Raw genomic sequence first — 72,089 nt, 5'->3', positions numbered from 1 at the left:
ACATGAAACTGTTCTTTTAATTCTTTCAAATAAATCATATCAAATCAAATCAATTATTCATGAACTGGCCAGAGAATTTAAAGGGGCGGCGTTAAATTAGAAAACATATATTTTAACATTAGATGTTACATTTTGATTTTAAATTCGCTATTGTTTAATATAGGATTGTTCTATAGTCTATACAGTGTTTAACACAATTACATCAGAAGTAACTGTAATTAAATTACTAAAAATTAAGAGTAATCCCTTACTTTACTTTTTTCAATGAAAAAGTAATTTAATTACAGTAATTAATTACTTAGTAATGCATTACACCCAACACTGAACGTTTTAGTGTGATAATGTAACATCGATTTTTACTTTTTTTAAAGAAAAGGTGGGGAGTCGAAATTAATTTTTGTGGTAATCAACATTACGGCACAAATGGTGTCGACTGAGTTTAACTTGTATTGAACCCGGAATATTGCTTTAATTTTGCAATACATCAATGGTGACGCTGATGTCATGCAGTTTATTTAGACTTTATGTTTCTGCAAATGTTTAATGTCACTACCTAAAACAGAGTGGGTCTACAAATGAGAGAAAATGCACACTTCGGATTCTCAAATCTAAGTTTGTCGTATGAAGTTTTTGCACGGGACTGTCTTTATCACGGAGATCTGGCAACCCCGGACGCTGAGCAGTGTGTCCCAGGAAGCCGACACGACATGTTGTTTTGATGAAATAATGCACACTAATTTACACGATTCCTCTTCTGCTTTTTTCCTAAAACATGAACAGGATCCAACTGAAACGATCCAGAATATTAAGAATGGCCTTCACAGACTCCCTGCACCCGGAGGACAAAGACGAGTCATTCGCTCTGAAAGCGCTGAAAATCGCGTCCGTCGTCGCTCTCTACTGGTTTATTTCCATCACTATGGTATTCCTGAATAACTATCTATTAGACAGCAAGGACCTGGATGCACCAGTCTTCATCACATTCTTCCAGTGTGTCGTCACTGTTGGACTGTGTTTGCTCATGAACGTTTTCTCAATCCTTTGTCCGGGATACGTGGATTTCCCGTCTTTGAAACTGGATCTGAGAGTGTCCAGGGAGTTGTTGCCATTGTCGGTGGTCTTCATAGGCATGATCACATTTAACAACCTGTGTCTCAAACACGTGGGAGTCGCATTCTACACTGTCGGCCGCTCGCTCACCACCGTATTTAACGTCATTCTGTCGTACGCTGTTTTAAAGCAAACGACGTCCTTTTACGCGCTGCTGTGTTGTGGAGTCATTCTGGGTGAGTGTCATCCGCATCAAACCTCTCTCTCTCTCTCTCTCTATCTCTACCAATCTCTCTCTCTCTCTCTCTATCTCTACCAATCTCTCTCTCTCTCTCTATCTCTACCAATCTCTCTCTCTCTCTCTATCTCTACCAATCTCTCTCTCTATCTATCAATCTCTCTCTCTCTCTCTCTCTCTCTCTCTCTATCTATCAATCTCTCTCTCTATCTATCAATCTCTCTCTCTATCTCTACCAATCTCTCTCTCTCTCTCGCTCTCTCTCTCTCTATCTATATATCAATCTCTCTCTATCTCTATCTTTATCTCTCACTCTATCTTTATCTCTCTATCTTTATCTCTCACTCTCTCTCTCTCTCTCTCGCTCTCTTTCTATTTATCAATTTCTCTCTATCTCTCACTCCATCATCTTTCTCTCTCTCTCGCTCTCTATCTATCTATCTATCTATCTATCTATCTATCAATCTCTCTCTCTCTCTCTCTATCTTTATCTCTCACTCTCTCTCTCTCTCTATCTCTCTACCAATCTCTCTATCTTTATCTCTCACTCTCTATCTATTTATCAGTCTCTCTCTATCTCTATCTCTCACTCCATCATCTTTCTCTCTCGCTCTCTATCTATCTATCTATCTATCTATCTATCTATCTATCAATCTCTCTCTCTCTTTATCTCTCTCTCTCTCTCTCTATCTCTCTACCAATCTCTCTCTCTCTATCTTTATCTCTCTCACTCTCTCTCTCTCTCTCTCTCTCTCTCTCTCTCTCTATCTATTTATCAGTCTATCTCTATCTCTCACTCCATCATCTTTCTCTCTCGCTCTCTCTCTATCTATCAGTCTATCTCTCTCTTTATCTCTCTCTGTCTCCATCCATCTATCTATCTATCTGTCTATCTATCCATCCACCCATCCATCCATCTGTCTGTCTGTCTGTCTGTATCTTTATCTCTCTCTCTATCTATCTATCAATCTCTATCTCTCTCTCTCTATCTATCAATCTCTCTCTCTCTCTACCAATCTCTCTCTCTCTCTCTCTATCTTTATCTCTCACTCACTCTCTCTCTATCTATCTATCAATCTATCTCTATCTCTCTCTCTATCTTTATCTCTCACTCTCTATCTCTCTCTCTATCTTTATCTCTCACTCTCTCTCTACCAATCTCTCTCTCTCTCTCTCTCTCATCTTTATCTCTCTCTCTATCCATCCATCCATCTATCTATCTATCTATCTATCTATCTATCTATCTATCTATCTATCTGTCTGTCTGTCTGTCTGTCTGTATCTTTATCTCTCTCTCTATCTATCAATCTCTCTCTATCTTTATCTCTCACTCTCTCTCTCTCTCTACCAATCTCTCTCTCTCTCTCTCTCTCTCTATCTTTATCTCTCACTCACTCTCTCTCTATCTATCTATCAGTCTCTCTCTCTATCTGTCTATCAGTCTCTCTCTCTCTCTCTCTCTCTCTCTATCTATCTATCAGTCTCTCTCTCTCTCTCTCTCTCTCTCTCTCTCTCTTTCTTGAATAACAAATGTTGTTAATGTCCAGAAAGGCTGAGACCACTGGTCTATGCTTACTTCACATGTCTCATTTAATTTTTATGTATGCATTTATGTTTTTATATGTTTACAATTTTCAAAATCCCCAAATCTTGTTTATTTATATATATATATATATATATATAAAAACATTAATAATTTAAAATAAATTAAAGTTTAGAAACCAGTGATTGGATAAAATGGGGCTAAAGCCCCCCTTAAAGGGACAGTTCACCCCAAAATGTAAATTATCTCATTTACTCACCCTCATGCCATCCCAGATGTGTATGACTTTCTTTCTTCTGCTGAACATTATCTGTGAAGAATATTTCAGCTCTGTTGGTCCTCACAATGCAAGTGTATGGTGGCCAGAACTTTGAAGCTCAAAAAAGCATATAAATGCAGAATAAAAGTAATCCATACGACTCAAGTGGTTTAATCCATGTCTTCAGAAGTGATATGATAGTTGTGAGTGAGAAACAGATCAATATTTAAGTAATTTTTTACTATCAATCTCCACTTTCCCTATAACATTCGTCTTCTTTTAGCAATTCATATTCTTTGTGCATTTTGACACCTACTAGTCAGGGAGGAGAATTTATAGATAAAAATAAGCCTTAAACATTGATGTTTATTAAACATTGATTAAACCACTGGAGTCGTATGGATTACTTTTATGCTGCTTTTATGTGCTTTTTGTAGCTTCAAAATTTTGCAGAAAAAAGAAAGTTATACGCATCTGTGATGGCATGAAGGTGAGTAAATGATGAAAGAATAAATTTTTTTGGAGATTAACATTATTTTTTAAGAAGAAAATAGCTTTTTCCTGGTAACAACTTGTATCAACATAAAAATTCAGAATATTTCTGAATATTGATGGAGCAACATAGTTTGTGTCAGAATAAATAGTAACGGAAGGTTTTTGATTTAAAGTATTTATTTGTTTTAGGTTTTGGGCTAAAAAGCCCCCAGGGGGGTTATAGAGATATAGTGATACAGTTGTGCTCAAAAGTTTGCATACCCTGGCAGAAATTGTGAAATTTTGGCATTGATTTTGAAAATATGACTGATCATGCAAAAAAAAAAAAAAAAAAACCCTGTCTTTTATTTAAGGATAGTGATCATATGAAGCCATTTATTATCACATAATTGTTTGGCTCCTTTTTAAATCATAATGATAACAGAAATCACCCAAATGGCCCTGATCAAAAGTTTACATACCCTTGAATGTTTGGCCTTGTTACAGACACACAAGGTGACACACACAGGTTTAAATGGCAATTAAAGGTTAATTTCCCACACCGGTGGCTTTTTAAATTGCAATTAGTGTCTGTGTATAAATAGTCAATGAGTTTGTTAGCTCTCACGTGGATGCACTGAGCAGGCTAGATACTGAGCCATGGGGAGCAGAAAAGAACTGTCAAAAGACCTGCGTAACAAGGTAATGGAACTTTATAAAGATGGAAAAGGATATAAAAAGATATCCAAAGCCTTGAAAATGCCAGACAGTACTGTTCAATCACTTATTAAGAAGTGGAAAATTCGGGCATCTCTTGATACCAAGCCAAGGTCAGGTAGACCAAGAAATATTTCAGCCACAACTGCCAGAAGAATTGTACAGGATACAAAGAAAATCCCACAGGTAACCTCAGGAGAAATACAGGCTGCTCTGGAAAAAGACGGTGTGATTGTTTCAAGGAGCACAATACTTGTTGACCACTCTCTATACATAGCGCTTATGGTTGTGACCATAAAGCTCTATTTTGGTCTCATCTCTACAAATTACAGTGTGCCAGAAGCTGTGAGGCGTGTCAAGGTGTTGTTGGGCATATTGTAACTGGGCTTTTTTGTGGCATTGGTGCAGTAAAGGCTTCTTTCTGGCAACTCGACCATGCAGCTCATTTTTGTTCAAGTATCGTCGTTTTGTGCTTTCCTGTTAGTTTCAAACGCATTTGGCATTTTAGAACATCTCAAGTATTTTTTAGAAACAATTATATCTCCATTGTGATTGGATTAGTCAGTGTGAGCCCACTTTGAATATTTATTTTTTATTTTTTTATAACAAGTCTATTCACCCCACTTAAGAAAAACAATGTGTTTTATGGGGGTTTTAACTCCTGGAACAAGAGTGCTTTTTACCCCAAATCACTTCGCATATAAGGCAGTTATTGGAAAACGTTTGATTAGGTAACCTTGAACAAATCTTAAAATGACATAAGTATTTTGCCTCAAATAAATGTGATAATTTCAGGGATTTTCATTAGCTACATAAATGTGCAACATTTAGAAAGATATTAAATATTAGATAAAATAGCCTCAGAATCAAACTTTAGGTATTGCACGTGATGATCTCAAGAAAATGTTGCAGTGTATGGTATCAAACAGGTGTTCAGGAAAGTGTTGTAGTTTTTGTTGCTGAAACAAAAATCAAAAGTGCCTTTTATACTCTCGTTATGTTGGCTTGAGAAAGCCAACATACTGAAATCCTATTTAATTAAACGTATTATTATTAGTGGTGCTTTTTGCGAAGCAAAGCATCACTAATGTAATCTCACATATTATTATTATTCTTATTCCGTACAAACTTCGGCACCTAACTCGTCCCACACCATTTGTAGTAGACCCATGAATTAGGTATCAAATCCACTGGCCTATTGACGACACCTGTGCAATGACTTTTCTAAGGGATTGGGGGTACGGTGCATCCCTGGGGGGCAAAAAACGTCCCAAAAATTTCCCATAGGCATACTGTGGCAAGGGTCTCACCCATGAAACTTTTTTTAGCAAGCCATGTTTGAACATACCCTGTGTTTGTGGGTAAAATGTACCTCAGGGGGTAAAAAGGGGGGCAAAAAACCATACCAAAGAGTCCCATAGGGTACTATGGGAAGAGAATTTTGTTCCTACTATGGCAGTCAATGCAAGAAAGTTGCCAGATCATATCTCCCAATCAGAATGACATAGATACATGGGGGCAGGCTCATTTCAATCGGGATACCTATCACTCTTTAAGTATCACCTTGGAAATGGCATAGCCGTGCCCTAACAAACATTTATGGGACCCTAGCAACCACCCCCCATTAACTTCCATTCAAAATGTCTCAGAAGGATATCTTCAGAACAGAATGTCGTAAACACTTGTGGATTGGCTCTTATGAGTCAGGTTAGTAAGCAGCCAATAAGAATCTCTCTGTTCACTGGCTAGTCACGCCCTTGCAACCATTTAGAGCACCCTAGCAACCAACACTATTTCTTTCACTTAGAGTCTGATATCTTCGGATCAGAATGTCCTAGAGACATGACAGTTGGCTAGTTTTAATTGGGTGAGCAATCAGTCTACAACTATCATCATGGGAACTACTTAGCCATGCCCTAGCAACCATTTAGAGCACCCTAGCATCCCAAACACCATTGACTTCCATTCAAAATCACTAAGATGGGTATCTAAGGATCAGAATGCCATAGAGACTTCTGGGTTATTTCACTCAGAATTGCAAGATGTCATGTTAAGTATCACCTTGGTAACTGCCTAGCAACCACATTGGCTTACCCTAGCAGCCAAGTAACAAAACACATATCTCTGCACCAGAAAATCGTAGAGACTTCCAGGTTGACTTATTTCACTCAGGATGGCAAGTAGCCTTGATAAGTATCACCCTGGTTACTGCATAGCAACCAGATGGGGTTACCCTAGCAACCAACAAGTCAACTTGTTTGTTTTCCTGTATTATTATTATGGTTTCTTTATTAATATCATGGTACAGTATGGACATTTTGTTGTTATGTTTGTACTACAATTACCATAGTTGAACTATATTAAAACCATGGTACGTTTGTAGTTACTATAGTTTTATTACAAATCCCTTAGTTCAAGTTTACTGTGGTAACACCGTAGTCCATAGCTAATGTGATTGTAATAAAATCATACCGACCTCATGATGGTAATGCTGACTTGTTGAGCTTTGTTTCTTTCCTACAGGTGGATTCTGGCTCGGTGTGGATCAAGAAGGTGTGGCGGGTTCCCTTTCTTGGACAGGCGTAATTTTCGGAGTCCTTGCCAGTCTTTTTGTCTCTCTCAATGCCATCTACACCAAGAAAGTGATGCCAGCGGTGGATGGAAATATCTGGAAGCTTTCCTACTACAACAACCTCAATGCCAGCGTGCTTTTTATACCCCTTATTGTCATATCAGGGGAACTGGGAAACTTGTTTAATTTTAGCAGACTGACAGATTTAAATTTTTGGGGCATGATGACTCTTGGTGGAGTGTTCGGCTTTGCCATCGGTTATGTCACGGGACTTCAGATAAAGTTCACCAGTCCATTGACGCACAATGTGTCCGGCACAGCCAAATCCTGCGCGCAGACTGTGTTGGCAGTAATGTACTCTGGTTCCAGTAAGAGTGTGCTGTGGTGGACGAGCAATATGATGGTGCTGGGTGGCTCATCTGCCTACACCTGGGTCAAAGGGCTTGAGATGAAGAAAGTTCAGGTGCCTCTGGAAACACAAAGCACAGCCACTCAGAAAAGTAAAGACGTCTCGGGGGTGTAGAACATTTCTTAAGGGTTTAAAAATACCTGAGAGATACTGTACCTTTGTTAAAGTAACTCTTTGTTTAGCACATCTACTGTATATTTTATGGCCGTTTGATCATTTGATGTATATAAATGATTTTGCAGTGTAAATGGATATTATTCAAAGGATTAAATCAACCTGTTTAACAAACCTGACATAACTTCTTTAACAACATATTACAGCAAAGATTTGGTTGCTTTACCTGACACAGTAGAGGGGTCATTTTATAACGTTTACACTTATAATGTTAGTTAAAAAAATAATAATAATAATTCCACCCTCTCTCTGACCCTTAAAATGTCTTCAAGACTTGTATGTAAACTGCATCTTTGTATGTAAAATGAGATCAAGTGCTTTGCTAAACAATTATATGGTATGTACTGCATACCTACACTGTAAAAGATTATTTGGCCTTTTAGTTACCATAACTTCAAATGTAGAGTTAGAATAACTGCCCTGGATTGATCTTGTTGATGTAACTCAGTTATCCAAGTTTCTGTTGGCTGAGCTTAAGTCATTGAACTTAGAAAATCTATTCAGCTGATATGAAAAATATAAGTCAAGAGAAGTACACTTTTATTTATGCAGCTGGTTGTTGTCACTTTCAGATAGTTATGTAGCAATAATTCAAAGCTCATCTTTGTGAATTGTGTGTAAAGTGTTGAGCATCATACGTGTCTCCTTGACAAGCTTAAGTCTGAATATGGTAGAGCGATCAGACGTTGGTCTATCATCATCAACTGGCCGTTTACCATCAAATGGCAGTACATCTGGCAATGGGGAAGCTCTGACTGCTGCTATGGTTATCAATAGTATTAAATGGTAATTGAACTTCTCACTATGAATTGATTGAAGTTGACAGAACTAAGAAAGTTTCTTTAAAAGACATTTAGCTCAAGTTATATCTAGTTAAGTCAACTGTATGTTCTATTTAAACAACTTTACCTCTAAGTTAAGTAGACACAAGATTTAAAAAATTTGAAATGAAAATTAATAAAAAAAACACACACATTTTATATATATATATATATATATATATATAACTCAGCAAAAAAAAAAAAACTTCCTCTCACTTTCAACTGCTTTTATTTTCAGCAAACTTATGTGTAAATATTTGTATAAACATAAAAAGATTCAACAACTAAGACATAAACTGAACAAGTTTCACAGACATGTGACTAACAGAAATGGAATAATGTGTCCCTGAACAAATCTGGTGTGACCACCAGCTGCATTAAGTACTGCAGTGCAACTCCTCCTCATGGACTGCACCAGATTTGCCAGTTCTTGCTGTGAGATGTTACCCCACTCTTCCACCAAGGCACTTGCAAGTTCCCGGACATTTTTGGGTGGAATGGCCCTAGCCCTCACCCTCCGATCCAACAGGTCCCAGACGTGCTCAATGGGATTGAGATCTGGGCTCTTCGCTGGCCATGGCAGAACACTGACAATCCTGTCTTGTAGGAAATCACGCACAGAACGAGCAGTATGGCTGGTGGCATTGTCATGCTGGAGGGTTATATCAGGATGAGCCTGCAGGAAGGGTAACACATGAGGGAGGAGGATGTCTTCCCTGTAACGCATAGCATTGAGATTACCTGCAATGACAACAAGCACAGTCCGATGATGCTGTGACACACCGCCCCAGACCATGACGGACCCTCCACCTCCAAATCGATCCTGCTCCAGAGTACAGGCCTCGGTGTAATGCTCATTCCTTCGACGATAAACGTGAGTCCGACCATCACCCCTGGTGAGACAAAACCACGATTCGTCAGTGAAGAGCACTTTTTGCCATTCCTGTCTGGTCCAGCGAAGGTGGGTTTGTTCCCATAGGCAATGTTGTTGCCGGTGATGTCTGGTAAGGACCTGCCTTACAACAGGCCTACAAGCCCTCAGTCCAGCCTCTCTCAGCCTATTGCAGACAGTCTGAGCACTGATGGAGGGACTGTGCGTTCCTGGTGTAACTCGGGCAGTTGTTGTTGCCATCCTGTACCTGTCCCGCAGGTGTGATATTCAGATGTACCGATCCTGTGCAGGTGTTGTTACACGTGGTCTGCCACTGTGAGGACGATTAGCTGTCCTTCCTGTCTCCCTGTAGCGCTGTCTTAGGCGTCTCACAGTACAGACATTGCAATTTATTGCCCTGGCCACATCTGCAGTCCTCACGCCTCCATGCAGCATGCCTAAGGCACGTTCACGCAGATGAGCAGGGACCCTGGGCATCTTTCTTTTAGTGTTTTCAGAGTCAGTAGAAAGGTCTCTTTGGTGTCCTAAGTTTTTATAACTGTGACCTTAATTGCCTACCATCTGTAAGCTGTTAGTGTCTTAATGACCGTTCCACAGGTGCATGTTCATTAACTGTTTATGGTTCATTGAACAAGCATGGAAAACATTGTTTAAACCCTTTACAATAAAGATCTGTAAAGTTATTTGGATTTTTACAAAATTATCTTTAAAATACAGTGTCCTGAAAAAGGGAAGTTTCTTTTTTTGCTGAGTTACTAGAATAACTAGGTGTGTCCAAACCTTTGGCTGGTTGTAAATCTAAAAATTGTTAACTCATTACAACAATGATTACAGGAACGAACTCTTTAATATAATTTATGCTGGAAAGTTCTGCTTTAGTCAAAAAGACTATATTGCCAATGCCTAGCTTTCATCAACTCAAGAACGACGATTTGTAATGTTAATTTAACCAAAATGTTTTGCAAATAACTATTTGCAGTAAAGCAAGTATCTTCACAAACACATTCTCAACTGATTTGCATCAGTGTTTTTCTTTCTTTTCTTTTTTTTTTACAGTAATACAAGTGAGCTGCATGAGTTTCTCAAAGAGGACAAACCTTCTGTCAATGCAGAACTTCTGACTCAGAATGAATTGCTTAATTTGCATGTGTGTTCAACTTGTTGAACAGACTTAACTTGTCCATGTGAGGAGGATACACTTCTATTCTGGAGATGGGTGAAAAGATCAGAGGTTTCAGGCTGAAAAATAAAGCAACAGAACAGGTTTACTGACATGCTGTTTCTGATATTCTGTTTATTCCATATTGTCTTTGGAACCAAGTTAAGGCTGCCCCTGAAGTTGTTATGCTAGGTTTATAAAATAAGGGCACCAACCTTTGGATGAGATGTTAAACCAACTCTGAATATTGATGGTCATACTCTCTGTGGTCATATCTGAAATTTGGATGGATAATATTGAATACTGACATACTTTATTAAATGCTTATTCTAACCAAATTATTACAAATGTCAAGAATGTTTATTAGGACATTATTAAAATGCTTAATAGGAGCAATTCAAGTTTGCTTGTGTTTACATATCCTGAGTTTTTGAGTGTTTGTGTGAAAGATTGGTGCTGTTATGTTGGATCTAGGTTGAAATGTTACTTTAGTAAAATGAGGAAAAAATAATACAGACTGACACAAGTAGACAAACAAAATGTGTAAATTTGAGGTGATAGTAATAGTGAAATCAGACACTGATGTTGGGTGATGGGGCCTGGCTTGCTGTCGGTGTTAAAATTCATTCTAAAGGTCTATTTAGGGGTTATATTTACAGTATCCTTCGACTAAACTCCATGTAAGCACTCAACACAATGAATAATAACACTCTCACAGTTCACTTCATTGTATGGAAAAAAAAAGAAAAAAAAAACGATGCATTGAAAGTGAATGGTGACAGACTGTCAGTTCCAAACATTCTGCCAAACATCTCTTTTTGTTTGTTTGGCCAACTCTCCCTTTAAAACGGTTTTGAAAACGGCTTCATAATGGTTTGAAAAAGGCTCATTCCAACTAAACTAAAAGCTCTTTATTGAGCTTTGTGGAAATGAGTCGCACCAAACATTTCTATTTTACATGGTGGTCCATCTTGCGTCCAAGTGCTGTTGTGCTTCATTGAACTCAAAAGTAGGATAAAAGAGTTACTTACCATCGCAAATCGAAGTTTATTGGGGGTGAACAACAAATGTTTTAACATGGAGCACATTGAAAATTAAAATCTACCTGCTGTCAACTGATTCCATTTTGGTTGAATAGCAGTAAGAAAGCCAAATCTGGGAACAGCCAAGATTAAGTCATGCTTGGAGCTTGCTAGCTTGCCAAGTGGCAAAAACTGAAACTTTTTGGAAAAAGTCTGACAAAAATAATTGTAAAGTTTTTGGTCAGCAAAGAACAATGTTTGGTGCAAACCAAGTACCCAAACACCAACTTCACTGTTTCTTCTCTGAGTGCACAGTTTGTGATGTCTTTTGTTCCACTAGTAACGTCACAACAAATCGAGTAATTTTCTTAGAATACTTTTTAAATCCTGCTTTACAAGCAGTAGATAAGGCCAACAATATTTACATATGTAAGCAAATGAATTTTAGTTACTTGTATGCCTATTCAAATGATTTGCAAGGCCAAGTGCTTAAGGAACAATAAGAATACTTTATAATCAGACGTTATTTGAAATTATGAAGTTTTTGGTGGTAAATATGCTCTTGCTGGAGCTAGAAAATTTTGCTTGAAACTCACAGCGTATACAATGATGTGGTTGGCCATTTAATTTAATAATTAATTTATAATTGTATTTATTTATCACACATTATACATTTGCACATATACAGTGAAATTCTTTTTTTCACATATCCAAGCTAAGCTGGGGTCAGAGTGCAGGGTCAGCCATGATACGGCGCCCCTGGAGCAGATAGGGTCAAGGGCCTTGCTCAAGGGCCCAACAGTGGCATCTTGGCAGTACTGGGGGTTGAACCCCCAACATTCTAAGCAGTAACCCAGAGCCTTAACCGCTGAGCCACCACTGCCCTTGGCCACCACTGCCATTGCCCCCATTTACCCATTCTCTTTGTAAAACACCAACCAGCATTGGTATTGGAGTACCAGACACAGTCAAATACAGTCCACTTCCTGATACACTCTGAATGAGTAATTCGTATAATCCGAAATGTTCACACACATTTACATTTTTTAAAGATGCATTCTTAGAAAATTACTTCAATAAGTTACTGTTTTGTCCAAACTTGTTTCAAACACAAAAAGAGAATACTTGATGGCCCTGCATTTGAGTAACCATGTCCTCGTGTAAAACAACACAATTCAACTGATTTGAGTGTATTATTAAAATCAGTAGAATATGTAAATGTCCAACTGGAATTTCTGAATCACACATTTGAAGTGATCTAGAGTGGAGCCAGAAAAGATCATTATTCACACAAATAACTTTGTAAAATTCGAAAGGGATAATAAGTTCTTGTACATGTACAAACACCTACACTTGAAATCTGAAATACATCAGCCACAACATTAAAACCACCTGCCTACTATCATGTAGGTCCCCCTTGTGCCGCCAAAACAGCTCTGATCCATTGAGGCATGGACTCCACAAGATCTCACAAGAGAATCAAGCGACCTACACTGGAAAAACAAGCTCTAAATAAAGGGACTTGCCTCACCCATGGAGTTATTATATATAGTCTTCATCAGGTCACAGAAAGCTATCCACAATGTGCACATGAGAAATGTGTGATGCAGCAGTTTCCTTCAGAATCAAAGCACATGCTTATTGTGTTCTACTAAAATGAGTGAAGTCTAATTTTTTGGGCAACATGAAGTCTGAGCAACCGAACATTTGCTGTAATAAAGCCTTTGGTATTTTGTTTCTTGAAAAAAATTATCAGAACATAATTAACCTGTTATTAACCGGTTACCACTGATCTTAAGGCTACAACACTGTGTTAAAATGCAATTATAACAGTATAATAAAACTACATTTGTCTAGAAAACATGACAAAGAAAAAAGAGGGTCTCACAAAAGCTGAAAGGAATCGTTTCATTACACCAAAAAGACAATGTCTTTAATAAGACTTAACGTTCCAAGAGACACATTTGTCAGCCTTCCTCATAGGTTTATGTGGTACGGTACAGCAGCAAGAGAGAAAGAGACAAATGTGTGAATAGAATAGAAGAGGAGGAGAAATAAGATCATGTGACATCCTCCTTAAAACTAACTGAACTAACCTGACATTACATCTGTTTCCCAGTAACAACTTTCTTTTCATCAGCAGTATAATCCAGCAAGTATCAAGAACTGGTTGTAATAGAAAATGACAGGATTCTACAGGTACATGTTACTTTTACTGGGTAAGTAAAACTTACAAACATCTTTAATATGCTGATTTTTGCTTTATTCATATATCTGGAGGCCAATCTTTAATTGTTAATAATAATTTAACACAAGGGAATTTATTGTGTTTATAATGTCTTTCAGATCTTTTGCACTGTTTCATAACACATTTTAGATTTACAACATTTCGTCAATTCAGACTTCTCTTCCTAGTTTGCCATTTTTATTATTTATTTCACTAAACAAATCAAGATGCAAGATGAGCTCAATCTTTTCCTTTCACTGAGTCTGTCTTTCCATCTAATTACCAAATTAACCTCGTCCTGTATTTATTATTTCTTCACAAAGGGTTTTTCTCAATGACAAAGAAATCTGATGGAGTGGAGGGTAAGATTTCACAAGCTTGCAAACATCATAGCACATAGTTTAAGGTATAGTTTACCCCAAAATTATAATGCTGTCATCATTTACTCACCCTCATGTTGTTGCAGACAGACAGAATGACTGACTTACTGCTGTGGAACACAAAAAGAGTTTATTTGATTATTTGGGTGCACCAGTGCGAGTGACATCTGACAAAAGGTCAAAACTCAGGATATTAGCTACGTATAATACCACAAAAATGAAAGCCCATGACCTAGGGCTAAACAATTTTGAAAAAAAAAAAATAATAATCCAATTGCAATTATTTTGAAATAATATTGCGATTGTCACTTGAACTGCAATACGATAAACACATTTCTTTGTACCAAAATTAAATCATGTTTCGCCCATGCTGTCCTGCCAATGGAAACATTGTTCTAGTGAAATGCAAAGGAAAAAACATCTTTGCATACCCATCGCACCTGTCCACTGTGCACCTTTGTTTGTTCACTTTGTGAAAGGGTTTCAGCAAACGTCATTATTATTTTTTGGAACCCAGTCAACTATGGTTATTGTAATATACTATTGAATAATAATAATAATGCTATTAAGTTAAGAAATTGTTACATAAATATATTTTTATTAGTATAACAACAACAACAATAATAATAATATTAATAAAATGCAGTCTGGTCAAACCCTCAAGCCTTTATCATTGACAACAGACATAATTGCAAACACAAGATATTTTCAAAAGTTATTTTACTGTTAATTCTGTCTTCAAAAAAAAAAACAACAACAACAACAAAAAAAAAAGTTTAACATGTTCAAATGAGATATAATAAACACCTGTTTGAAAATTTTTGAATAAATGCCTATTAAAGTTATTCGTTATTATTTATTTTGTTCAAATAATCATCAAAAGAATTTCAAAGTGAAATTATTATTTTTTAATTTTTTAAGAAAAGTCCCATGTCTTCTCCGCTCATGGCTTGTGTAAGCCCCAAGTAGCCACAAACTTTATATCAGCTCTTACCTTAGCCCCCTGCTTTTCAGAGTTGTACAATGTGATAGAGAGAAAAAAAAAAAAAAAAAAAAAAATCTAGTGTTTGCTGCCATCTAGTGGAATGATCTAAGACTAAAAGTAGAGAGATTGAGCAAACAGAGCCTTTATTACAAGCTTTTGAAATTAAAGATTAAATGGGTCAATTTTATCCAACAGGTTAGGGACTTGATCGTTAAGACCATCCATGGGTTAAAGAATAGTTCATCCAAAAATGAAAATTCTCTCATCATTTACTCACCCTCATGCCATACCATTACTTTCTTTCTTCTGCTGAACACAAACAAAGATTTTTAGCAGAATATCTCAGCTCTGTATGTCCATACAAGTAAACAGGGTCCAAAGCTTTGAAGCTCAAAAGGCAGCATAAAAGTCCATCCATACAACTCCAGTGATTAAATCCATGGCTTTGTTCGAAATCATTCACTTGTTCACTTGTTCACTCATTCACTCATTCACTATTTCCTATAGAGTGAATGGCAGTAAGTGCTCTATGTCAGCAAGGAGTGCATGAAATGAGTGAGTGAATTCGGATGCTGACATATGCACAAAGTGTCGTAGAGAGTGATGGAGCTGTCGTACAAACGACTTCATCACATATGTAATTTTATATTACATGTATATTACTTTGCATAATAATAATACTTATTCTTAAATAAGATGGGTTTATTACTATAATAAATCATCATTCTGTTGGTAATTTTTTTTATACTGTATGTTCATGATTTATTTAAAACTACATATGTTTAATAAAAAACCTAGTGCATATTATTGTATTTATTTATTATGTTTTAGTATCTTTAAACTCCGGTCCAACCTGGGTAGCATTTCTGGGTGCAGAGATGAGAAAACTATGGGAACATAGCGCCCACATGCGACCATAAAAGAGCACTGAAGTTATCATAACCTACGTGTGAAAACCAAATATTTGAATAATAAACTAAATTATCATTTCCACAATGTGTAGTCTTCTGAGTTACAATAATTTCACCTTAGTTAATTATTTAGTGAAGGAAGAAATTTTTAGCTTAATGGGAAAATGAAACTCCTCATCATAACATCATCTACATAAATAAATCTGTATGATTTGGGCTCACTATAGTATTTTAATATGTTATTTTAATCAAGTAATATTATTTCAAAAAGTAAACCAATACAGTCATCATGAAATAAAGCATTGCAGGAATGAAGGAAGCTGTAAACTGGCATCTCTAGTTCACTCGCGCTCTCTCTCCCGGCTCGTCAGTCCTCCCCGTGGTGGATTATGGGCAATAAACCATCAGCGAGTGTACATCCGATGTACGCTCAAAATCAGAGTGCATTGTGGGTAAGAATTAGTGAATTAATCTAAGGAGAGATAAGTTCACTCAGAATTCAGACTACTACAAAATGGCCATCACCCGAAATAGTGTGTTATATAGTGGATAGGGGGCGATTTCGGACACAGCACGTCTTTAGATGTGTTCACGAGAGTTCTTCTTCTTTTGTTTTTTGCCGATTCCCATTCTTCGTACATATCACCACCTACTGGGATTTTGTGCAAAATGTATTTATTCTTTTCCATTACTTTATCCCTCCCTTTTTTCTTTCTTCTCTCTGCCCAGAAGGCAGAAGAATGTGAAGAAAAACAACTTGGTCCTCTCGTGAACGCACAGGAGGACTGTTTGATAGTGCTAGTCGGAGGCAGGGAGTATTAAGGGAGGGAGCAAATATTTTTAAACTTTCCACTTTTGAGAGTACACTAGCATATACATGGCCTCAAAGCTAAAACAAACCTAAAAACCACAAAAAAAGCATATGGAGCCATATTTTTTTGTACATCTACATGGCCTCCTTTTACTAAAAGCTCTTTTTCAACAAAACATATTTTGCCAGAAATGCAGGAAATGACAGAATAGTCTATAAAAAACAATATTTTACTTAAAACAGGCTGGCGATTACCAAATTAACTGACCAATAGTGTTTAAAATCAATATACAGTGATAAGCCAAAACATTATGACTACCTTCCTAATATGCTGTTGGTCCTCTGTGTGCCGCCAAAACAGCGCTGACAGCATGGACTCTACAAGACCCCTGAAGGTGTCCTGGGGTATCTGGCACCAAGACATTAGCAGCAGATCCTTCAAGTCTTGTAAGTTGCGAGGTGGAGCCGCTGTGGATCGGACTTTATGGTCCAGCACATCCCACAGATGCTCAATTGGATTGAGATCTGGGGAATTTGGTGGCCAGGGCAACACCTTGAACTCTTTAACATGTTCCTCAAATCATTCCCGAACAATGTGTGCAGTGTGGCAGGGCACATTTCCCTGCTGAAAGAGGCCACTGCTGTGAGGGAATACCATAACCATGAAGGGGTGTACCTGGTCTGCAACAATGTTTAGGCAGATGGCACGTGTCAAACTGACGTCCACATGAATGGCTGAACACAGAGTTTCCCAGCAGAACATTGCCCAGAGCATCACACTGCCTCCACCAGCTTGTTGTCTTCCCACAGTTTATCCTGGCGCCATCACTTCCCCAGGTAAACGGCACACATGTACACGGCTGTCCAAGTGATGTAAAAGAAAACTGGACTCATCGGACCAGGCGACCTTCTTCCACTGCTTCACCTCACGTGCCCATTGTATGTGCTTTCGATGGTGGACAGGGGTCATCATGGGATCTTTGACAGGTCTGTGGCCAAGCAGTCCTATACGCAGCAGAGTGTGATGCACTGTGTGTTCTGACACCTTTCTATCATGGCCAGCATTAAGTTTTTTCAGCAATTTGTGCTACAGTAGCTCTTCTGTGGGATCGGACCAGATGGGCTAGTCTTCACACCCCATGCGCATCAATGAGCCTTGGGTGCCCATGACCCTGTTGCCGGTTCACTGGCTGTCCTTCCTTGGACCATTTTTGGTAGGTACTAACCACTGCATACCAGGAACCCCCCACAAGACCTGCCATTTTGGAGATGCACTGACCCAGTCATATAGCCATCTCAATTTGGCCCTTGTCAAAGTCGCTCAGATCCTTACGCTTACCCATTTTTCCTGCTTCCAACACATGAAATTCAAGAACTGACTGTTCACTTGCTGCCTAATATATCCCACCCCTTGGCAGGTGTCATTGTAACGATATAATCAATATTATTCACTTCACCTGTGGTTTTAATGTTGTGGCTGATCAGTGTAAGTTTTCAGTAGATCTTCTGTTGGTTTGGACCAGTCGGGATAGCCTTTGTTGCGCATCGATGATGCATCATTAAAAAGAACTGACTCAAAAGAATGATCACAAATCAGACTTCACTATGGCTTGTTTTACTCTATGCAAGCTCTACACAAAAGCAAAACATCTGATTAAATGTTTTTAGAGCAGTGTATAACAAGAAAAAATATATACGTAATATAGAAATTTCCAGGCCTTAATAAACACATTTCTAAATTTCCCTGATAATTCCAGGTTTTCCATGACTGTGAGAACCCTGATATGCAAACCACCTACCCCAGCAAAATTCAGAAGTTTGTTTAAAATACCTGTAGGAATAAAAGAAAAGTAAATCTGTCAGTGAGCTGTGCTAACTTTTTTCTGGCCTTCTATTCCAGTGAATGCAGCACGTTCAGGCACAACCAGCCAGTCGTCGACAGATTTCAACTGGTATTCCCAGTATGCTACTGATGGTGTAAGCACAAGCTGTACCCATACACTTATACAGGCCAACCCATGGTGGAGAGTGGATCTGCTGAAGACGCTCAGTGTAGACAGATTGGTCGTCACTAACAGACCAGACTGCTGTGCAGAGAGGATAAATGGGGCAGAGATTCGAGTTGGACACATTGCTGACATTTACAGCAACCCCGTGTGAGTCTCTCTGATATGTTTTGTCAGATTTTTTTTTTAATCAGGGCCATACTACAACACCAGTTAACATGTTTAGTAAAATTAACTTTAATTCTGAAATCTTAAACCACACACTCTTTATCCAAAACCCAAAGACATTTCATTAAACCCAAGGTAAGCAAACTGGAACACACGACGATGTTCACACAGGCAGAAAAAAATACCCGCCTTTCCGACACAAATCCATTTAGGTTTTTGTAGTCTGAACAGGACACAGTTTTCACAAGTCCAATCTAAACCACATTTGTAGGTGGTTTGAAATCTGATTCACAAGTTCACTGGTACATTTAGTCTTGGCACATAGTAATGTAAATATGCCTACCACCAAATAATTAAATAAATGAAAAATAAATTAATTAATAAATTACTACCATAACTAAGAATGTAATCACGTGCAGTGTCATGGGGAACCAAATGTCAAAGTCAAGAATCAGTCCTTGAAAACACATCAATAATTTTCTCTTCGTAAAATGTGTATAGAATTGGTTTATTCAGAAAGCATCTGAATTTCATTATGAGTTGATCATTCTCTCTGTGTCTATAGATGTTGTGTAATTCCCAGTATTCCCGCTGGCGCATCATACACCTGCTCATGTAATGGGAGGGAGGGACGTTATGTGTATGTGGTTCTTCCTTCAGCTTCAGGGGTATTAACTGTCTGTGAGGTGGAAGTCTATGGGGTTTTGCCAGGTAACACTGCAATTCAGGACAATGTTTAATACTACAAAAGAGCTCACTTAATCATTACTTTGATCTACAATAATGCACTGTTCATTGCAAATATTAAGCGAAAGAAGTCTAGTCCTTATTTTAACTCTTATTTAACATTGTATGTTTAAAGAAATAATACAAAATAGAGTTTTGAGGCAGGTAAGAAATAGTTATGGGCATTAAATTTCCACAATTCATTTGACTTTGGCAAATGCAGCTCACATATTTTCCTCTGGAAATTCACTTGTATTGTTTAACTATTGTCATTCATTAATTAATATTTTTAATACATTAATCAATACAATAATCTATAATGTCTGTACTAGGCTAATGATGAACATTAGCCGAAATTAACGGCTATGTTAAACCTGCGTGAAGTTGGCCCAACGCAAAACGTCGGCAAAATAGTCTCAATCGTTTGTTCTCCGTTTGTGCTGGTTTGTACTGTAAAAATGTTCATTTGTGCTGCTTCAGTTTTTTTAGATATTAGACACTGAATTACAGGCAAATTATAAATGCTGATATTTATTTAATACAATACTGACAGAATAAAATAGATCACTTAATGGTCACAAAAATCAAAAAAAGTCTCGGTCATTCCCTGGTACCACCTACCTCTGACTCTATTATATATTTCTAAAATAGGTCTATCTTGTTTTGTGTGTAGTCAGTACGATTTATGAGCAGTGAGCAATTTATTTCGGGTTTGTCATTTCAATCTCTTACCAAAATGTTGGATGAAGATGTTTTAATACAACAACAACTCCTTATCAATGTTTTTGTAGTCGCTATGGTGTTTATTAAAAATGTATTGGTGTTCAGACAGCAGCAGCTCAATATTCATCTGGTGTCTGTCGGACTCTTTTTCGGTCACTCACTTTCGCTCAGCTCTGGGCACGAGAACAAAAGCGCAAATCTCCTCGATGTGAACAAACTTTCGAATTGCCGAAGACTTTCGGTCAAGACTAATCATCACATCATTTGTTCAATAAACAATTATCTTTACTTCATTCACTGGTCTTTCCTGATTTAACTTTTTATTTATACACATGGAGTATCATCTGCTACACTTCACTGCCATCACTAGGAGCAAGTGACACTTCTGTTCAAGATGCTCTTGTGGAAATTAGTGTGGAGTTAGTAGAGAAAAAGTCGATATAAATCAAACTACAAAAGTCGTTACTAAATCAAATTTCTGGCCAATGTAAGTACAATGTTTTAACACTGTCAGTTACAATATTATTTGTTAACTTCAAGAATAATGGTACAACATTCAAGAGAGCTAAGATTGTCAATGTTTATTGAACAGAAAACTCATTGCTAATACTAATATATGCTAATTACAGTTGCACATGTGACCCATGTTAGTTTTTTGAATACATTGTGCATCTAGGGGTCAACATTACCATATTGGTCTTAATATAAGATATATTATCCTTATATATTATTACTATTTTAAATTATCCTTATATTCGGACCAATACAGTAATACATGAAAACAAATTTATACTGAACATGACATTTTTTGAGTCAGGATTATTTAAGTGGGTAATTATGTTTTGCTTATGCCAGATGCCCAAGAAACCAGCAGTCGACAGATTCCATTTTCACTGTCCTGTGTTCATCTAAAAAGGCCATAGTCCAAAATGGCAACATAGCGACTCCTAATCAGGGCATCTGGACAGAGCTTAGTAAGCAGCAAGAAAACAAGATCACTGCAAAGGCTCTATACACTTTTGTTAAATTAAATAGACACAACATCTGGACTGCTTTAGGGTTTACTCATGAATGTTATCATGAAACAAATGGCAGTAGTGATGACACTGATTTTGAGCCAGGGTCCCTTTCACCCAGACCAAAAGATTGCTGGAATTTTGATCTTGAAGTTCCATTTCAGAAATGGATTGAATTCATGCATGAAATGGTTAAATACAACAACAAGTTCTCTAAAACACAAAAAGGGAATACACAATTTTGAAGCCTGGCATCTGGACACATGTGATAAATCATCACATTTGGCAAGAAGTGAAATGCCCTGCACATTTGCCTTTAAAAGAGCCAAGGTCTATCCATCAGCCACAGAGAAATACATAGAAATCAGAGGCAACTGTAAGGAGTGTCATGGCCACATTCACATAAAATGTGATAGAGAGCCTGAAATGAACAGCCCAATGGTGCTCAAGTGTTAATTAAAAACACTGATGACTCCCTGGCTGTTCCAAGCGTGCGATGTCTGGTAACTTGCGTGTGCAGATAGCCAAAGAACTGTGTGAGGGTAGAATGGAACCCCATGTATGGAGGGCATCAGAGGCAACAAAGCTGATGGATTTTGGAGATCCTGAGCCAAGTCATCTGCCTAATTTGGCCACCCTGTGCAAAGCAAAGCAAGAGAGAAATGATTTAGAATTAGGCGACAAGGATCCCATTGTGTCACTGCAGATGTTAAAATACAGTGCACCTCACAGTGGTAGCATTAAAGACATTGGACTGGACAAGTTTTTCTGTCACTATTGGAGTCAAACACAAATGTATATGTACAAGTCATTATCAAAGACATCTACTAACCCCACTGTGAGTTTTGATGCAACTGGCTCAGTAGTGAGGAAACTACAGAGACCAAATGGCAAGTCTGGCCATATATTCTTATATCAGGGCGTTCTGGCAGGGGAAGAGAACTCAAGTGTCCCAGTGGTGCAAATGCTGTCAGAGAGACATGATGTTAATGTAATAACACATTGGCTGACAGAATGGATAAGTGCAGGTGCACCAACTCCAAAAGAGGTTGTGATTGACTTTTCTCTGGCTTTGCTCGGAGCTCTGGTCAAGGCTTTTACTCCTCATCCTGATCTAAAGACCTACATCAATGAGTGTTGTGGTGTCTTACTCAGTAAACAGTCAGCAAAAGTGCCACCTTGTTTTGTTCGGATTGATGTTGCACACTGCATCAAGATGATCAGCCAGTGGGACTGCTTGAAGAAAAAAACACATCGCATTAAAGATTTATTTGTGAGGTCAATGGCACAGCTTCTCATGTCACAATCCAAAATAGCTACTACGCAGTATTACTGTTGTGGCTCTCAGCGAAGCAGAGGGCAATGACAGCTCTGGAGCCCCCCTCACATCAGAAAGGTGCAAGAAATACCTGAAAGCCCGAATTGCAGAAGAGCGTGTCATCATTCCAGATGTTGAGGGTGAGAACCTGGAAGTGATTCATGTGACCAAACACAGACAGACCTACGACAGTGGGTAACAGACATATGTGAGGAGAGCAGGTCACTTGCCATAGCTAACAGGGATCGTGATAATATGCACTTCCTCACTGAGATTATTCCCAATATAATCTGGCTTGCAAGTTACATACCACTCTGGACAGGGGTAATGATCCCTCACTTTCGAAGCACCAACATCACTGCAAGTCCAGCCAATGTTGAAGCAGAGTTCAAAAACATCAAACGTGGCCTTTTCAAGCTTGAAAACTTGCCTATTCGGGTGGAAGCATTGCTCGACATCTGTCCTTCATTGAAGGCACCATGCAAATTTGTTCTGCAAAACAAAAAGGTGAGGAAAAAGGTGAAGAGGATGCAGCTGTTGCAACAGTGATCATCACAAGAGCCAATCCACTACCCACCACAACTTGAAGTGTTGATGGAAAACCAGAAATGGATGCTTTCTGTTCTGGGAAATCTGACAATGTCACAAACATCTTTCAAACAGATTAAGACGCTGTTGAAAACTGGAGAGGCCTAGCGGTTCCACCCAAAAAGAGGAAAAGGAATTCATACCTCTCTCCTTGTCCTGAATGGCTCCATGCAGGTCCATCTGTGAGGGGGAAAAGACTGAAAGTGGACTTGTTGAAAAAAGGAAATAATCAACAGCCTGTTAAACTCAGGAAATCAAGAATCTCTGTGCTGAACACACGTGCATTTGATGCTTTTTGTCAATGCTAATGTTGTGCTTTCTGCGATAGTGTCACTTTTGAAAATTTTGTTTGCGGTGAGGATTCCAACAACCTCCTCCAGCTAGTGAAATCCATCACCACAAAGGGTCTGAATGCACAGGCCTACACACAGAGGGCAGAGCTGCTGAGTGAAATACTCAAAGCTGTCCGATTGAAGTCTGGTGCTCTCCAAATCAGTGCACAGTGCCACATCTCCACAATCATTGAAAAGTCAATGACAAAACGTGCATGTGTTTCCTTCACAAAGCAGTGCTCCTCACAGTATTGTGGTCTCACCACACAAGTCACCAGGGAAATTCCATTTGTTTGTACTTCTGTTGCTGTACTGAAGGCTTCTGTCATGGCTCATCTTCAGACCGCAGTGGAAGAAGGCCTTACACTTCTGGAGTCCCCCTGCCTCAGGCCAATACAAAGTCCGTCACAGTGTTCCTCTGCATTCAAGACAGATACCTCAGGAAAAGTGCTCTGTGCAGGGAAAGTTTCTCACAGTTACAATCTGGGAGAACTTCTGTGGATTGACACTGACCTGGGAAGCAACTCCACAGAATTTCCTTTGTGTGAATTTCCCTCCAATCTGATGCTCCAAGGAGAGAGATTTACTTTAAGGGCAATCATTGCTTTCAAAGGAGGCTTAACCCAGGATGCTCTTTGACATTATGTGGCCTACTGCAGGAGGTCTCCATGTGTCTGGGAGATGTATGACGACCTGAGAAGTGGAGTGACAGGAGCGTCAGAAAAAAACAAAATATGCCCACATGCTGTATTATACACAAAAGACTGATTGCATTGTTTAAATTTTATTTCATTATATATATGTCACTATACCCTTGTTTTCCTACTCCTGTTTGGAGAAGTAGTATCTGCTTTTCTGGAAGTCGGGCCTGATGTTGTTTGCACTCAAGTCTATTATTCTGTGTGGTATTTTTGGTTTGAAGACAGATAGTGGCTTGTCAGTATTGTGTTTTTAAGTTTAAGTTTTTAAAGGTCCATTATTTGTGTTAATGGTTGTTCGATAGTACACAGTAATTACATTTCAAAAGTAAAATCATTTTGGCTTAATTCTTAATTCATTGAGTCACGAGTTTCCATATATATATATATATATATATATATATATATATATAGTACAAGTCAAAAGTTTGAAAACATTAAGATTTTTTATTGTTTCTGAAAGAAGTCTTTTCTGCTCACCAAGGCTGCATTTATTTGATCAAAAATACAGTAAAACAGTAATATTTTACCTTTCTATTCATCAAAGAATCCACACAAAAATGTATCATGGTTTCCACAAAAATATTAAGCATGCAAAAATGGTTTTCAACATTGATAAAAAATAAGAACCATTCTTAATAATTGAACACCAATGATAATTGATAATAGTTGAGCACAAAATCAACATTTTACTATGATTTCTGAAGGATCATGTGACACTGAAGATTGGAGTTTTTTTTTATTTATTTTTATTATTATTATTATGCCAGTCAAATTACAAACAATGAACATGACAATAGTCATTCCAACACATAGTATAAAATATAGAGCATATATAGACTACAAATAGAAAAAAGAATATACAGTATAATCTATAAAATAAGCTATACAAGTAAAATAAAGACAAACGAAATTAAAAACAAACAAACAAACCATTGAAGACTGGAGTAATGATGCTGAAAATTCAGCTTTGACATCACAGAAATAAAATTACATTTTAAATTATATTAAAACAGAAAACAGCTATTTTAAAGTGTATTGTTTCACAATATTACTGTTTTTACTGAATATTTTTTATCAAACAAAGCCTTGGTGAGATTAAGAGACTTCTTTCAAAAACATTTAAAAATCTTAATGTTTCCAAACTTTTGACCTGTACTGTATAGGCCCACACACACACACACACACACACACACACACACACAGACACACACACACACACACACACACACACACACACACACAGACACACACACACACACACACACACACACACACACACACAGCCTATGTATGTATAAACACAGAGCTACAGCAAACAGATTATGGTGTCTGTATTTATGACAATGTTAATATTAATACTGTTATTCACATAACTACATACAGCAACAAGTAAAAACACTTACCTTGGGGTTTGCATTACATTCCACACATCCTGTGATCCGCTGTGTCCGTTAAAAGATGAAAATGCACAGTGGATACTGAAGTGAATGCGACTATTTATGTGATTTGGTTTGCCATTTGGATCTTACGTTGTTACTTCAACTGTATTGTAAAAAAAAAAAGACAGTTGCAAAAACGAATATTTTTACAGCACAAACCAGCACAAACGATTGAGACTATTTTGCCGACGTTTTGCGTTGGGTGGGGTGGGGGGGGCAACTTCACGCAGGTCTATGTTAATTATCTTGATGATCTATGAGAAATCATCTTAAACAACCTACCTATCAGTCCACCATCTTTTACACATATATTTGAAGAAATCCATTTGTTATTCTTTATATGTTGATCTGTGAATTTTATTTATCTGTTCACAGAGTAGGTGTGAAGGTTTTTATTTTCTGAAATTGTATCTTACCTATTAACCAATTGCACAACTGTTTTTCTGTCTATGATGACGGTCCTTGTATTTAAAGTGGTGCTTAATGAAGCTCAAATGTAGTTCAGGTCAGGCCTAGTAGAAACACATTTCTTCATGAATAAAAACTTTTTAAAACCATGGTTTCCATAATCATGGAAAACCTGGAAATATCAGGGAATTTTAAAATGGTGATTTCCAGGCCTGGAAAACTGTGGAAAATCTTAAATGTCATAGACATTTCCATGTAGTTAAGTCATATGTTTGTAGTTATACTCTGCTCTAAAATTTTCATCAGTTAGATATTGCTCCGTGTGACTGCTTCTAGTACAACTTTGTTGTTGCCATATTTTTAAATGATTAATTTTCAAATTCTATATGCAGTAATCACAAACGACTGTAATAGTCATGGAAATTTATTGGTAAACAGGTGTGGGAACCTGTCAAACACAATCACAGATTATAAAAAGAGTTGACTGAAAGCATTTTTGACACACTTTGAAGGTTTCTCAAACCTTTTTCTCGACACACTTTTCAGAAAATTTGGCACTGGGAAAGAATGCAACACAGTCATCAACATGGTACACCTGGTATGCTGGACATGCCATTGATGGTAATCGAGGTCTCTCGCAGCCATCGACATGGTGCTCCTCTACCCATTATCAGAATAACCCATGGTGGAGGGTGGATCTGCATAATGTGTACAAAGTAAGCAGAGTGGTCGTCACTAACAGAGCAGACTGCTGTCTGGATCAAGTAAATGGAGTTAAAATTCTCATCGGAAACTCTTTGGAGGACAACGGCAACAACAACTCCATGTAAGAATGTCTTTCAATTCTATTGGTGGCTTATCCGTAACAAAATCCTGATTCCTCAAGCATGAGACCACATATCTGTAATAAAGCAGTTCTCAACTGGTGGGTCAAGACTACGACCCAAAAAAGGGTCGCAGGTCTGTTCTGACAGTGTCATGGACAGCAGGGAAAAAAACAACATCGCTAAGTGGAAATAATAAAATGCAACTACCATATAATCATACATACATAGACTTTTCAACTTTTAAAAAGGAGGGGTAAACGCTTGTAATATGTTTCATTGTTGATGTCAAAGGCCGCGTGTCGAAACAAACAAACAAAGTATTTTCATGCAAAATCAGTGTAAATACTTGATAGAAGATAGCCAAAGTGACATTACCTCCTTCTTAAAAATCATTACCATCCAACTAATTTGCACTTAAGAAACCTGAATGGAAACGCTTGATATGCACATAAACTTGCAAAATTAGCTTAAAAGGTTATGCGCTAGGCAGAGATGGATTTTCTAGAGTCAAAATGTGCTTTAAGTTGTTGGAAACAGTTAATTCAAAAAACGACAGAGGTGGGTAGTAACACGCTACATTTACTCTGTTACATTTACTTGAGTACATTTTTGGAGAAAATGTACTTTTAAGAGTAGGTTTAATAGTGGGTACTTTTTACTCGTACTCAATAAAATTTTTACTTTTACTTTGTTACAATGGGCAACGTTCCTTTCGTTACATTACTGATTTTAATTTAAAAAGTGTTAATAAATGTGTAATTTATTGAGATATTTTTGAATGGGACTTTTACGACAGTGGAACCTTACAGTTGCGCTCTGTCACTCGAGTCCACCCCTGCAGTCAGCCGGCACACCTCTTAAGGCCAGGGGAGTGAGGTTTACAAATACCGCACAGCTATTACATACCAGCTGGCTCCCATAACACTTGCGTTAGTCAAATTGTCCAGGGGGGATCTCAGAGCTCAAGCCCAGTCCCGGACTTGAGCCCCTCCATTATGAAAAGCACACAAAATCCATTTACCATAATGCATTGCAGGACTACATGAACCAGTGAACTTATGAAGCAATTTTGGGACTGTCCCAGGCCACCACTTGATGTCCAATGGGAAATCTGTGTCCTGAAGCAAAACCAGTTGAGAATCACTGTGAAGTACAGAAAATGGAAGAACATATACAGTATAAGTAAGATATTTTTTTTCCTGATTTTCTTTAGGTGTGCTGTGATTCCTAGTATTGCAGCTGGTGGGTCCGCCACCTTTGTTTGTAACTATATGGAGGGTCGTTATGTGAATCTGATCAGTCCTAGAAATTCAACGGCTCTACCTCTGTGCGAGGTGGAAGTCTACGGAATAGGTAATTCTGTGTTATGTTTGTTGAGCAGGATTGTGTATTCTTTAAGGAATAGTTCACCCTAAAACTAACATTCTGTCATTATTTATATCACCCTAATATCACTCCAAACCCGTATGACTTTTTTTCTTCTGTGGAACCCAAAAGGAGATAATAGGCAGAATGTTAGCCTCAGTCACCATTTACTTTTATTATATAGAAACAAGGTGCAATAAAGGTGAATGGCGACTGAGGCTAACATTCTGTCATACATTTCTCATCTGACTCTCCACACATTACAGGGAAAAGAATCAGATGAATGGGTATTTTGGCACAGAGATAAAACAGGCCACACAGCATGCCTCATCAAACTCTGCTGTCTTTAATGAACTCAACAACTTTAAGTCCTGCCCTTGTGATCACATAGTGAAATAATTGTATAAAGGGATAGTTCAACCCAAAATGATCATCATATACTCACCCTTATGCCATCACAGATGTGTATGACTTTCTTTCTTCTGCGGAACGCAAACAAAGATTTTTAGAAGAATATCTCAGCTTTGAAGGTCCATACAATGCAAGTCAACAGGGTCCAAAACTTTGAAGCTCAAAAAGTGCACAAAGGCAGCATAAATGTAATCTGTGTTATGCAGTGTTGGGCAAGCTACCTCAAAAAATGAAACAGTAAAATGAGTTAAGCTAAGATGAAAGAGAAAGTAGCAAGTTACACTACAAGCTACACGCTAAAAGTTGGCATTGATAAATACAGTATAGTATAGTGCAATACAGTATGCAAGTATACAGTATGGTGCAATATAAAATGTACAATATGTACATGTAAAAAACAACAACATGTACATTCATATTTATACATATTTATACATGCTACCTATACAAAACCATGTTGAAATATGCAAAATTACTATTTTTACATTTTATTTCTCATATTTATACTACTATCTGTAAAAACCCATTCCTGTATAAGAAAGCTAGCTACAATATACTATTCATCATATCCTGTAATTCTGTGTTTAGCTGTTGTATTTCTGTAAGTACTGGAAGCTTCTGTTCAGAGGCCAAATTCCTTGTACAGGTTTTGCTATACTTGTGAGGACCAAGTATTGTGAATCAGCCTGTTCTGTGAGGACATTTCTGGTTGTGAGGACCTTTTGGGTGATCCTCACAAGGGAAATGGCATATTAAATGATGTTTTTTTGAAAATGTAAAAATGCAAAAAGGTTTCTGTGAGGGTTAGGTTTAGGGATAGGGGTAGGGTTAGGGGATAGAATCTATAGTTTGTACAGTATAAAAATCATTATGTCTATGGAGGGTCCTCACAAGTATAGCAAAACTAACATGTGTGTGTGTGTGTGTGTGTGTGTGTGTGTGTGTGTGCGTGAGTGTGAGAGCACATCTGGTCAAGAACACTCCAAAATCTGATGATATATGATGGTAATACCATGGTACTTTGATAATCAGTACAACTACCATATTTATGTACCCTTCTGTATTTACATGGTGCTTCAAAGAACACCATGGTACTACCATTGTACTTTGATATATAATTACCATTTTTCTACACCATTGTATTTACATGGTGCTCCCAAGTAATGTTACATGTGCAAAAAATATGGTAATGCCATTGTACTTTTTGATGTGTTTTCATGTAGGCTACTAAGCATTTTAATACTTTTTTGGATGGAAAATGTCTTTACCTGCTGTAGTCATTTACAAGCTGCACACGTGTTGAAATTAATAAAAACCTTCTTCATCACTGGCAAATGATAGGACACATTTGCAAGTTTGGTTTGCATTGATTCTAGATAAATATCCACTGCAATCAGTGTTATCGTTGTTTTACGCATTATATTTTGTTAGTGTGTTGGTGAGTGAGTAACCGCTCCAAATGATTCAGCAGCACGAGTGAGCTTTCTGAGTCATTTACAATGAATGGCGAACCAATTCAGACTGCTTTGCTATCACGTGTGACCAATTCATTGCAAAGAACTGACTCAAATGAGTGCTTCATTTGTGAATCGGACATCTTTTGTTCTGATTCAAAACTGGCAACACAGTAAATATGGGTACATGACATGATGTAGCGGTGTAGCTTTTGTCAATGCTACGCCGCTACCTAATCAAAAATATAGCTATGCTACTGAAAAGCTACTTGACTTGTAGTTAAGCTAATAGCTTCGCTTTTTGTAACGATGCTACTGTCCATCACTAGCGATATGAAAGGGGTGGGTGAGAAACACCAATTTTTAAGTCCCTTTTTTCACTAAAACTTAAATATTGATCTGTCCACCATTCACTTGCATTGTATTGATCTACAGAGCTGAAATATTCTTCTAAAAATCTTTGTTTGTGTTCTGCAGCAGAAAGAAAATCATACTCATGAGAGTAAGTAAATGATGAGAGAATCTTCATTTTTGGTTGAATTAGTGTATTTCTTTAACAGAATATTGTGTTACAATATTACATATACCATATTATTGCAATTCTAATGTACTGTATTACAACTTCTCTGGCATGTATGGTATAATATTTCATCATTGTTAATAAGACGACATACATTTTTATTTAACAAACATTGACAGACTTTCCCCAATAAGCCAAGTAGGTATAGCTACAGGCTCCAAAAGGGGGGCGTGGTTACTCAAAAAGGGGTTGCGGCAACTACAAATGGGGGCGTCACTTCCACACTCAGTTAAGTTTAGGGAAAGGGTTCGGTAAGGGGCTCTCTATATCTTAGCTGGCAGTTTGGAGCTCCTCCTTTTTGGAGCTCTGCAGCTACATGACTAAATATTGCTATTTCGTGATGATATTGATATTAGCTTATCTTTATAGAGCTATTATAACATGAACAATGGTTCACAATTAAGAATAATAATTAAAAAAAAAAAGACTTTAAAAACACTATCTTAAAACTTTAGCTGCATAATGCCGAAAGAAATGACAAAAACTGGTATTTTCGAAACAGTCCTACACAAAACAGCGCAAGGACATCACAAAAGAATAGAACTCATATACTCATATCATTTGAAATAATACATTAAATATATAGCTGACAGAAAAATCAGGCTTCATATAGTACTGTCCCCATTTATGTAGTAATTGAACAAATTCAAATAGTTACACAAACATTATATCTTTTTTTTTTTATGTGTTTGTGCATTTACATGTGTGTTTGTCAGGCCCCTGGTTAAAGTATTCATTTATGAGGATAGAATTTAAATCCAGTGCAAGTCTGACTGACTCTACATTGAGAGTCGACCTCCTTACACAGGTGAGAGATAACAGCAATCTGAATGCACAATTATTATATCCAGTTGTAGTCGCAGTATTAAGAGAGATGCTCATTTCAGCTGCAATCCGCTCTGGCTACAAGAGGCATATCTGAAGTGATGTTGCGTTGGTCTCAGATGCCCAAACAGGACAAGAAACAGAAACAAGATGTAAAACGTGAGTTTATTCATACAAGCAGGGCCAAAAATTTAAAATAACATCAATTTAACATACATTTTTTTTTTTTTTTTGATTTTTTTTTATATGTTTGTAAATTAAATGGAAAAGCGATATATTTTTGTAACAGTCTATGTTTTATTTGCAGGTAAATGTTCTTAAAGAAACTGACCGGAAAACCAAAAATACACTTTGGGACAGCTTCAGTGTTGACTTTTATTTACATTGCTTGAACATTCTCCATTCCTAAATATTGATTACAATGCAGGGAACTCTTTACTTTAATCCATTAGTTAATTTAGCTCTGTTGCTTTCATTAGGTTCTCCTTTTTCAGCCATTTGCTTCTGTCAATGTGACAGGGTGACATTGTTAATCAGAATTTTTTTATATTAAAAATGTAAATGTTATTTTAGCATTACTTGTCGCAAAGCTTAATTTTTTTTTATATCTTACTAAATACAAAGGTCAACTTCAGGTTATTTATTTATTTATTTTTGTTTATTTAATATCACATGGCCATTGAGAATCATGTCACTACATGGCCTGTGAGATGATTAGAGGAAAAGATTAAAAGATTTAAAATGAAAAGAAAAATGCTACAAGACCTTTGAAACAGTTTAATGTGTTAGTATGATACCAGAGTTCCCGTGGGTCCTTAAAAAGTCTTAAAATGTCTTAAATTCAGTTTTCTAAATATCTTAAATGGTATAACAAAAGTCTTATTTATCATTTAAAAAGGTCTTAAATTTGGGGATGGAAAGACAGGAATCATGATCTGGCATAATGCGATTATTATTAAACTTCAAAACTCTACGATTTAATGAAATAAATGTGTGTGCTACATGCTTCAAAGTTTAGACACTATTGCACATTCTTCAAGCACAGGAAGAGCTCATGATGCTGTGGCCCTATCCCAATACTCCCACTTGTGGTTTTGGACTTGCCTACTTACCCACTTGTCTTACATATTTCCGGTGTTTGGCCACAGTGTGCAAGTAGACGTGAAGACTGCGAGTGTGTGTATGAGTTTTGATTGCACATTGGGGCACTCTTAGACTTAAGGACGTTGGTCCCTGTTGCGAAAGCTCTTTTTGTAGTTGCACTCAGAAAACTGATTGTTGCTGGCAGTGGTGAATGTTATAGCCTATTTAAAATAATAATTAACTGAATAGTTTTCCCATCCTTTTATTTTTCATTACAATACTGGTTGTTGGAAGTGCTATGTTGTTAAAAATATTTTTTTATTGTACAATTAATTGTAAAAGTAAATTATTTTTTAAATATGTTTAACTGTAAGATTTTTCGCCCATAATTGCTGTAAAATATTAAAGCCATTTCTTTCTGCTTTCTTAATATAATGCATAAAACTATATAAAACTTTATTCTATAACCCTGTGTGATCCATTAAAGGAATAGTTCACCCAAAAATGAAAATTTGCTGATAATTTACTCACCCTCAAGCCATCCATGAGTTTCTTTCTTCATCAAAACAGAATTTAAGATTTTTAGGATTTCATTTCAGACCTCCTCCTTTAAACAATGCAATGAATGTACTTTATTTTTTTGACGGTCCAAAATGCATATTTAGGGTGCATTAAAATAATCCACGTGAATAAAATTCTTCTGAACCCAAACGATTGATTATTTTTTAGAAACAAAACAATACTTATATAATTTTTAACTACAAATATTCACTTCTGTACATCTCTGTGACACGTGCTCATGAGAGGGATGACGTAAGCTCGTTGGTAGGGTCACGCGTGGAGGAGGCAGGAAGCGCGTCATTGTTTACAAGAGAAGGAGCGCTGTACAAAAGTTTCATTGTCTTTGCTGTAGATTTGTATTTGTATAAGTGTATTTGTAATGGGGCTGATTTGTGTGGATGTTGTGTATTATTTGCTGTGTTTCACTTGTGTGGTCACGGGTTATTTTGTACTCATTATGTTTGCTGTGCTGTGATTGGTGTGATGTGATTTCGGCATTTTCTTATGTTGAGACTGGCTTTGTGTTTTCTTCTCATCACGATTGGAGCATGTGAACACTAAATGATTCTCAAGCGTGATGGTCCAGTGGTGGAGCGGGGTGGAAGTCTACCCCTTTAAGAATGCACGCTGTGTCACAGATGAAGAAGTTTTTTTGGGAGGAGCTGCATTGTGCATGCGTCGGCGTCTCTAAAAACGTGAGTAAGCTGTGTGAAAGGCCAGCCCGAGGAGACACCACGACGAGGATAGTGGGCGCGTATTTGGCTATGGCTTACGAGACGATCTGACTGTTGATGTCTGAGAGGGTGGATAGGGTGGATCGTTATAACAGCGTGACGGAGACCGACAGCTTTTTCCTATCAACGCTGGATATCACATAGAATGGATGGCAAGGGACGCTACCCGGTCATCCTGTGAGTATGCTAAATTAATCAGCGCTGGAAACCATTTGTTCACACACTAGTTTGTGTGTTTGATGAGCAACGTGAGCTCGGATTATATGTCCATTTTAGAACAATTTGAACAATCCATACCATCTGTGTAGTGATAAAAATTGGGATGATTATTAACTATTAATGATTATTATTAACTAGTGTGTACTATGAATGTGGAGAGGAAAGAGGAACGAGGGAATTGAATATTAGTATGTACTGGACTTGAGATACTGGCAGTTTTTCTTCTTTTTTTTAGTATGAGCTGCCAGTTCCTTTCTGGACTCTATGGACTCGGAGTGAAAGTTGCCAGGGGACTAAAGACTCGGATTGAACCAGATTTATTTAATGATTTTTGTCTGTTTTTAATTTAATGCTTTTTAAATTTTTGTTAATAAATTGTGTATGTTTTTGTACCATTTGAGTGATTGACGATTCCTTCCCCAACAAACAAACCAAAAGAAAGATAAGAAAAGAAAAAAGGGAATTATTGTGGATTAGAGTTTTCCTGGGGTTTCTCACTTGCACAAAAAAATCCAGGTGGCGTAGTTGGCTTCTTGATATTAAACTCTAATTGTGGTGGGCCATATAACATATTGTTCAAAATGGTTGTTTGGCGTGTGTATCCTGGATGCTTCAACCTTCAGAAACCCCAAAGAAAATGCACACCGGGAAAAATATAAACTTTTCATTGATTGCATATATATGATCATGAGTGATTGAAGCTCTGGCTTATCGTGCTGAACCTGGATATCAGTACACCCAGTGCTTAATCTGTAAATTGCGAGGTCCCGAAACATAACGGGGTGACCAATCTGGCAAGTGATTAGGGGAGGGAGAAGAAACGGAACATTTGACCAATCACATTAGTGGACCAACTCAAGTGATTAACAGCTTGCATCAGTTGCTTTTATTACAGCATGCACATGACAAACAAATCAAAAACAGAATAAACAATGTAATCAACTCAAGCAATGCCACAGTAAATTAAGATAATGCGGCTCTTACCTTTCCTTTTAGTTGTTTAAAATAGACCATAAACAGACATTGCTTTCCCCTCTGTCTCTCTATTTCGTGCTTTCCTTCTGGTGTCGTTTGCAGTCCTGTGTCCTTTTGAAATCCAAGACCTCACATATGGAATGGGGTTAAACTGAGATAGTGGGGGTCCAACAAGACTGAGAAATAGAAGCGATTAAATTGTGGAGGTGTGGAGAGATGCTTGTTTGGCATTGCAAAACGCTGTGCTCTCCACAGAATGTTGTTTGACCATGCCCCCATCTCCACAACAACATTTACTAAATCGTATACTGTATGCCACACTGGCTGAAAATTACCAAAATAACCAGCAGTATTAGGTGAGAACAAACAAAATAAAGTTATTATTAGGCAATAAAGATAACAAAGAGGTATATAAATATACACATAAATATGTAGTAATTTTGATGCTGCTATTAAGTTATCCCAACCAATTGTATTTACCTATACAACAATAACATATGCTTCACTTACATTTTACTATCCGATTATAATAAATAACTTGTATTGAAAAGCTTTCCTTAACGTCATCATGGTGAAAATATGGCGATCGCTCGGGTAGGCAGGGTGTGGTCTCCTGAATGTGATGAACTATGTGGATTTAGTGTGGGTTAAGTGCACTGAGCTTTAGCAACTTTCAGACATGGGACAGTCTTGAACACTTACTTGGTGCCGTGTGCCATTCACTCAAAAATTCCTTCATTATTAACTTACCCTGATGCCATCCCAGATGTGTATGACTGTCTTTATTCAGCAGAACACAAATTAAGATTTTTAGAAGAAGATAGAGCTCTGTCAGGTCCTTATAATTCAATTAAATGGGTGCCAGCACTTTGACAGTCCAAAAGTCACATTTAGACAGCATAAAAGTAATCCATGCGACTCCAGTTTATCAATGAATGTCTTCTGAAGTGAATCGATAGGTTTATGTAAGAACCAAGTTTTTAACTTTAACCCTCTGGGGTCTGAGGGTGTTTTGGGCCCTGGAGAAGTTTTGACATGCCTTGACATTTGTGCTTTTTTCAGTTGCTTAAAAACATATTAATGACTAAAATGAGCAACATGTATGTACATGTTTGTATTTTGAGAAAATAACATTTATGCATGGTTTTTGAAAAAAACTAAAATTTTAAGTCACTGAAATAAGGCCATATAACACATACTAAACATTTGTTCACAAGACTTTTGAGAACTGGAGCTTGCAGCCTAGAGTTTTTGCTACAAAATGATGTGAAAACCATCCAAATCACTCATTCATACAAACAATATAGTCATTTAAGTTTTGTAAGACACTTTTAGTGTTAGAAAGGCCATATGCGAGCAGGTGTGGATGATCATGAATATTGATGTGATTCACACCTGAGGAGACAAAGACCCCTCCCCTGAGAGAGAATGAATGTGAAGAGACTTAATGATTGAATGTATTGTTTGTAGCTTATTCACAAAATCAAGTTTAAGTTAAAAAAGTAATCTGACTATACATTTTCTTTACATAAAGACTTTACTTAAAAACTTTAGACCTACACTACCTTTTAAAAGTTTATAGATCTGTAAGATTTTTTAATGTTTTTAAAAGAAGTTTCTTCTGCTCACCAAGGCTGCGTTTATTTGATCCAAAATACAGCAAAAACAGTGATATTGTGAAATATTATTACAATTTAAAATAACTTTTTTCTATTTGAATATATTGTAAAATGCAATTTATTCCTGTGATCAAAGCTGAATTTTCAGCATCATTACTGCAATCTTCAGTGTCACATGATCCTTTAGAAATCATACTAATATGCTGGTTTTCTAATATGCTGATTTGCACATTTTACACATTTACACCCGAACAGATATTTGCAAGCACAAGCTTCGTTGATGATAATGAGGCAGCATAAACACTAGTTAAAATATAATCGAAACAATCATATTATTTTTATATCATATTATATATCATATTTATATCATACAGCATACAATTTAAATACCTGCTTTGGCCGAAACAACATTTAAATGTAACTTAATCTTGCCTATTAGGACATATTTCAAATTTCAATACTTTGAATCCTGGCTGGCAAGTCTGGAAATAGTCCAACTAGTAAAATATGTACATGTTTATATAAAATAGCATGTCAACTAATGTAAGTAAAGACTTGCTTATCCGAAATTGTTTCCTCGGCTGGATCAAGTCACTCTTCAAAATACAAATATTCATCGTTGGAGTCCCGCTCTTCTTCTGAGGAAAATGTGAACTCTTCGTCACTATCCAGGACCATCTGTAGAGCTTCCTTACCTGTGTAGCATGCCATCTTCCAAACGCGCAGGAAAGTGAATGAATCTGATGATGAACTTGATGCTTTTTAAGGCATTGTTGGGGGGGGGGTTACCATTTGCATAGATCGCCTCAGCACATTACCGTATGAATAGCGCACTCTGCTGGTGGATGTGATCACATTAGCGATAATTAGCTGAGCCAGGAGAAACTGTACATCACTTAGTTTCATACAGATTACATTGCAGGAGAATATTTGTTTTAAATTTGAATTATTTTATTTAAAAGTAGACATTTTGAGCTTTCTTTAGACATATGTTTCATGTTTGTCTGATAAGTATTCACAGAGTTTCAGTTCATTTTTGTGACGTGTTCAGAAAGATGCTCGCGGAGACAGAGACTGTTTATTTTCTTTATTTTACAAAAGCACAAGGTTTTGTTGTTATTGTGAGTGTACACAAATAAAGTAGACCCTTTATAGTCTCTAATGATGTCTTACACTTATCTGTATGCCCAAAAATGATGGAGTATTTTAAGTTGTTTCTGCTGTTATGAGGAAAAAATACAGCAGGACGCGCCAGTGCGTCCGTCGACCCCTGAGGGTTAAATCGGAGCTTCCATCCAGTTTGAAATGGCTGAACTCTCATGTGACGTTTGTTCTTCTGTTGTAAATAAGCGCTGCTTCTGAATTCTCACGTGAACTCGCCGACACACATCACGCGACAGCTACCTGATGCGTCAGCTGCTGGCAGGAAGTGCTTTTTAAAAGTAAATAACGTTTTAATTATTGATTTATTTTTTATACAAACATATCGATTTGCTTCAGAAGACATTCATTGATCGACTGGAGTCGTGTCGATTACTTTAATGTTGCCTAAATATTACTTTTGGACCATCAAAGTGCTGGCACCCATGTACTTGCATAATAAGGACCTGACAGAGCTCTATCTTCTAAAAATCTTCATTTGTGTTCTGCTGAAGAAAGACAGTCATGCACATCAGAGACGGCATCAGGGTAAGTGAATGAGAGAATTTTTATTTTTGGTTGAATAATTCCTTTAAGGATCAAGACAGCAAGTGTGGGTATTGGGACAGGGCCTGTGTTTCCAGCAGTTTCGAAGTGGTTCATAATTTGTACTGCACATTTATCACAAGCGATCGCTATTGATCTACTGTTGACAAATGTTTGCTTTAAGGTGTTTATGTTGTAATACATTGTTGATGATTGTAAGAGTGCATATTTTATTTCCCTCATCTGGCTTGTTTATAGATCAAAGTCACACTGCATCTGGGATTTGATTTAATTTTTGCCACTCTCTGGCCCATCCTGTCACTGGAAAGAAAGACCAAGAACATTTTTTTTTTTCATTCAATATAGGCTATCAGTTTTTAAAACTATCGGCATATAAAAACTGCATTGCCTTTCTTTCAAACCATTATAATCGTATCCGCACAATCCAATATTGGTCAACCACTAGTTAACCTGTAATTCCTGTTATGCTGATAAACAGCGTTAAGGCTGTTTTGAATGTGTGTCACAGCCTGTTTAAGTAAAATAATCTGTGATACATTATTTATTTTGTGTTAGTGTGAGTTTGTTGTGGTATGGACATGCAATTTTAATGTATTTGTTCAGGTCTGTAAAACAGGTCTTAAAAAGTCTTAAATTTGACTATAAAAACTCTGCAGCAACCCTGTATACTGTATTCAAAAGGCTTTTGTTATTTTATTAATATTTCCTAATTACCAATTTTTTAGGTATGTGCAGAGGCCTCTGGTCTGTTGTCTGTTAAATAATAAGGATGTAGTTCTATGTGAATAGCGTGACTGCAACACTTGTTGGAAAGTCCTTTTCTTTAAATCCTTCTGTGCTTTTTCCACTTGTAATGCTTGTGGAGATGAGATGTGAGAGACAATGGATATAATTGCAGCTCTTTAATGAAAACACATATAAAACATGAGAAACACTGGAACCACTAGAAACAAACCATTAAAGTCATAAATGAACAAGAACAAACAAAGACAAAGAATGTGAGGTTGGGAATGTGTTAACAAGACACAGCTGGAAACAATCAGGAAGGGATGATGAATCAAGTCACAGTAAGGACAGAGAAAACATATTCAAAATAAAATTCCATAATAAATACTACCAATAATACTGTTAAAATAAAAGTAAATACAAAGACACCATAGCATTACATAGCCCCCCATTTAATGAGTGGCTCCTGAAGCCCAAAAGCAACAACAAAAATGAGCAAGCTAGTGTAGGGCAAAACTGGTGGGTGATGAAAGGGGTGCCAACGGGTGAGATGAAGAACACAGGGATCAGGAGAGGCTGCTGCAGACCACCATGGATCCCGTGGACAAACAGGAGACCAATACAGACCAGGTGAGGCAAGAGGATACCACCATGGGTCCAGTGGATGGCCAGGAGACCATGATGAACTAGGTGAAGCAGCAGGAGACCACCGTGGATCCACTGGATGACCAGGAGACCATGGTGGACCAGGAGAGGCAGCAGAAGACCAGAGCGGGCCAGGCAAAGCAACAGAAGACAACCGGGGACACAGCGGATGGCCGGGAGATGCTGGCAGTTTTCAGGCAACAGGGTACCCAGAGGTCAGGGCAGCCAGGGACCTGGAGTTCAGGGCAGCCAGAGACCCAGAAAGCAAGGCACAGTGGAACTCAGAGAACAAGGTACTTGGGTACTCAGAGGGCAAGGCACTACAGAGTTAGGTACTAAGGGACTCAGAGGGCAGGAAGCTGCAGGAGGTGGAGGCTCATAGGGCTTAGTGGGTCGGGGAACCGGGGAAACTGAAGGCTTGGAGATCAAGGCAGCTGGGGATGCAGAGGGATCTGAGGTCAAGGCAGGTGGGGACACAGAGGTCAAGGCAGCCAAAGAAGCAAAGGGCTCAGTGGTCAAAGCAGCCAGGGATGCAATGTTTAGTACAGTGAATAATGTAATAAACATGTAGAGACACACAAACACTAAACACCATCAGGGTAACATACGTGAAATTAAAATATTGGAATAAACATGTAGAGACACACAAACACTAAACACCATCAGGGTAACACATGTGAAATTAAAATAATGTAATAAACATGTAGAGACACACAAACACTAAACACCATCAGGGTAACACACGTGAAATTAAAATAATGTAATAAACATGTAGAGACACACAAACACTAAACACCATCAGGGTAACACATGTGAAATTAAAATAATGTAATAAACAAGTAGAGACACACAAACACTAAACACCATCAGAGTAACACATGTGAAATTAAAATAATGTAATAAACATGTAGAGACACACAAACACTAAACACCATCAGGGTAACACACATGAAATTAAAATAATGTAATAAACAAGTAGAGACACACAAACACTAAACACCATCAGAGTAACACATGTGAAATTAAAATAATGTAATAAACATGTAGAGACACACAAACACTAAACACCATCAGGGTAACACATGTGAAATTAAAATAATGTAATAAACAAGTAGAGACACACAAACACTAAACACCATCAGAGTAACACATGTGAAATTAAAATAATGTAATAAACATGTAGAGACACACAAACACTAAACACCATCAGGGTAACACATGTGAAATTAAAATAATGTAATAAACAAGTAGAGACACACAAACACTAAACACCATCAGAGTAACACATGTGAAATTAAAATAATGTAATAAACATGTAGAGACACACAAACACTAAACACCATCAGGGTAACACATGTGAAATTAAAATAATGTAATAAACATGTAGAGACACACAAACACTAAACACCATCAGGGTAACACACATGAAATTAAAATAATGTAATAAACAAGTAGAGACACACAAACACTAAACACCATCAGAGTAACACATGTGAAATTAAAATAATGTAATAAACATGTAGAGACACACAAACACTAAACACCATCAGGGTAACACATGTGAAATTAAAATAATGTAATAAACAAGTAGAGACACACAAACACTAAACACCATCAGAGTAACACATGTGAAATTAAAATAATGTAATAAACATGTAGAGACACACAAACACTAAACACCATCAGAGTAACACATGTGAAATTAAAATAATGTAATAAACATGTAGAGACACACAAACACTAAACACCATCAGGGTAACACATGTGAAATTAAAATAATGTAATAAACAAGTAGAGACACACAAACACTAAACACCATCAGAGTAACACATGTGAAATTAAAATAATGTAATAAACATGTAGAGACACACAAACACTAAACACCATCAGGGTAACACATGTGAAATTAAAATAATGTAATAAACAAGTAGAGACACACAAACACTAAACACCATCAGAGTAACACATGTGAAATTAAAATAATGTAATAAACATGTAGAGACACACAAACACTAAACACCATCAGGGTAACACATGTGAAATTAAAATAATGTAATAAACATGTAGAGACACACAAACACTAAACACCATCAGGGTAACACATGTGAAATTAAAATAATGTAATAAACATGTCGAGACACACAAACACTAAACACCATCAGGGTAACACACGTGAAATTAAAATAATGTAATAAACATGTAGAGACACAAACACTAAACACCATCAGGGTAACACAAGTGAAATTAAAATAATGTAATAAACATGTAGAGACACACAAACACTAAACACCATCAGAGTAACACATGTGAAATTAAAATAATGTAATAAACATGTAGAGACACACAAACACTAAACACCATCAGGGTAACACATGTGAAATTAAAATAATGTAATAAACATGTAGAGACGGTGCTCGGTGTCACTCACACAAACACTAAACACTTACAGTATGAGTGGTCCGTGGCTCACAAGCGTTTTTTCATGCTTTATCAAATGTTTATCAAGATAATAATGCTTTTAGGAAACACACTGTGGAGATAAGTAGTTGCTTATGTGTGACCAGCGTTCTAATAAGTACTTGGGGAACTCAGGTATGGTTTATTTAAGTTTTTATGTTTTGTATTTATTTTCCTGATAATCATATAGAGGTATGCCATTCCTTTTATGTAGCCTATGTATATTTAATATTATACAACAGTTAGTTCTGGTTCTTGAATCTGATTGGACGAGAGGTGTTCCAAGAGGGTTGACAGGTCACACTGTCACTCCGCTTGTGTTTGTGGCATTCCAAACGAACGTGTCATAAAGTTTGCTTAAACTTCAGAGAAGAAAAACAAACACTGAAGGTAAAAAAGGCAAGGCAGAAGTCAAATGTATAATAAAAATATCAAACCCATTTTATATTAAGTGTCTTTAACTACTATGTACATCAGTGTTTGATACAATTTACTTATGTAAATATGTGTTGTTGCATTGTACTTACATTTAAAGTACCTGCGTATAATTTCATCTTCAGTTATACTTTTAACCATACACCTAACCCTAAACTTAAACCTACCCTAACCCGAATCTAAACCCTACCCCCCTACTTTAAAACCTACATGTACCTCAACATCAGTAGCAGCAAATGTGCATCTTGTGATCATTTTGCAGAACAACATTTAGTTACGCAATAAGTACATTGCATGTATTTTAATGTTAATAGTAGTTAAAGACACCGAATATAAAGTCAGACCAAAATGTCTAATAGTTTCATCACAAGAATTTTTTTTAACTCTTGTCATGAGACTTTTTTCTTGTAGAATCATGTCTATGATCAAGCAGATATCGTGTTACTCTATTTTGTAAAGTCTTTTTCATTAATTTTACTGGGAATTATTTTTATTTTTTTTGGGAAAATATGTATGTAAAAGCAGAATTTTACACAATTTTTAATGGTATCAGATTTGTGTGTAGCTTTTATAGGGTGCTTCAAATTTAACATGGTCCGGCTGTTTTTTTTTTTTTTATTGAAAACTGAAAGTATATAGTGCACACATGCAGTAACGTGTAGCAATCCTAGGTTTTGCAGGCAGTTTTGGTCTCACTGAACTGGTGCAATAGCTTGCAATGTTTTTGTTTATTTACTGTAACTCAACACTGATAATTCATTAATATGCCATTAATCAAAATGTGTTTATGTTTAGACAAATATCACTTCTTTATGACAACTCTTTGTGATTACCTCTACAAATACCATGTGCTGGCCTCTCAGAATGCGTTCCAACAGAAGCTCAAAGACATCTTATGAAATTATTTACATTTTAAAGTCTTTTACATAAAATGATTGATAGGCCTTTTAGTAGTTTCAGGTTCCTCTATTCATGAGATATGAGGGTTTGTTTGCACAAACTCCCCTTGATATTAGATTGTATAACTTTGCAGGTATATCTTGTCTCTGGCCGCTTCCTGCTCTCTCAACAAGTCCTGGCATTGTAGGTACATGTGGAAAGAATGCACTGATTTCATTGCCATGTATATGCTTTGAAAACATGTTCTGGCAAGCAATACTATGAAAGAGCTACTATCAACAGCAGATCAGTTTAGTTTGAGTGTTTAGTTGTCTATAAAAGCAGGGTTAGGATTAGTGCGGGTTAGTATCTCTTTCAGTACAGGAGAACTGGATAGTTTTTTGCTTAGTTTTGTTAAAAGGCTGAATACCCGAAGGAGTTTTGAATCAGGGATCAATCACATCCAAAGCGATATCAGATCAAAGTATCGTAGGCCTAATACTTGAGAACCAAGGACCACTCGATCAACACACTGTAAAAGGTTTCACTGTTATTTTTATATTGATGTGTACTCCAATTTTGTTGAGTCAGCATTTATTTTTATTTTGTGTTTTTATTAAAAAAAATTTAGCAAATATACAGTGGGATTCACTATAGTGAAAATGCTTCTTCACGAGGCAGTGACAAATTTTAAACTCTTATAATTTCATACAAATGTTTTTATTACCAATTATATTATCAAAATAACAATTTGAGTAAAAGGTAGTTGTGCAGAAGGTGTTTCCCCTGTTAAAACAATGAGCATTTACTTTTAAATGGTAACATTAGATATAAATTTAGCCGGTTTTATAAGATGACTCCCAACAGGAAAGAAGGTAACTTGATCCAGCTGTCATCAGTATTTATAATTTACATTTATGATGTTTATGATATCATTTGTCAAATTGAAGAACCCAAGTGCAATTTATTAAACAAATGTGAAATCCAATAAAACCCTAACTATAAACTTGAAACATAAACATGAACTTGTTTAGACATAAACTTGACCTGACATGAACAGCGTACCAAACCATACTCATTGCGCCTGCTCGAGATGCAAACACATTCATGCTGTTAATTCCCCCGCCAGAGATTGCCGAGAGACTGCATATGTTTTATTTCTGTGTGTTGTGTTCACAAACATTGTTTTCTCACAAAAGAGAAGTGCTCATTGCGCCTGCTAGAGACAGAAACACATTCACGCCGTATATTTCCCCTCTTCGCCGGAGTTCTCTGGGAGGTCTCATATATGTTGTTTCTGTGTGATCGCGTTCGCATAAAATGTTCTCCGAAATCCATATTCTCCTTGTGTTTTAATTAGTACTCATCCAACTTTGCTACTGTGCAAGTACTGATTATTGATAGCCTGCCCATTGCTAGCAACAGACTAAATTAAGGAAGATAATTTCCAAACCACTTTCACTGTAGCTGCTTTTGACTCGAATCTTCCCATCATATTTACACGCCAGTGAACAACAGATGTCTTAAGTGTGATTGGATTGGAAAATAAATATGCTTGTGGGCTGCAAAGTGAAGTGTTATCAACAGAAGATGTACTTGCACTAATGTACCCATTGAAGTGAAAGTTGCACTGGGATTTGTGCCTCTTTTAACCCAGATACTGAAGAAATCTAATAAAGATTCATCACAGCTTATTTGATTTTTTCCCCATTACGAATCAAGCTCCGATACAGTGCTTCAATGTGTTGGTTTATCGACACACAGTACGAACCTTTGATGTGGACCGTCACTTCACAACTACAGACAAACATACGTTCATAATAAATTCCTAAACCGCATAAATACTCTTTAAACGAGAAGATGGGTGGCTCTTAAAAGAGCCTTTGGGGGTCGCTGAAAGCGACACACTTTACTTGGAGCTGGTGTATTTGGTGACGGCCTTTGTGCCCTCAGACACGGCGTGTTTGGCCAGTTCACCGGGCAGCAGCAGACGCACGGCGGTCTGGATCTCTCTCGATGTGATGGTGGAGCGCTTGTTGTAGTGAGCGAGACGAGACGCTTCACCGCCGATGCGCTCGAAGATGTCGTTGACGAAAGAGTTCATGATTCCCATCGCCTTGGAAGAGATCCCGGTGTCAGGATGAACCTGTTTCAGGACTTTATACACGTAGATAGCGTAACTCTCCTTCCTGGACTTCCTGCGCTTCTTTCCTCCCTTACCGGCGGTCTTTGTGACGGCCTTCTTGGATCCTTTCTTCGGTGCGGATTTAGCTGGTTCAGGCATGATGATCTTGAAGAACAAACTCACAATAATGATTCTTAAGCCGCTCATACAAGTATTTATTCCCTCCTCTATGCTAATTCTGTGAGGAGATGATGCGCGTCCTCTGATTGCGTATTTTCATTGGTCAAACCCATTAAATGATTTCATTGGACAGTTGTAAGTTTGACGGGCCGGAAAGAGCCAATCAAAGACTTCCAAATGAAAGTCCCGCCTCTCGCCTCATGTTTGAAAGTTTCCATCCCCCACACGATTACATTTCCTTTATTTAGTTCTCCCGCTCATTTTTATTATTTTTATTATATTCTAGTAAAATAATGTAATATAATGAATAATACAATTAAAGAAATCACTATTACGTTTTTTTTCGTTCATATAAAACCATAAATAATAATAAAAAAATAAAAAAACAAAAATAAATACAATAAATAAATAATTTACAATATCTCATTTTCTTTTTCTACAGTTCTGTGTTTAGTACTATTCTGGTCTACTTGTTTTTTCTCATCTTTGCTAAACAATTAAAAGTATCAGCGTTAAAAGTAAATCTGGATTGTTTTATTATGGATACGCCCATAGAAATGTCATCTGTAATTCTGTACGTGTTTGAAAACCACATGAAACATGTATTCAACAACAAAACATTTAACGTTTATTCATGGAAAGACGATATCTTTATGAACTGCTGCAGCTACAGTTAGTTCGTACAGATCTCCAAAGAACAACTTCATAATATAATACAATATGTAACAATTAATCTAATGAAACAATTTCTATTGCTTTAACTCTCTTTATGTGAGATTGTGTGTGGCTCTTAAAAGAGCCGTTGGGTTTGTCGGATTTCTCCTGAATAAAGTCGTTTATCCTCCGAATCCGTACAGAGTTCGTCCCTGTCGTTTCAGCGCGTACACAACGTCCATGGCAGTGACGGTCTTTCTCTTGGCGTGTTCAGTGTAGGTGACGGCATCACGGATAACGTTCTCCAGAAACACCTTCAACACACCGCGAGTCTCCTCGTAGATCAGACCGGAGATACGCTTGACACCGCCACGGCGAGCGAGACGACGGATTGCGGGTTTGGTGATTCCCTGGATGTTATCACGCAACACTTTGCGGTGACGCTTGGCGCCACCTTTCCCGAGTCCTTTACCGCCTTTTCCTCTTCCAGACATGATGAAAGTTCAACTATCAACTGAATGTGAGAAATAGAGCTGCTGGAGAGGATATTTAAAGATGCTTACAGGACCTAATAGAAACACAGCATTGAAGGAGGAGCCTAAAGCACGTCAGCGCTGACGTACCAAAGAGCACAGATTTACTCGAATTTATTAGATTTTATCATTTTTTCCATGAGATCATTATATATTAAGTAACATAATATAACAAATAAGTATTTATCAGATGTTCAACATGACCGTTACAGTATTTTACCTGCAATCATTTACTTCCGTGTCCAAAGTATATACCAAAGTCAAGTATGAAAAAGGTTTATTATTCTTCAAATTAAAACATGTTTTGCTGCAGTTGTTGTGACACAATAAAACCACACTAGTGTACTTACACGAGTCCAACGAGTCCACATTTAACTGAAAGGTAAAAACTTCTCATGACAATTGTTTTTAATCAACGTCAAGTAGGGGCAAGTTGTCACGGTTTCAATATCCTGATATTATCACAATTTATGTTGACACAATAATGGTTTGATTTTTTTTTTTTTTAAGTTTAAATAGCACCTAATGAATTCATAATTTTATGATTGTAGAAATCGTATTTTATAGCTGCCTAAGACAGCGGAAACAAATGAACTCTACAGTAAATCTAAACCACTAATAATAAAAACAGGAAATGATCTCGTTCAGTGTGATTGAAGTGGCTCTTAAAAGAGCCTTTGGGGTTGATGTGGATGACGTCACTGTGGATTTAAGCGCGTTCTCCTCGAATCCGGCGGGCCAGCTGAATGTCTTTGGGCATGATGGTGACCCTCTTGGCGTGGATGGCACACAAGTTGGTGTCCTCAAACAGACCGACCAAATAAGCCTCGCTGGACTCCTGCAGGGCCATGACAGCGGAACTCTGGAAGCGCAGATCCGTCTTGAAATCCTGAGCGATTTCTCTCACCAGACGCTGGAAAGGCAGTTTGCGAATCAGCAGCTCAGTGGACTTCTGATAACGGCGGATCTCTCTCAGAGCCACGGTACCGGGCCTGTAACGATGAGGCTTCTTGACTCCACCGGTGGCTGGAGCGCTCTTACGGGCGGCTTTAGTAGCGAGCTGCTTCCTCGGGGCTTTTCCACCGGTGGATTTACGAGCGGTCTGTTTAGTTCTTGCCATGACTTCAACGTTTCTTCTCGTTCTTCACAGAAAATGTAACTGAATGTTCTGCTGCTGCTGCTGCTCTTTAAAGCCTTGTGTGACCATGAGTTCAGTGGGGGGAGGGTTCAGAGGCTTGTGATTGGCTGATAGTGACGTCTGCGTGTGACAGTTGACCAATGACTGTGCGGCTCGTGTTTTCAAACAAGCGGCGACCGTTTCCCGCTCAAGATCTTTAGTTCAGTTCATCTCATCTGTATTTTAGATTATACTGTATGTTGCGTGTTAAATAAACTGAAATTAAATAAATTAATTTCTATACCTAGTTACTCATGCCATCTGTATTTTGAAGTAGATAATGTATTTTTTATTTTATTTTTCCCCGAGGAACAAATGATAGACTTGGTTCTTTGTGTAGCGTTACCAAACACATTGTAACCTTTTAGAGTCAACACTGTATTTCTATTATTTTCAATAGGTTCGGATAATGGACTTTAATCTTCACTTTAATTTTACCATGTTTCTTTTTATTGCTTATATCACAATTTTCCCGCTCAAGATCTTTTGTTCAGTAGTGATGGGATTCTTTTCCGCGAACCGGTTCTTTCGGACGGTTCGTTTTAATGAACTGGTTCAAAAAAAACAATTCACCAGTTCATTTAATGACGTCACTATATATAATGCTAATAAGCCGGTATCGTAGAATACACGCACAGACACATTCAATAAAGCCATATGTAAAGGCATATTGCTGATTATAACATTTTATTTAATTAAGTTATCATAATAATGGTGTTTATTGTCATCAGTGTTTCATTCAGTAATCTTACAATACATCCTACATTAAAGTTTTGCACCGGAAGCACCCAACACTGACACTGATACACAAACGTGGAGGTTCTACACATGTTAAAAGCATAAAAAGTGATTAAACTAGTCTTAATCAACTCACCCTTTTTACAGAAACCATGATCCAGCTCATCACAACTTCAGATATAATCTGCATGTACAATACAGTAAAATATGTTTACATCTCTCGACTGAAATGTTTCGCCCCCTCATTCAAATCCTCGTTTCACGCATGCTTATCAGTTGCTCACTCAAGAGCTGCTGTCCTCAGATCAGTGTACTGTTGACTCGAGAACTGCTGTCCTCGGATCAATGTACTGTTGACTCGAGAACTGCTGTCCTCGGATCAATGTACTGTTGACTCGAGAACTGCTGTCCTCTGATCAGTGTACTGTTGACACGAGAACTGCTGTCCTCTGATCAGTGTACTGTTGACACGAGAACTGCTGTCCTCGGATCAGTGTACTGTTGACTCGAGAACTGCTGTCCTCGGATCAGTGTACTGTTGACTCGAGAACTGCTGTCCTCGGATCAGTGTACTGTTGACACGAGAACTGCTGTCCTCGGATCAGTGTACTGTTGACTCGAGAACTGCTGTCCTCGGATCAGTGTACTGTTGACTTGAGAACTGCTGTCCTTGGATCAGTGTACTGTTGACTCGAGAACTGCTGTCCTCGGATCAGTGTACTGTTGACTTGAGAACTGTAGACTGGATCATCTTCATACGTTGATAAAACAGTAATACAATCAAGTCATAAACATATTTCCAGTATGTTTTATTTGTTACACTCTCTGTTATTCAGCAAAATACATCTGAAACATACATTTCGCCCCTTAAAGCTAAGGTGCGTAATCCAGAGAGGCTAGCAGTTAGCAAGCTAGCTTTGAAAGCATGGAGCCCACCCTCAATTCAGAAGTGTCTCCAAAGCCACGCCTCCTCTCTCTCTCTCTCTCTCTCTCTCTCTATATATATATATATATATATATAATTACATTTAGACCACTTAAATTATTGATTGCTATCAGGATGTGAAGAGACTTTCAACCAGTATAACAAAAAAAAAAAAAAAAAAAAAAAAATCTTTCTGGAAAAGATTGCACACCCTAGCTTTAATCACACACATGTTCAATGTCAGCAGTCAGACACCTCCGAAAGAGGCTATTCTCAGTTCAGTGTACTGTTAACTCGAAAACTGTTATGAGCAACTCATTGTACTATTGACTCGAGAGCTGTTGTGACTCGAGCATTCAGTCCAATTTGTGAACTAGTTGGAGCGGTTAATTGCAAAGAAGAGTTGGCAAAAGCAGATATCACCACTTCTAGGATCATATTACTCCCGGTTTTCGGCTCATTTTGATTCGGAGTATAGGGCACATCCGAGAGACAGGTTAAGATAGAGTAATTAGAGTAACAGTGCTGATTTGAGATACAAACTGTCTCAAACGATTCAGTCCGATTTGGTTAACTAGTTCAACTTGTTCACTAAAAAGAACCGGTTCAAAAGAACGATTCGTTCACGAGCTGGACATCACTACTGTTCAGTTCATCTCATTTGCATTTTAGAGTATACTGTATGTTGCATGTCAGATAAACTGATTAAATAAATCCGAGATAATCTGTGTGTGCACATTTATAATTATTATTCCACACCTAGTTATTCATTCATGCTATCTGTACTTTAAGTCAATATTGTATATTTATTTATTTTCCCCGAGATACAAGATAGACGTGAATCTTTGTGTAGCGTTAACGATCACATTTTACCCCACACTGTTTCCATTCAGTTATGACTTACCCAATTTTACATATTAAACAGAAAAAGCCGCTTATTGTTAAATTGGGCGGCTCTTAAAAGAGCCTTTGTGTTTCAGTGAATCAGACTTTATTCCGTTTATTTCTTGGCGGGTTTCTCGGTCTTCTTGGGCAGCAGCACAGCCTGGATGTTGGGCAGCACACCACCCTGAGCGATGGTCACTCCACCCAAGAGTTTGTTCAACTCTTCATCGTTCCGCACTGCCAGCTGCAGGTGACGGGGAATGATACGAGTCTTCTTGTTGTCCCGAGCGGCGTTTCCGGCCAACTCCAGGATTTCAGCGGTGAGATACTCGAGCACAGCGGCCAGATAAACAGGAGCACCGGCACCAACGCGCTCTGCGTAGTTTCCTTTGCGGAGCAGTCTGTGTACACGACCGACGGGGAACTGCAGTCCTGCCCTGGATGAACGAGTTTTAGCCTTTGCACGAGCTTTACCGCCGGTTTTACCTCTGCCGCTCATTTTCGATATTTAGTTCAAACTGTAATGTTACAGAGAAATAATGCGTCTTCATGCTCCCGTTTACAGTATTTATAAGAGTCTGTCAGACGCCTATTGGCTAGAGTCTGAAAACATTCTAACCAATCACTGCTCTTCCCTCCAAACTCCAAACCACTCCCTCTCTCTCTGTTGATGAATGTGTTCAAGAGGGAGTTTAGTTCAGTTAGTTAACATTAATTAACAACATTAGTTAACATGAACTAACAATGAACAATTCTTTTACATCATGTATTAATCTTAGTTAATATTTATTTCAACATATAGTATTTTTTTTTTTTTTTTTTTTTTTTTTTTTTTAATCAAAAGATTTATGTTCACATTAAAACTATGTACTGACCTGAACTAACACTGAACAACTGTATTTTTATCAACTTACCTTAACAAAAATCAAATATTTTATGGAAAGAAATTGGTACTTTTATTCACCAAAGTGGCATTCAACTGATCACAATGTATAGTCAGGACATTAATAATGTGAAAAATTACTATTACAATAAAAAAATAAAAATAAAAACTTCTTAAACTACTTCAAATAGTTCTCATCAAAAAATCCTCCACGTGCAGCAATGACAGCTTTGCAGGTCTTTGGCATTCTAGCTGTCTGTTTGTCCAGATACTCAGATGACATTTCACCCCACACTTCCTGTAGCACTTGCCATAGATGTGACTGTCTTGTCTTTTTCTTTGCAATTCTTCCCATAAGGCCTGCACCCCTGAGTCTTCTCTTTACTGTTGTACATGAAACTGGTGTTGAGCGGGTAGAATTCAATGAAGCTGTCAGCTGAGGACATGTGAGGCGTCTATTTCTCAAACTAGAGACTCTGATGTACTTATCCTCTTGTTTAGTTGTACATCTGGACTTCCACATCTCTTTCTGTCCTTGTTAGAGCCAGTTGTCCTTTATCTTTGAAGACTGTAGTGTACAACTTTGTGTGAAATCTTCATTTTTTTGGCAATTTCAAGCATTGTATAGCCTTCATTCCTCAAAACAATGATTGACTGATGAGTTTCTAGAGAAAGCTGTTTCTTTTTTGCCATTTTTGACCTAATATTGACCTTAAGACATGCCAGTCTATTGCATACTGTGGCAACTCAAAAACAAACTCAAAGACAATGTTAAGCTTAATTTAACGAACCAAATATCTTTCAGTTGTGTTTGATATAATGGCAAGTGATTTTCTAGTACCAAATTAGCAATTTAGCATGATTACTCAAGAATAAGGTGTTGGAGTGATGGTTGCTGGAAAAGGGGCCTGTCAAGATTTGATAAAAAATGACTCAAATAGTGATGGTGCTATTTTTTACATCAGTAATGTCCTGAATATACTTTGTGATCAGTTGAATGCCACTTTGGTGAATTAAAGTACCAATTACTTTGCATAAGAGAAAATCTGTACATTATTCCAAACCTTTGGCCTCCAGTGTATCATTGTTAGTTCATATTAACTAATTAATTAACATATTAACAATAATGTACACGGAACATTATTGTAAAGTGCTACTAAGATACTGTTAATGTAAAACAACAAAAACAACATCAATAGTTCTAGTAGTATGTGAAATAAAGTGTAAAAATATCTGACCTTCAATAAAATTGTTATATATACAGATTTAAAAAAAAAAAAAAAAAAAAATATATATATATATATATATATATATATATATATATATATATATATATATATATATATATATATACACACACACACACACACACACACACACACACACACACACACACACACACACACACACACAATTATTTCTTCATAATTGAATAATACAGATAAAATAAAGTAAATCTCACTGACCTTGATTTTAAAACTTGTATGAAACACTGGTTTAACCCTTAAACGTATACATCAGATCTTTAGTGACCCGGGACCTCATTTCACCCCTTGTACCTGATTGTGCCCAAACCTCTTTAGTATTCCTCAATTGTTCTCTTATAAAGAGTAAGACAATACAAATGAAAATAAATTAATAATGATAATATATACAAAATAAAATATCAAAATATATTGAAATAATTTTTATTCTTTTATTTACTAATTTTCTTAAAAATATGTACAAAAAATTAGACACTGTCTGGACATTTTTAAGATCCATTTGTGATACATATACAAGCTGTGAACATGAAAGAGTGTTTGGTTAAATTATCATGCACTTAAGGGATAATTTAAGATTAGCACTTTAAAAAAAAACTTGTCAGGTGGGGTAAAACTAACATTATATAACACAGTAAATGCAACTGATGTACAAATGATTGCTCTTTTATATGAATTAGTGTGTGGCTCTTAAAAGAGCCATGAAGAAACTCTGTAATGAGTCTATTTACTTCTTTTTGGGGGCTGCCTTTTTAGGTTTGGCTGCTTTAGTCTTTGCAGTTTTGGGTTTGGCAGCTTTGGTCTTTTTGGGACTCTTTGCTGCTTTCTTGGGGGCTGCTGACTTCTTTGTCTTCTTGGGGCTCTTCGGTGCCTTCTTGGGGCTTTTTGGTGCCTTCTTAGCGGCTGCGGGTTTCTTCACCTTCTTGGGTGATTTGACAGCTGGAGCGGTTTCTGCCATCTCTCTGATCGGATCTGTAACCTCACACACAAACACTGTCTGAATTCAGTAATGAACAGCTGCTGAGCGGCGATGCGCTCTTGAAACACACATGAGAACCATATAGACTCAACCCGCTCGACTCAGTGCTTGTGTGCCTCCGAAAGACGCTCGAGATTGTGTTTTCTCCTCTCACATTTACAGTAAAAACATTAAAAGTTGAACGTTTCCTCTGAGCTCCCTTACGACCCAGTACACTTGACATTAGCAACGCATATGGGGATTGCCTTCTTACACGACCTAGTTGAAACCTCTCTACAAAACATCTTTATTTTGTCAATTGTAATTTATAAATTGTATAAAAATACAATGACAAATTGCCCCGACCTAACATTAATCAAAGATTTAATTGTCCTGAGAAGTTTAACCTTTCAGTTAAATGTGGACTCGTGTAAGTACACTAGTGTGGTTTTATTGTGTTGACTTGTCTACACAACAGCTGCAACAAAACATGTTTTAATTTGAGTAATAATAAACCTTTTTCATAATTCGGGGTTTTGAACACTAAAGTAAATGATTGCAGGTTAAATACTGTATCGGTGACTGAGACCCAGTAAATATTATTTTTGCTAACCAATTTACTTAAACAGTAAAATAAGAAAATTAAAATCCACATTAACATTGTGAATTTACTATTCACATAGCTTTTACTTTTTATGTCATGTTTACATTTTATTGTCAACAATTATTTTGCTCCATGTTGTACATTTTATAGATTTGCTGTAGTGTTCATTTACTGTTTCCTACGGTGGCCGAGAGGTGCAAAACAAAACAAGTCAGAAAAACACAAGGACAAGTCAGTCGGAACGGAATGGGTAGGTATACAAGGGGAACTTAATACTTGTCGCCGATTGGGTGACTGATATGTCAATCAAAGCATACAGAAAGAACATCCAGTAACGGCATCAGTAAGGTGTAGTGATGTACTTTCCTTACTGTGGATTTAAATATGAAGTTTTTCCTAGGTTTTGCAGTTCATGTGGAAAGTCTCTCAACGTTTTGAAAACGACACAGCATGAAGAGACTGCGATCGAGACGATGTCGACTGGTGCACTTATCCAACCAGCTAGTTACCGATTATCTTCAGTTTTAGGCTACTCAGAGAATGTCTTGTTAATAGTTAGAAATTGGACAGTTTTTAATCTTTTTAATCATCAGTATGGCCGATAGTGATGCAGTTTGTGTGTGAACAACTTTGTTTCTTACACAGTCGTGAATTCAACTCCCAGCCCTACTTTAAACCAATTTTTGCAATATCGAAAACTGAAATCCAAGGAAAGGACAAACCTTTCAATTGGCAAGAGAAGAGAAACCAAACATGAGCAGAAGAAAGTACAGGTGCGTTTATATATTTATACTTTTATGGATTGTCAGTAATACTTTATGGATGGTGCATTTGCCAATGTGCTTCAACGAGTGTACTGTTTTTTTTGTTTTGTTTTTTGCAGATTAATGTCGGATTAATGTCTCTGCAGAATGGTAGTTTAAAACCACAACGGGGAAAAACTGACACACAAATAACAGCAAAAGATCTCCTCGTGATGGCAGAAAAAAAAATGGACAAATTTAAATAAGGACATGGAGAAGGGATCATTAATGCTGCTATACCCAGATGGCTCTGAAGTCATTAATGTTCCAGGGACACAGAGACCCTTCACACTGAAAGACTACAAATCAGAAATTGGGAAGACATTTGCAAGGATTCATCTGTTTATTAAAGACTTTGAAAAAAGACTTTGAAGGTTAGTTTAGCATAATTTATTTATCATGTATTTGAATAAGCCAATTTACTTAAAATGTATTGTCCTTTGTCTTGCAGAACAGGTTGTCAGTTCAGAATCTGACACAGAGGTTGTCATAAGACGGAGTACTATTGAGTTCAACCTGGATGACACATTGGTGAGAATCCTATGCCAAAATAATATACAGTAGATGATGAACAGTATATTATAGCACAGTTTGTAAATCAAGAACTAATTATATAAATACTCCCTGCAGCCAGTAACACCAGAGTATTAAACTACACCAAAAACTGCAGTGGGTGATCAAATGTAAGATTTTTTTTTCTGTTGTGATGGTTCAGCTTCAGAAAAAAAGGTGCAACAAAGCATGTGTATTTTGTCTGTCACATACATTGTCTATATTAAAAACGTAATGAAGTGCTCTAATAACATGTCTGACTGTAAATGTATTGACATCTTCTGTCTTAATCCTTATTGCTTGCTTAGTAAATGTGCTGTGGAACCATCTCAAAGATCTGCAGGAGCAGAGGTAAGTGGTAGCAGTTCTTCGAACCCATCTGCTTGATCAAGATGATCCCTGAGTCAAACAGCTGTAGCAAAACCATGCTTTCCAGCAAGACACTACATGTCTAAAAACCCTTTAAGATATATACTAGCTAAGTAGCTAATTGTCACAATCGGATGTCTGAAAAATAACTATTTATTGTGCAATGCTGTTGATCTATTTTAAGGATTCATCATTGCTGCTTCAAAAAAATGACACTGTTGATAGACCTTTCTAAAAAAAAAAAAAAAAAAAAAAAAATTACAATTGATCAAGACTGAATTCTGTTTATAGATAGTACTCTCTGATTCAGAGGATGACAATCCAGGTACTACAGGCTGTTTCAACAGAGAACACTTGTTACAGGTTTGTTTGGTTAATATTTTCTTTATTTGTTGGGAGTGTGGATTGTGTATTTGTCAACAGTATTTGTATCATGCTTTTTAGAGAATATATAGACCTGTATGCACCTGTGATTCTAGAAGATGATGATGAGTTTGCAACTACAGCACGGTGTCTTGACCTCCCAAAACCAATTGAGTACGCAACAATGATATGAGTGGAAAAAGCACTGCATTAAAAAAATAGTGGTACTCATTTGTAATTATTACTATTTTTTACCTTTAGAAAAATAAAAGTCAATAAACCTTTGTAATTAAAGAATCGAAAATCGTAGGGACCTTTCTTTTTTTTTTTTTTTTGGGCCATCTGGGTATAGCAGCATTAATGATCCCTTCTCCATGTCCTTATTTAAATTTGTCCATTTTTTTTTCTGCCATCACGAGGAGATCTTTTGCTGTTATTTGTGGGTCAGTTTTTCCCCGTTGTGGTTTCAAACTACCATTCTGCAGAGACATTAATCCGACATTAATCTGCAAAAAACAAAACAAAAAAACAGAAATGGTGATGTTTCACAGTGGTAAACACTTGACTGTCCAAACTTCAATGAAATTCACTAGGTAAAACATCATATAATGTGTAGTTGTACTGCTTTCAATATAGTAAAGGGTGAATATAATTTACAAATCATTCCTTTTTGTTTTTATTTGCATTTTTCATACTGTCCCAACTTTTTCTGAATTTGGGTTATATATGCAGTGTGACTGTCATATTCAGGGTGTGATTTTGCTTCACTTTCTGTGACAGCTGTCAGGGAGGATGAATATTTCTTGGCAGGGAGAATGATTGCTGTGTCAATAGTATATGGAGGACCAGGGCCCCATTTTCTTTCAAAAGACCTGGTAAACCACATTGTTGGCCAGCCCCGTTTCAGCAGCACTTTACAAGATATCACAGATGAGGGTGTAGGGAAAGTTCTACTGGAGGTAGGATAATAGACATCCATGAGGTGATTTGTGAAAAGGTTACTCGGAAATAAATTACCCCAGCATTTCAAAATTATTGTCAGTACAAAGTGCTTGACAAAGCCCTGTTAAGTATTTAAATAAATTAGTTTAATTAGTTCATTTTCAGGATGGAAAACTTGTATAGCAAGGAGCAAAACCATGTCAACTGACTAATTTCTTGTGATTATTTGTTCAGATTCAGTCTGCAGTTACTTTGGAGTCACTACAAGCACTAATAATGCAGAACAGCACCATGCTTCAAACTGATGGGTGCTTTCGACATGTGAAGAGCATTGAGGAAAAATAAATACAGTTGTGGAAGAATATGTCAAGTGGTATGTGATTCCCAGAAATCATAGTGTTATTGAAAGGTAAGACTATAACCTTACACTCCTAGTATGTGGACAGTTCTACACTGCTTCTGATTAAGAGGTTTGGCTATTCTAGTCATTCATTGCTGTGATGACAAATCTCAGTGCGAAAGAATATAGTGACATTTTGTAGAATTGTGTTTTCTGTTCCAGCATGACAATGCCCCTGTGCACCAAGTGAAGAATGCCCATTGAACAACTTTGGGATGAGTTTGAACACCGAATGCAACCAACATAGATGTTCATTGGAGTTCAAGTCTGGGCTTTGTGCATGCCAGTCAAGTTCATCCACACCATTCTCATTGAATGATTTCTTTATGGACCTCACTTTGTGCACAGGGGAAAAGGGCTCCCCAGAATGTTACCACAAAGTTGAAAGCACACAATGCTATTGTATTGAGTTGCATTATGATGTCTTCACTGGAATTAATGGAGTAATCAAACTCGTTAACTTAACTCTTTGTCTGCTTTGCTAGATTCAAAGATGGACTAGCTACCCTGCAGTTTCTAACAGCACTTCAGCAGCATCCTGGTGTGCTGTCTTCTGTCCTCTGCCACATTGAGAACAAGCTTACAGCAAGTGACATGGAAAACCTCTTCACAGCAGAACTCAGTCCAGCAGGAAGTAACCAGAGGCAAGAAGAATCAAAGATGCTTTGTTTCTGGTCAGATTATCTCCTCAACTGTGAAGGTTTGTTTTTCGTTTGCATACAGAAATTCTGTTTTCTGTGACTTTGTGTAAATCTATAACTATGGTGATACTTTTTTGTTGTTTCTAGCAGTGTTGAATAGTTTAAGTCCATAACAATATACTTTTTTCATCCTTGTAGAACACCAGACTGAGGTGTCACTGCAGAACGTGTTGATGTTTGCCACCGGCCTGACATCCCTTCCACCTGCTGGAATATCACCACCACCATGCATAGAGTTTCTTGCCACTTCACCTTTCCCAATGGCAAATACATGTGCAAACACATTTAAGTTACCAGTCTTAGATTCTTAGTCTTTTTGTGACATGCAAGGATTTTGGAATTCAAAATTCTCCAGGTTTTGGATGCATTTAAATAATGTTAAATCCACAGTATGTTAGTTAGTTGTTCATGTTCTACAAGCATATTTTGCGCTTTTGAAGGAACACTATCCCAGTACATTTTTTTTTTTCTTTTTTTATTATTTTTTGAGTTTTGCATTCATGTATTTCTTTTCTTTGGAAAGAACACTTTCATCCCATCCCAACTCAGTGGCTTGTACTTCTGTTTTGCAGAATTCTCATACTTAGAGACCTGCTATTTCCTTCATTCTGAAGTAAAGTTGCAATGCTTCTTCCCTGTTCTCAGACCACTGTAATTGATTTTGTTCCATTATAAATTCTAGATACTCCAGAATGTTTCTGATGCCACAGATTTCAGTTGACAGCCTTGACTCAGGGAAAGCCCTTAACTTCATTTCTTCAACTACAAAGCTACAGTCCCTAGATCAGAACCTGCAAAAAGTTGTATTTAGCATTCAGTCTGGGTTAGATGGGTTAAAACAAACTTATGGCATTGCAGAGCATCTCAACAAAAGTAACTTAAGAAAAGGTTTGTCAACATATTGTAAGAAATAAATGGCAGTATTCTGATTCAGCTTAGTATTAAGTCACTTTTGGGCAATACAATTCCTATACAGTAAGACCTTTGGTCACCTGTGTGGTAGATGGTACAATTCATTTGTTATGCCCCCAGGGCATAATGAGAGTCTGGAGAGCCGAATCCTGTGCTTGTTCCAGAGCTCTACACACTAGTCCAAGTCAGTCTGCAGAATATTTTGAAAGCAGAATCGAAGGAGGTACTGGTGTTCATTGCTGCCATTAAAGTGTCCTGCATTTCTGAGGTCCCCAAAGAGTTCAAGCCAAAACTGCACCCTAGAACAGCACAAGTCAAAATTCAACATTATTGTGTTGCGATGACTTTCTTTGTTTACATGTTATTATGGGTAATATTTATTCTAATTGTGACAATTATGTAAGGCAATGTAATAAGTACTGCATTTTAATAGTGGCAATATGGGTACAGTTGAGGCCAAAAGTTTACATACACCTAGGCTAAAAGGATTCAAATCCAATTTTCCACTATACACATCATGTGACCATACACTTCCTGTGTTAAGTCAATTAGAGGGTAAATACTTTATTTAAATAAAAGGTCATTTAAAAATAACAAATAACAGTGTAAATAATTTTAGTTTGAATGACTAGGACTATGTAAACTTTTTGCTAAACTATATAAATAGTCAGTGCATAAACATGAAAAACAAAAACAAAACATACCTTCCTTTTGTAAAGATGGACCACCATGACTCAGTGCGTTGATTGCTGACTGAAGAACCATACATGTTGCTTCCTGAGCCTGTATGGTTGTGACGGAGAGTGCACTGTATAGCGGCCAGTGTCCCGTTCTCTGTCCCACAATCTGTTCGGAATCTCATAGGGACAACACCAAGTTGCAATGTGCAGAGAATTACGTTTTTTGCAATAGCAGAAGGATCATTGTTCCTATGCCCAATGGAAAGCCACATAATATGTCTGGAAAAGCCATCGATGCACCCTGATATTCCGAAACCAAATGGTTTCAGTTTGTCATAACCATCCACATGCCATAAATAGTTTGGTCCCATAGAATGATATGTCCGCCTAACAAATCTTCGGCGTGTTCTGTAATCTGTCCCTCTTGGGTTAAGTTCTCGCAGCTAGCAACCACATAACATCATCACGTTTAACACGTAGCTTGTGTTTCTGCTGAAGTGCTAACCACATTGTCCGATAACCAAATAACTGTCCAGGTCCATGTAGCTCTGTTCTGATTGCATTCCTAACATCATTCAGAGAGTAGTTTTTTTTTCTTCTAAACATACCTACTTCATGCAGGCATGTTTACAGAGTGCAAACTAAGCTTTATGTCGTGATATGTTGACAGCATGTCCAAAATCACGACATACGAATGTCCTTCCTCGAAATATTTGCAAATTAGTTGGCTTTCATTTGGCATGGCTTCCATTTTGTTTTGAAATAATTACACAGTTAGACAGTAGCCAATCAGGAAAAAGGGGCTTGGTCTACACAACCAATCAGGTAAGAATATATGGTACTTACCCTTTCCGTTTCGATTGAATTGTCGTTGTTTTCTGACTTGTTTTATTTCCGGAATTGATTTTGTATTTTTTTTTATTTGTTCTTTTGTTTTCGAATTTGTCGTTGTGTTTTCTGATTTGTTGCTGTGTCTCTGAAATGTTATTTTGTTTTTGGATTTGTCATTGTTTTCTGATTTGTTGTTTTGTTTTGCACCTCTCGGCCACCGTAGTTTCAGCTCTGTTAGGCAGCTATAAAATGATTTTTACAATAATAAAATGATGAAAACATTAGGAGGTGCTCTTAAAATAAATAAATAAATAAATAAATAATAATATCAAACCATTAATGTGTCAACATAAATTGTGATAATATTAGAATATTGGAAAAGTGACAACTTGCCCCTACCTGACGTTGATTAAAAACAATTGTCCCGATAACTTTAATTTTTCAGTTAAATGTAGACACGTGCAAGTACACCAGTGTGGTTTTATTGTTGACTTGTTTACACAACAACTGCAACAAAACATGTTTTAATTTGAGTAATAATAAACCTTTTTCATACTTTGGGTTTTTGAACACGGAAGTAAATGATTGCAGGTTAAATACTGTATCGGTGAATGAGACCCAGTAAATATTATTTTTGCTATCCAATTTACTTCAACAGTAAAATAAATAAAATATGTTCTAAATTTACTGTTCACATAATTTTTACTTTTTATAATTATTTTTGTGTCCAGTAGTGACTTCGTTGGACAACACATTTTATTGTCAACAATTCTTCCGGTTCGTGTTGTAAATTTGATAAATGCTTATTTGGACATTGACCTGAAACTATTTATCATTTTAAAAAATCTAATAAATTCAAGTGAATCTTTGATCTTTGTTACGTCAGCGCTGTGAACTGTGAGAAGGAAAAATACGTGACGTGCTTTAGGCTCCTCCTTCAGTGCTGTGTTTCTATTAGGTCCTGTAGGCATCTTTAAATATCCTTTCCAGCAGCTCTATTCCTCATATTCAGTTGATAGTTGAACTCTCGTCATGTCTGGAAGAGGTAAAGGCGGTAAAGGACTCGGAAAAGGAGGCGCTAAGCGTCACCGCAAAGTGTTGCGTGATAACATCCAGGGAATCACCAAACCCGCAATCCGTCGTCTCGCTCGCCGTGGCGGTGTCAAGCGTATCTCCGGTCTGATCTACGAGGAGACTCGCGGTGTGTTGAAGGTGTTTCTGGAGACCGTTATCCGTGATGCCGTCACCTACACTGAACACGCCAAGAGAAAGACCGTCACTGCCATGGACGTTGTGTACGCGCTGAAACGACAGGGACGAACTCTGTACGGATTCGGAGGATAAACGACTTCATTCAGGAGAAATCCGACAAACCCAACGGCTCTTTTAAGAGCCACACACAATCTCACATAAAGAGTTAATAGCTGTGTCCGAAACCGCCCCTTATCCACTATATAGTGCACTATATCGGGTGTCGGCCATTTTGTAGTGGTGTCCGAATTCATTCACTACGTCTCGTTCACTATATCTGTTAACTCATTCTCGCCCACAATGCAATCTGATTTCCAGGGTCTATATGATGTACATTCTCTGATCCCTTTTTCCCATAATTCAACGCGGAGACCGCGGCAGAGTGCAAACAAAAAACAAATTGCAAATTGCAAATGGCGGGCGCAAACACCGGAGGTGGCAACTTTTACAAATGTAAGTAACCTTTTTATAAATAAAACACATCTGTATCAATACATAACGAAGTGAAATTATACATATTGATGGATTTATGATTGGCCACTAACTCTGCTTAAATACATTTTTTTGACTCGTAACTAGCAAGGGTAATTTTTACGGTCGAGATTTCACGCAGTAAATGATAATTTGTTGGATTGTTCACATATATTATTTATCATATGTAATTACTGTATTCTCATACACTTTAGAAAATAACGTACCGAAGATGTTCTATTGTTTTAGGGAGGGGTGAAGACGTAACGTGTCTCATAATGAGCAGGATGGCCAATGGTCATCTCTTCTCTGGGCGCAGGAACGCAGCCCGGTTTGGATAGGAGTGAGTTTGTAGATTACTTTTCCTCAGGAATTAGTAGAGATCACTTTCATTTGATATGTCTAATTAGTAATATTTAAATCATTACGTTATATGCACTACAGAACTGAACTGAAGGAGATGGATGCTTGGTGTGGTAACCCCTGCCAAAAAGTGGGAAAAATTGAAGAAAACCTACAAGGTAAATTCATCTTAATAATATATACAGTTCTGCTTGTAAATTTACATCCTTTGCAGCATCTGCAAGATGTCTTTTTAATGATGCATAAAAGTAGTTTTTTTTAGTACTGCAATTAAGATCTTTGATATTACAGATATGTACATTTCACAAATCCAGATCATATCTAAATTTACAAATGATCCTGTTAAAGTTTACAAGCCCTTGTTTCTTAATGTGTTCTCCTTCAAGGTCAATGACTGTGTAGCCTTTTGTGATATTTGTGCACAGCACTTGTTTGATCAATCGACTACAGTGGCTGATCAAGCTTTGCAAGGATACAAACAATCATTTATGCTTAGAGGCAACAATTAATAACAAAGAGTTTATATATTTAACTATTATTTTCTAATGGAGTGTACTCATCTGTTATACAGTACTGAATAAAAAAAACTAAATACATCTTTGTTTTTGCTCATTTTAAAGAAACTCTAAATGTTTCTACAAGGGGTGTGTGAACTTTCAGCACAGCTATACAGTATTTTTATTCAGTGATGTTCAAAAGTCTTGGGCACATTAGGTGCTTCACAAAAACATTTGTCTTGAGAAGATATTTTATTCTGCTTAGTGTTTAAATTGGAAATATAAATTTTAGACTTTAGTAGTATACTCACTATCAAGCATTGAATTACAGAAATAGTTCACCCAACAATGATCATCTTTAGTAATTCTCTCATCATTTCCTCACCATTATGTCATCTCAAACACCTATGACTTCCACAGAATTCAAAGATATTTTAATGGAAATATGATGTCCGTTTGTTCACACAGTGCAGGTGAATGATGACCAAATCTTTTAGCTCCAAAAAGGACATAAAGGCAGCATTAAGGTAACAAATATGACTCCAATGGTTAAAACTGTGTCTTTTGAAGTGATCCAATCAGTTTTGCGTGAGAACAGGCCAAACTGTAACTCATTTTTCGCTATCTATCTTGACATCAGCAGTCTCATAGCCAATTATGATTTCAAGCTCATTTACACCTCATAGTGCTTGATGCATGACAGAATGCTAAATGGTGCCAGGAAGTGTAATCAAACTTGAAATCTTGGAGACCTGAGTTTGAAATCTAGGGCTAGGAGACTGCTTATGTCAAGATTTGTAGTAAAAAAGGAGTGAGTTTCTTTTTTTTGCCACCTTTATGCCTTGCATTGTATGGAGATAAACGGATCATATCTCTAAAATATTTGATTTGTGCTCCATGGAAGAAAGTAGTACACGTTTGAGAACACTTAAGGGTGAATAAATGAAGAGCAAATTATAATTATTGGGTGAGTTATTCCTTTAAAACCATGCTGAACGACTTTATGCTGTCAGAGCATTTTTATATGAAAATGTCATGTATCTCTGTAATATATATCATTCTCTTCTAAATCATTTTTAGGAGCTAAGGAAGCCACCCACTCTCCTCATGGACTGCACCAGATTTGCCAGTTCTTGCTGTGAGATGTTACCCCACTCTTCCAAGGCACTTGCAAGTTCCCGGACATTTCTGGGGGGAATGACCCTAGCCCTCACCCTCCGATCCAACAGGTCCCAGACGTGCTCAATGGGATTGAGATCCGGGCTTTTTGCTGGCCATGGCAGAACACTGACATTCCTGTCTTGCAGGAAATCACGCACAGAACGAGCAGTATGGCTGGTGGCATTGTCATGCTGGAGGGTCATGTCAGGATGAGCCTGCAGGAAGGGTACCACATGAGGGAGGAGGATGTCTTCCCTGTAACGCATAGCGTTGAGATTGCCTGCAATGACGACAAACTCAGTCCAATGATACTGTGACACACCACCCCAGACCATGACGGACCCTCCAACTCCAAATCGATTCCGCTCCAGAGTACAGGCCTCGGTGTAACGTTCATTCCTTCGACGATAAACGCGAGTCCAACTATCTCCTCTGGTGAGACAAAACCGCGACTCGTCGGTGAAGAGCACTTTTTGCCAGTCCTGTCTGGTCCAGTGAAGGTAGGTTTGTGCTCATAGGTGACATTGTTGCCGGTGATATCTGGTAAGGACCTGCCTTACAACAGGCATAGAAGCCCTCAGTCCAGCCTCTCTCAGCCTATTGCAGACAGTCTGAGCACTGATGGAGGGATTGTGCGTTCCTGGTGTAACTCGGGCAGTTGTTGTTGCCATCCTGTACCTGTCCTGCAGGTGTGATATTCAGATGTACCGATCCTGTGCAGGTGTTGTTACACGTGGTCTGCCACTGCGAGGATGATCAGCTGTCCTTCCTGTCTCCCTGTAGTGTTGTCTTGGGTGTCTCACAGTATGGACATTGCAATTTATTGCCCTTCCCACATCTGCAGTCCTCATGCCTCCATGCAGCATGCCTATGGCACGTTCACGCAGATGAGCAGGGACCCTGGGCATCTTTCTTTTGGTGTTTTTCAGAGTCAGTAGAAAGGTCTCTTTGGTGTCCTAAGTTTTTATAACTGTGACCTTAATTGCCTACTGTCTGTAAGCTGTTAGTGTCTTAACTACCGTTCCACAGGTGCATGTTCATTAATTGTTTATGGTTCATTGAACAAGCATGGAAAACATTGTTTAAACCCTTTATAAAAAAGATCTGTGAAGTTATTTGGATTTTTACAAAATTATATTTAAAATACAGTGTCCTGAAAAAAGGATGTTTTTTTTTTTTTTTTTTGCTGAGTAAACGCAAGATACACAAATGATCCACTGACCATGATGATCAGTGTATTATTAACATCATCTTTGAACACTATCTTTTATTAGTTTCTTATGTAGACAAAATACATTCAACTGTAAACTAAAAACTGAAGTTTAAGTTTAAATATCCTGTTAGAAATTTTACAGGAGTTCAATGGATCTCATCAGTTATTTAGTTTACAGCTAAATGTATAATGTCTTATTACCGATCTGTGGCATCGAAGAGCTCAAAGTTGTCGCTCTTTGTGTAATATGCCTTTTTATTCTCCCCTAGGAACATAAAATTCACCAGAACCAAAACCAACAAGATGGAGTACATTTTTGAGCCAAGTTTGCCTCCAGACTCGGGTGGAGGACACCGACAAGAAGATCACCGCGAAAATGTGTGCTTGTGTTAGTTTTTGTTGGTAGTTTACTTTTCCACAATTTGTTTTAATATATATATATATATATATATATATAATTAGTCAGTAGCGTTTTCATTCTTTTTTATCTTTAATGACAAACAGTTATATTAACTTTTAATGAAAAAAAAAAAACATGACAAGTTGAAGTATTTCCTCTTTATCATTATTGTAATAATCAGAACAAATGAACAGTTGTGAAAAGATTAATTGTATTATGATTTTTTTCTCTTTTTTTAATAATGCAAAAATAAAACAATGGCGGAGGTATGCACAGTAAAACATTTAATTGCATATTATAAATGTATATATAATCTACATAAAGATGACAAAATTAATGAAGCCACACAGGCGAAATGTTCATGACGAAATGTCTGCGACACCTCCCGAGTGTTCTCTGACGCACTGAATTTACGTCAGCGTCTGAAATCGCTCACTCATTTCGTTCACTCACTGCTGAAATATAGTGCACTCACTGCCATTCACTATATAGGAAATAGTGAACGAGTGGCGATTTCAGGCACAGCTAATGTCTAACCGGAAATAGTGTTTAATGTTTATTGTCACTATTCTTCTATTAATTTTAATTGAATAAATTGTTGTCCGAAAAGTTCACGGACGCAGTTCATGCAGAATAAAGACCCAAATTTGTTCCGTTAGATAATTTTATATTAACTTTTTTGAACGCATAATTAAATATGACGTTTCTACGGGCGTGTTCGTGATAAAACAGTCCAGGTTTACTTGCACCACAAATACATGGTATTCTTTACCAAAGCAAATATCGGTTTGAGGAAAAAAAACATTAGACCAGAATATTACTAAACACGGGACAGTAGAACAAGAGAAAATGAGATTTTGCTATATATTTAAAATGTAAAAAATTTGATGGGTACAAACCACATAAGTACCTTCAGAAAAAAAGAAAAACAAGTTTAACTCTTTATTATTAGTTATTTATTGAGAAGCGTTTTTCTTTTATATTACATTATTTTACTGGAAAATAATAATAAGAAAAAAATGAGCGGAAGAACTAAAGAAAGGAAATGTAATCGTGTGGGGGATGGAAACTTTCAAACATGAGGCGAGAGGCGGGACTTTCATTTGGAAGTCTTTGATTGGCTCTTTCCGGCCCGTCAAACTTTCAACTGTCCAATGAAATCATTTAATGGGTTTGACCAATGAAAATACGCAATCAGAGGACGCGCATCATCTCCTCACAGAATTAGCATAGAGGAGGGAATAAATACTTGTTTGAGCGGATTAAGAATCATTATTGTGAGTTTGTTCTTCAGATCATCATGCCTGAACCAGCTAAATCCGCACCGAAGAAAGGATCCAAGAAGGCCGTCACAAAGACCGCCGGTAAGGGAGGAAAGAAGCGCAGAAAGTCCAGGAAGGAGAGTTACGCTATCTACGTGTATAAAGTCCTGAAACAGGTTCATCCTGACACCGGGATCTCTTCCAAGGCGATGGGAATCATGAACTCTTTCGTCAACGACATCTTCGAGCGCATCGGCGGTGAAGCGTCTCGTCTCGCTCACTACAACAAGCGCTCCACCATCACATCGAGAGAGATCCAGACCGCCGTGCGTCTGCTGCTGCCCGGTGAACTGGCCAAACACGCCGTGTCTGAGGGCACAAAGGCCGTCACCAAATACACCAGCTCCAAGTAAAATAACATCCTGTTTCTCAACCAACCCAAAGGCTCTTTTAAGAGCCACACATCTTCTCGTTTAAAGAGTGTTTATGTGGTCTAGGAAGATATTATTTTATTTACAATCATATATGTTTTCCAATCCTGCACGTTGATAGGCAGTTATTAATTTACTCCTACGTTTATATACAAGTATTTTAACTCCTATAAGAAGCCATTAAGGTTTGAGTCTCCTTGTTTGTTCTTTATAAAACCTCGTTTTAGTAAACAAAAAACATTATAGTATTCTTACATTTAGTTCTTCAAAAATTGTCAGTCACAGCGCTTCATCTTTTTGATTAACGGATAGCAGTATTTTGAACCTTGAACTGAAGCTTATTAGATTAGATTCAACTTTATTGTCATCGGCTCTGTACATGTACTCTGCACATTGAAATGCAGTTAGCATCTAACCAGAAGTGCAAATAGCTATATATATATATATATATATTGAGCGCAAAGTTATGAGGTAGAGAAGCAGAGACCAGCTCAATGCAAATGTCTATGAATACAGTACAAGGTGCAAATGAAGTATAAACACTGAAGGTGCATTGTACAGAATGAGGTATAATATATGTAAATGTATATATGGCCGGTGACCATAACAGTGCAAGTGGCATTAAGAGGTAGAAATTATGTGCAAAGAAATGTGCAAGAATATCAGGAGGCAACATTGTAAATGTGCAGTGTGGAGACAGGTTATTGTACAGTGCAGTTTTTATTATTTTTTCATTTTTACAAGTATTAAGTGGTCCGAGTGGGATGTAGTGTTCAGCGCCTGAGTTTAGAGATCAGTAGGCTGACAACTGAGGGAAAGAAACTGTTCCTGAGTCTGATGGTGCGACAGCGAAGACTCCTAAAGCGTCTGTATGATGCTACAGTATGATGCTACAAGCTTGACACACCTATTTTTGGGCAGTGTCTCCCATTCTTCTTTGCAGGACCTCTCAAGCTTCATCAGGTTGGATGGGGAGCGTTAGTGCACAGCCATTTTCAGATCTTTCCAGAGATGTTCAATCGGGTTCAAGTCTGGGCTCTGGCTGGGCCACTCAAGGACATTCACAGAGTTGTCCCATAGCCACTCCTTTGTTATCTTGGCTGTGTGCTTAGGGTCGTTGTCCTGTTGGAAGATGAACCTTCGCTCCAGTCTGAGGTCCAGAGCGCTCTGGAGCAGGTTTTCATCAAGGATGTCTCTGTACATTGCTGCATTCATCTTTCCCTCGATCCTGACTAGTCTCCCAGTTCATGCCGCTGAAAAACATCCCCACAGTATGATGCTGCCACCACCATGCTTCACTGTAGGGATGGTATTGGCCAGGTGATAAGTGGTGCCTGGTTTTCTCCAGACATGATGCTTGCCATTCAGGCCAAAGAGTTCAATCTTTGTTTCTCAAGGTCTGACTGGCAAACTTCAGGTGGGCTGTCATGTTTCTTTTACTGAGGAGTGGCTTCCATCTGGCCACTCTACCATACAGGCCTGATTGGTGGAGTGCTGCAGAGATGGTTGTTCTTCTGGAAGGTTCTCCTCTCTCCACAGAGAAATGCTGGAGCTCTGTCAGAGTGACCATCGGGTTATTGGTCACCTCCCTGACTAAGGCCCTTCTCCCCTGATCGCTCAGTTTGGCCAGGCGGCCAGCTCTAGGAAGCGTCCTAGTGATTCCAAACTTCTTCTATTTATGGATGATGGAGGCCACTGTGCTCATTGGGACCTTCAATGCTGCAGAAATGTTTCTGTACCCTTCCCCAGACCTGTGCCTCAATACAATCCTGTCTCCGAGGTCTACTGACAATTCCTTGGACTTCATGGCTTGGTTTGTGCTCTGACATGCACTGTTAACTGTGGGACCTTATATAGACAGGTGTGTGCCTTTCCAAATCATGTCCAACCAACTGAATTTACCACAGGTGGACTCCAATCAAGTTGTAGAAACATCTCAAGGATGATCAGTGGAAACAGGATGCACCTGAGATCAATTTTGAGTGTCATGGTAAAGGCTGTGAATACTTATGTACATGTGATTTTTTTTTTTTTTTTTTTTCTTTCGTTTTTTATTTTTAATACATTTCTTTCACGTTGTCATTATGGGGTATTGTTTGTAGAATTGAGGAAAATAATGAATTTAATCCATTTTGGAATAAGGCTGTAACATAACAAAATGTGGAAAAAGTGAAGCGCTGTGAATACTTTCCGGATGCACTGTATGTTTGGCCATTACAAGTGTCTAAAAAATCTAAAGTTAACCCATGGCACCAGGGTTTTGTGAGTCGAGGAGGAGATAAGAGCATTTCACCATGTTTGGATGGAGCACAAGAGCCAGCCAAAACTGTTGTCAACAGAAACAACACATGATCTTCCTTTTTTTTTTTTTTACATCAAAGAAAAGGCTTGAGACAGTTTAGCATTGCCGCCTGCTAAATTATTACAGAAATATATTACTACTGTTTATTGCAATAATAATAATAAAAGTAAATAATTTTTAAAGAGAAGTGTGGAAACCCTTGAAATTTACTTCCAAAACATGAGACTAATTTACTTGTTTGTAGTTTTAACACCTTGTTCAGCATGAGAGCAGCTGTTTAATGTAATTTTATTTTATCTTCAAAGGGCAGAATAATCGTGATTAAAATGTTAAGCAAAAGTATTGTGATTGTTATTTTAACCATAATCATGCAGCTCTAATATTCATTATATTTTTTGAAAAAAAAATTCACCATATCTGATTAAATCACCCCCCCCCCCCAATGAAACGAAAAAGCTCTAAGAATTATGAAGTATATGTTTTACTTTGTTCAAGTGACAATGAGCTGGTCAGATGCACAGAATTACTACAGACAACATTATACTGATCTAGCCACCATTGATGACCAGACAGATATTGATGAGATAGTTAAATATGTACCCTAAAGTTTTAGAGGAGACTGGATAAGGATACGGATTGCTGCTGCTCCTTGGATCTGGTCAAATCAGAGCAACTCCATGTTCACATCATGGGCTATCGGACAGCCAAACAACAATGTTGGCATCCAATTATGTGTGGGAGCATCTACTGCTGGATTTTGTAATGATGAATATTGTGGATTTATGTACACTTTTATCTGCTACAATGGTGAGTATTTAACATGCACTGTACATGTTATTATTTTGACTTTAAAATAAAACTGATCAATACACTCCACTTAATTGAAATGTCAGTCTTTTTTTGCAAACTTTGTGTTGATTTAGGAGAAAGAAAATTCTGAATTTTGTTTTAATATCACATGCAATAAAATACTGTCCAGACAAAGAAGAAATATTTTCCACGCTTAGGTAAAAGTGTTTCTTTTGTGTGACATGTTTACATCTATATGCCGTACAAAACTATTAAGAGTTTGCTTACATGCTTGCCATGCTGTTATATTGACAGGCTGTAAAGTGAAGTTCCACGATTTATATTGGAAACCTGTTTTTGTTTTCTGATCTCCGGTGTTTTAACTTTTTAGCAGATAATTAACTATTTAGCATATTAAGTTTGACAGTGCCTCACCAGAGTGAGTAGATGACATGAAGCTATGGGACAAGGTTAGTTATGCTGATATCATCAAAGGGATAGTTCCTCCTAAAATGTACTCACTTTCATGCCATCAGATGTGTATGACTTTCTTTCTTCTGCTGAACACAAACTAAGATTTTTAGAAGAATATTTCAGCTCTGTTGATCCATACAATGCAAGTGAATGGTAACCAAAATGTTGAAGCTCCAAAAAGCACATAAAGGCAGCATTAAAGTAACACATATGAATCCAGTGGTTAAATCCATGTCTTCAGAAGTGATATGATAGGTGTTGGTGAGAAACAGATCAATATTTAAGTCCTTTTTTTTTACTATAAATTATCCTCCCTGCTCAGTAAATGTACATGCACACAAAGACACTGAATTGCCAAAAACAAAAGAAGAATGTGAAAGTGGAGATTTATAGTAACAAAAGACTTAAAGGTGCAGTATGTAAGATT

The 72,089-nt window shown here is 37.4% G+C and overlaps 9 protein-coding genes across 15 annotated transcripts in view; 5 read left to right on the top strand and 4 right to left on the bottom strand.

Moving 5' to 3' along the window:
• The window catches only part of LOC127410664 (GDP-fucose transporter 1-like), a 9,983-nt gene extending 2,416 nt beyond the window's left edge, over positions 1-7,567 (top strand). For 2 of the 4 annotated variants that reach the window (XM_051645824.1, XM_051645832.1), the window contains 2 exons: positions 781-1,286; positions 6,805-7,566. In XM_051645824.1, the coding sequence (XP_051501784.1) occupies positions 812-1,286; positions 6,805-7,376 (1,047 nt within the window). In that variant the 5' untranslated portion in view covers positions 781-811 and the 3' untranslated portion in view covers positions 7,377-7,566. Of the gene's footprint in view, positions 1,287-6,804 lie in introns of all 4 variants that reach the window. The other 2 variants (XM_051645807.1, XM_051645815.1) reach the window with 2 other exon arrangements.
• A 5,886-nt stretch (positions 7,568-13,453) lies between these two features.
• LOC127410694 (fucolectin-7-like) lies at positions 13,454-38,997 on the top strand. 2 transcript variants are annotated; one of them, XM_051645865.1, is made up of 9 exons: positions 13,454-13,549; positions 13,881-13,919; positions 18,545-18,800; positions 19,384-19,529; positions 26,616-26,895; positions 28,110-28,249; positions 31,423-31,514; positions 31,594-31,690; positions 31,839-33,258. In XM_051645865.1, the coding sequence occupies exons 1-9, from the start codon at positions 13,513-13,515 to the stop codon at positions 31,850-31,852; spliced, it is 1,101 nt and encodes a 366-aa protein (XP_051501825.1). In that variant the 5' UTR covers positions 13,454-13,512; the 3' UTR covers positions 31,853-33,258. The 2 variants fall into 2 exon arrangements, with proteins under 2 accessions (XP_051501825.1, XP_051501834.1); XM_051645874.1 differs by lacking the exons at positions 31,423-31,514; positions 31,594-31,690; positions 31,839-33,258 and adding an exon at positions 38,667-38,997.
• Positions 38,998-45,480: 6,483 nt separating this feature from the next.
• Positions 45,481-45,891, bottom strand: LOC127411317 (histone H2B-like). Its single transcript, XM_051646813.1, has one exon. It carries the CDS (start codon positions 45,853-45,855, stop codon positions 45,481-45,483), a length of 375 nt encoding a protein of 124 aa, XP_051502773.1. The 5' UTR covers positions 45,856-45,891.
• A 539-nt stretch (positions 45,892-46,430) lies between these two features.
• LOC127411213 (histone H4) lies at positions 46,431-47,066 on the bottom strand. Its single transcript, XM_051646612.1, has one exon. The coding sequence runs from the start codon at positions 47,022-47,024 to the stop codon at positions 46,713-46,715; it is 312 nt and encodes a 103-aa protein (XP_051502572.1). The 5' UTR covers positions 47,025-47,066; the 3' UTR covers positions 46,431-46,712.
• Positions 47,067-47,716: 650 nt separating this feature from the next.
• Positions 47,717-48,196, bottom strand: LOC127410943 (histone H3-like). Its single transcript, XM_051646225.1, has one exon. It carries the CDS (start codon positions 48,181-48,183, stop codon positions 47,773-47,775), a length of 411 nt encoding a protein of 136 aa, XP_051502185.1. The 5' UTR covers positions 48,184-48,196; the 3' UTR covers positions 47,717-47,772.
• A 2,707-nt stretch (positions 48,197-50,903) lies between these two features.
• Positions 50,904-51,305, bottom strand: LOC127411029 (histone H2A-like). Its single transcript, XM_051646350.1, has one exon. It carries the CDS (start codon positions 51,285-51,287, stop codon positions 50,904-50,906), a length of 384 nt encoding a protein of 127 aa, XP_051502310.1. The 5' UTR covers positions 51,288-51,305.
• Positions 51,306-62,035: 10,730 nt separating this feature from the next.
• The window catches only part of LOC127412155 (uncharacterized), a 12,045-nt gene continuing 1,991 nt past the window's right edge, over positions 62,036-72,089 (top strand). Inside the window, exons 1-2 of the mRNA XM_051648290.1 lie at positions 62,036-62,389; positions 67,699-68,075. Of these exons, the coding sequence (XP_051504250.1) occupies positions 62,081-62,389; positions 67,699-68,075 (686 nt within the window). The 5' untranslated portion in view covers positions 62,036-62,080. The remainder of the gene's footprint in view (positions 62,390-67,698; positions 68,076-72,089) is intronic.
• Positions 62,407-72,089, top strand: part of LOC127410790 (histone H2B-like) — a 303,692-nt gene continuing 294,009 nt past the window's right edge. Inside the window, exons 1-5 of one of the 3 annotated variants that reach the window (XR_007892165.1) lie at positions 62,407-62,752; positions 63,020-63,113; positions 63,215-63,291; positions 64,711-65,291; positions 66,274-66,938. The gene's annotated coding sequence lies outside the window, so the exon portion shown is untranslated. Of the gene's footprint in view, positions 62,753-63,019; positions 63,114-63,214; positions 63,292-64,098; positions 64,158-64,710 lie in introns of those variants that run through there. The other 2 variants (XR_007892164.1, XR_007892163.1) reach the window with 2 other exon arrangements.
• On the top strand, positions 67,696-68,100 carry LOC127411056 (histone H2B-like). The gene has a single exon (XM_051646400.1). It carries the CDS (start codon positions 67,705-67,707, stop codon positions 68,077-68,079), a length of 375 nt encoding a protein of 124 aa, XP_051502360.1. The 5' UTR covers positions 67,696-67,704; the 3' UTR covers positions 68,080-68,100.

Source organism: Myxocyprinus asiaticus, chromosome 2 (genome assembly GCF_019703515.2).
Source record: "Myxocyprinus asiaticus isolate MX2 ecotype Aquarium Trade chromosome 2, UBuf_Myxa_2, whole genome shotgun sequence".
NCBI lineage: Eukaryota > Metazoa > Chordata > Actinopteri > Cypriniformes > Catostomidae > Myxocyprinus > Myxocyprinus asiaticus.
Note: the sequence above shows the minus strand (reverse complement) of the source record. Positions and strands in the feature narration are given on the sequence as shown.

Bases quoted from the DNA above. Each gene is read 5' to 3' on its own strand.
- LOC127411213 (XM_051646612.1), bottom strand. From the start codon at position 47,024: ATGTCTGGAAGAGGAAAAGGCGGTAAAGGACTCGGGAAAGGTGGCGCC.
- LOC127410694 (XM_051645865.1), top strand. From the start codon at position 13,513: ATGACAGGATTCTACAGGTACATGTTACTTTTACTGG. The intron at 18,801-19,383 runs GTGAGTCTCTCT...CTGTGTCTATAG, and splicing joins GACATTTACAGCAACCCCGT to ATGTTGTGTAATTCCCAGTA. The intron at 31,515-31,593 runs GTGAGAGATAAC...TGCTCATTTCAG, and splicing joins GAGTCGACCTCCTTACACAG to CTGCAATCCGCTCTGGCTAC.
- LOC127411317 (XM_051646813.1), bottom strand. From the start codon at position 45,855: ATGCCTGAACCAGCTAAATCCGCACCGAAGAAAGGATCCAAGAAGGCC.
- LOC127411029 (XM_051646350.1), bottom strand. From the start codon at position 51,287: ATGAGCGGCAGAGGTAAAACCGGCGGTAAAGCTCGTGCAAAGGCTAAA.
- LOC127411056 (XM_051646400.1), top strand. From the start codon at position 67,705: ATGCCTGAACCAGCTAAATCCGCACCGAAGAAAGGATCCAAGAAGGCC.
- LOC127410943 (XM_051646225.1), bottom strand. From the start codon at position 48,183: ATGGCAAGAACTAAACAGACCGCTCGTAAATCCACCGGTGGAAAAGCC.